We start from the raw sequence: 72,089 nt of genomic DNA, 5'->3' as shown, positions 1-72,089 counted from the left end.
CAAAATCCACACGCTTAATGTGGTTTCATTGTGAAGCCATAAATTTGGCCCATGTTCACTCAAAGCCGGGAGTTGACGTGAATTCTTTGTGACTCTCAGCAATGCTTTCAATATATCTGGGCTGTGTTACAACCTTTTCCCTTCAACCAGGCAAGTTTTATATTGTTTCTTATTTTGTATTTAAAGTCTCTTGCAGCTCTAGCAGTAACACTATCCTAAGGGACAGTGTTTTGGACTGCTAGTGTGGAATACTGCAGTACTGTTTTTATGAAGGGATCTTACAGTTTGTTACTAGAGTACAGAGGTTAGATAATGACTGCCTACATTACTTTCACTTATATTTTAGGACCAAATTCTCCACCCATATACAGAACATGAGTAACTCCCATGCTCCTACCTTTCTCTGTATGCTCTGAGTCAGGGACTGTGTGTTTGTGCAGTAGCACAAATTGGTCCCAGTCTTGGTTGGGCCCACAATGCAAATAAATAATCAGGGAGAATCAGACACAAGGTTTTAATCCTAAAACCAAGCAGGCCTTAGCTGCTAGGACTTTTTGCTAGACATTAGAGACCCAAGCTCAGGACTACTTCTTAATAGCAGCAAGGCATGAATTAGCATCACTTTGTGCTTGTCGGAGAGCCCCATAACAACAACAACAATCATAGTAATTGTCCATAGTGAGAAAGTAGGACTGAAACTCTCTGTTCTTTAGAGTTTTCTTTTATTGCTAGTAACCTTTGTTTGTTCTTAGCTAGTTAGGAAGGGGGAGAGAACAAGCAAGATCCCATCCTCTGGTGCTTTGGGACTCAGGACTGTTTTAATAATAATAATAATAATATTTTTTTCAGTTTTTATTATTATTATTATTAACTGCACTACATCATCCTGTTTTTAAGGTCAGTGGGAAAAAAAGACCTTCAAGTCTCAATGGTCTGAACTAGAAAAACCTCTACTGAATGCTAACACTTAAAAAAAATGTCTGAGTCATGCAGACAGTAATAAACTCAGGGAATGTGTGGTTTCTTAGGGCCTTTATGTTGCAGCCTAGAGTCGGGGAAGAGGGGGCGGAATGAGCACCATTTTGTGTTTCATTACTATCTTGTGAAAATTAACATTTTTAGATGTGTTTTGTAATTGACAATCCCCTCCTTACTTGGAGTGTGGGGCAAAAATATGCTGGTTCAGACTGGTTCTAAACACACCAACTTCAGCTTTTGATTTTCTGAAGAGTAGGACTAGAAATCACACCGCACCTAGCCAGGTAATTTCCCCCTTTTCTTCAACGTCTGGAAAATGGGTGCCTCTGTTGAAGGAATTTTCCTGAATCGGTGATGAACCCAAAAGCAGAGAGGGGATCAGAACTGGGGTTTTGCTCCAGGCCCATCTCTCCCGTCCAGCATGACAAGACCCACTTTATAATCCTTCCCTTCATAAGCCTGACTCTAAATTCAAACACACACATTTAATAAAAAAAAACGAAAAAGGGACATGGGTGACGTGCAGGAACAGTTTGCTGCTTTTCAAAAATCAATAAAACAGCCATAAAGAGGCCTTCTTGAACAAGTTGTGTTTGTTTATTTTTCTTGGAAACTTTCAGCATCCTTAACTTCTTTTAGACACATAAAAGGTGAATGATTAAGTGGAAACTATTATCTTTGCAGAGAACATCTTTGCTGGCAGAAGGCCAAACTCAGAGGGAAAGTGAAATGAGATAAACAAGCTAGAGCTATTGTGTTTTAACTTGTTCTTGCACTGATTAGCTGGGAACATTGGTTGTACTGGAAAGAGAACTCCGGGGGGACGGAGAGACATTTTAGAAGATGTTTTTCAAGACACACAACTAAATAACCACTGTAGGTCAACTTTAGCCCAGTATAAACACATGCTGTTCTATTAACTTCAGTGCAGTTGTGACCACTTACACCGGGGGGTGAATTTGGCACTACCTTTTGTCTGAGACAGGTCAGCCACTTTTTTTTTCCTCTGCCACCCTTCAAACAAACCAAAGGTAACTTTTACCAGCAAAGAACTAAAACTGAATTAAACCTAAAAGTGATCTAGTTTGTTAGGGAAAGTGTTGTCTATTATTATCTGTATTCCAGTAGTGCGTAGGAGCCTAGTCTTGGACCAGGACCCCAGGGTGCTAGGCACTGTACAAATGGCACAGAACAAAAAGACACTCCCTGCCCCAAAGAGCTTACAGTCTGAGTCTTTTGGTTAGAACATGGGACTAACAGTCAAGAATTCTTGGCTTTTTCCCTGGCTCTGGCACTGGCTTGCTGCATGATGTTGCAAGTCAGTTAACATCTCTGTGCTTCAGTTTCCCCCGATCTGGTAAATGAACAAATAATTCCCTGCCTCACAGGAGTGCTATGAGGCTTAAATATTTAATTCTGGATTGTGACTTAAAACCCCAACCCCTAGCAGGGGGCAGAATGAAGGTAGGGTGTCAGCTCTAGGGCTGTGTCTACATTAGGAAAATTAGGACCCAGAAGTCCTCACTTGCAGACAAGGCATGTGCATTTTTACCCTTGGGTCATGAAATCCTGCCCTGAGTAGGGGTAGATGACAGTGTTACACTCAACTGAGTCTAATGCAGAATAGCCCCGTCACTGCTCCCACCAGCGGAGTGGCACTGGTCCAGAACTGTGGGTCTGCATTTTCTTAGACTGGGATCAGGCACTAAGGCGAGCTACAATTCTGCCATTTTTGTGAGGCTCTTTGGAGGGAAGGTGCTCTAGGAGTATAAACTGCTAATATACAGTGCGGGTCATTTTTTTTGTTTTTTTTTTCACCCAAAAGGAGGAGTTGGATTCATCCATCTCCCTGCACAAACTAAAAAGCCACCCTGTGGTCACAGAGCACGGGGTGCCAGCCTTGCCAAAGGATCAGATGGAGCTGACTGGACAATTAGAACTAAAAGGCCCAGATCCTGAGCTGTGGCTCAAGAAGTGTTCACTGGAACTTAGGGAACGGGTTCAAAGATGGCTTTATATCCTTTTGCACTCTTTTGATCCTGGGCTGCCATGGCACTAGGCTAGCACTGGGCACAATTTAGCACAGCCTCAGAGCTGCTCTAAGGTGTGCTGACCACCGGCAGATCCATTCTGCCAGCCAGAGGCCGTTAGGCTATAGACACCGCAAACACATCCTCATTTCCTGAGAGACATGCCCCGTGTCAGCAGCCGAGCGAAAGCTTCCATCACTTTCCTAAGCCGATGGAAAGTTGATCTGCCAGGTCTGGTGGGTCACAGCCTTTTAGCACAGGCCTTTGGGATTGCTCTGCATGCTCTCTCTCCCTGTTTCCTAGCTGAGGCTGACAACCTTTGGTGCAAGCAGTACATGCCTGCATCACGTGGGCACGAAGTCAGCAACTTACTAGAGAGTCTCCACCTGAAGTCATTTTATATCACCAGAGCTGTTCTAGAGCAGCAGCTGCTAATATAAAACTACTTGGGAGAAAAAGCAGTACATTTTATTAGATTGGTAGAAAAAATATAGCTCTGTTCAAGGCTTCCATTAGCTTTTATGAATATCTCCAGAGAGATGTATTTGTATAACAACTTTGAAGCAGAAAGGTAAAAACTAGTTTTGTTTTGTATTTTTACACTATCTCACCAGAAGCAACATCAGTGTGTCCAAGGCCTACTCACCTTATTCACATGAATAGTATCACTGAGAGAGGTACTACTCCAAGAGAATGGATGGGCTTGTGGTTAAGGCACTGGGCTAGCATTGAGGAGAGCTGGGTTCAATTTCTGGCTCTGCCACAGACTTCCTATGTGTGCTTGTCATTCTAGACCTCTTTTTATTAGATGGATGTTGTCTTGTCCACATGCCCATGCTTCCTGAGAAACACAGAGATTGTCTCCAACAGGAGTCAGTACCAGATGTTGCAGAGGAAGGTGCAAAAACCCCACAATAAGCAGATGTGGTGCAATCTGCCCCCCACGTTAGGTCTCCTTCTGTCTCTAGTAGTTAGAAATTAACTTAAGCCCTGAAGCATGAGGTTTTATATCCCTTCCCCAAAACGTGTTATGATTCATTATAACAACTCTAGATAGTCTCAATATCCCTATAAATGGCCAACTGCTTTTTGAAATTTGCTAAATTCTTGGCCTCAATGACCTCCTGTGGCAATGAGATCCCCAGTCTAATTAAATCTGTATGAAAAAGCATTGCCTTTGATCCATGTTGAATTTGCCTCTTTTCAATTTAAGTGTCAGTCCCCTTGTTCTTGTGTTACGAGACAGGGAGCACAGCAGCTCCTGACCATTCATTAGACTATATTTTCCTTCAAAGTAATGTTATAGAAGAAAACATCTCCCCTAATAAAAATGTGTGGGTCTATGGTGCTGCTTTGTTCAGCCACATGTGTTCTGCAAAGAAATAACACAGAGGGCCCAGTACTGCTCCCACCCTTTTGAAAGGGGTCTTGGGCCCGTGATGGACATACCCAAACAACTGGCCCTACCCATCTAGCTTTCTCCCTTTCCTCAGGCACCATCAAGTGCTACTTTTCAGACTACTTCCCAATGAAGTGTTGACCAGCTACTAATGGATTTGACTACATCTTACAAAACAAGCCATCACCCCCGTACCTTGTCTGAGAATGGAACATTCCTTTGCTTTCAGATGTTCACGAGCTGAGGCTGCGCTCTCACCAAACTAAATAGGAAACAAAACAAAAACATTACACTGATGAACAAACGCATCACAGCTGGGAGTATGTGTGCAATGAGATTGAAAATGTCATCTCGGGAGCGGGGCAATTGCCTGAACTGTGGCGCTTTTGTAAGAGTTGATTTGATAAGCAGCTCCGCTGTAATTCGTGTCCCCAATCCAGCACTTGAGACCTAAATTATGCCACAGTGACACCAGAATTGTGTAGTTGGGAATCCCCAAACCACGTACCCACAGTGCCTCCACGCTGATCCAGTCCTATCAGTACAGCAGCCTTTGTTGTTTATATTGATTTTATCTTTGGTACGTTGCATCCATATTTTCAGAACGATACAGATTTCTGTAAAAAAAAAAATGTAAAACTGCCTTGTAGCAACTGCTGATGCAAAGTTCAAGGTTTTGGGAGCTGGGCAGGGACATGGGATTTCTGGTATGCATGAAAATGTCGGAGTAGATTTTGGGTTTGAGGCATGCAGATGTTTGAGGCTTGATGTCTTGGGGTTGGGCTCCATCACCTCTTTCCCAACCTCTTTTCGGCTGGGATAGAGGAGACTTTAAATTTAGGATGGGGAGCGTTTGAATCCCTACCTGCTGAATCCAGCAAATTTTGAAAGTAACTAGATGCCCTACTGCACCTTGCCCCAATATCTGCCATTACATTCAACAATGAAAATAATTAACGAGCAAGGGTGTATGGGCACTTAGCCCTCTACTTGTAGACAAGCAGAACTGTTCAACTCTGCATCATAGACCTTATACCACTATTAAGGGTTTGTCTGCACTGCAATGTAAGCCCAGGGGTTAATGGGACTCAAGTCAGCTGCCCTATGTTAGGGAACCCTGGACTTGAGCATCTACATTGTATTTTAACCCTATTAAAACTTTTCTAAACCATGCTCGACTCTGAGGGCTCTAGTGTCCACACTGCATTGTGCAGATCTGAGTCAAAGTAACCCTATCCCAGAGTCCCTACCGCTCCCACCCTGAAATGTGGCCACTCTAGCCCTAGGAACATGGTGCACTGCAGGAAAGCTTTACTGCCTGCCCTGCACGTTACCAGGAAGGAGCTTTCTTTGCAAAAGGTTTGATCAGTTGGTTCTCCATTGCAAACTCCATTGGAGGCGGGGAGGGATAGCTCAGTGGTTTGAGCATTGGCCTGCTAAACCCAGGGTTGTGAGTTCAATCCTTGAGGGGGCCACTTGGGGATCTGGGGCAAAATCAGTACTTGGTCTTGCTAGTGAAGGCAGGGGGCTGGACTTGATGACCTTTCAAGGTTCCTTCCAGTTCTAGGAGATGGGATATCTCCATTAATAATTATAATTAAAAAAAAACCCAGGAGGCTCTCTCATAGTATGTGTGCAGATCAGAGAACAGATTAATGCTGACCTGAGCTGCTGCCACCATTTGCAAAGGGTGTGGTGGCTTCCACTTTTAATAGAGATTGTTGAGATAGAGAGAACTAAGGACGTTGTTCCATGGAATTGTGGGGTACTTCTGCCTGACTCCTCAGACACAAGTGAAGTAGGGCTGCATCTACACTGGAAAGCAATAGGGCTCAGATCCTGGGTCCTCACTTAACTCAAACTCGGACCCTCAAGCCCTGTAGGGTCCTGGGAAGGTGGATCTGAGGCCTGGGTTAGTCCAATTGCAGTGTAGATGCAAGGAGAGAGGCTGTTCTCAGTGTTCTCAGCCCTGCACACCAGAAAACCTGTGAGAATGTGCATGCTCAGGAGATTTCTAGCCTGATTTTGCAACCGCAAAAACATCATGTCGTTCTGGTAAAATTTACAAATGTTAGGTACATATCAGTTGCAAATGGGACCCCCAAGCAGTTGTCCTAAACCCCCATAACCTTATTCCCAGATGTAGTCTCATTGACTTTGAAGGAATTACTCAGTTGAATGAGGGTTTGCAGGATCAGGCCCCCCAGTGAGGTTCGCTCATCACTATTTATATTCCAAGAATTATGAAGCATGGGGGTACTATGGACTTGCATCAATTTGTTCTCAAATTAAACAGTGTCTTATTAAAATAATAATATGCGTACAGAGCGAGTGACATGGTAATACATTTCTTAGCTCTCAGGACTAGCCTTACAGCAAAAGGTCTCTTGTACGTGACTGCCCTCTACATTTGAGTAAAGGAAGTACTGGATAACGCAGGCTTGGTAAGATAGGGCCCAGTTTTGCTCCCGGCAAAGTCAATGGGCATGTTGCCTTTGATTAAAACAATAAAATTAAATTTTAAAAAAGCACCAGGCCCTTAGAACATACTCTCTCTAGTTTCTCAAGAACTTCATGCCATGATGTCCCAAGTAGGAAAAATGTGCCATTGCAAATGTTTATAACATCTGATTTAATGTTATACAGTTTCCCTCAGCCATAAACCAGAACAAATACTTAAAGATTTATTACATCCTTCCCTCCAGGGACTTAAACTGTAGTTAAATAATACAGTAGTTAAACAGCACAGAGATGAAGCACAGTCATTCTGCATCCAGGATTCCTAAAAGGCATATTGTTTTCCATAGGGATTTAGGTCTAAAAACCTCCATAATGATTGTCTAAATACACCCTTTCCCATTTGCACTGAATAATGGTATGCATTTGAAATTTTTTCCTTTCAGAGAAATGTTATGCTGTGTCTTCCTGCACACAGTAATTAAAAGTTATTCGAGATTTTTTGGTAGTAGTAAAGAACTGCTCCCATATGCCAGACTGAACTCTGGATAAGACATGTATTTCTGGACATGCTTTATAGCAGTGTAGTTGTTCATAGTATAAAAGTTGCCCTCTGTGCCACTATTAAAAGAAGGAAGCATTTTTGGTCCATTTCCACCTTTTATGTTTCTTTTCTTTGATTGTCTTGTCCTGCAAGTAGAGAAGGGAAATTTCCCTTGGTTGCTTGCTCACAATCCTATACATAAAGGGTGGGCTTTTCAAAAGCACTCAGAGTCGGCCTAACCCTACTTCCACTAAAATGCTATTTCTAGATTTTTAACGAGGCCAGTGGATGGAAAGTTATGGTGGTTAGTTGATCAAATGGTTTTCTATTAATCCTTAAGGCAAACTAGGAATACTACATCCTGATATAATACAGCACTAGGCTTGAGTGTGTTGCTATCACATGTGGCCACAGATGTTTGAAGTGCTGTGCTATTCTGAAAAGGGAGTCTGTAGAAGTAGAACCATAGGGTTCCGTATTTATTGTCTCAATGACTTCCAGAGCATATCTACTCATTTGACAAGAGCTTTTTCTAACTGCTAACCCTACACACAACCTGGAGCTAGAAAGCCGTGATCTTTCTGGTTCATAAATCACTACTAGCAACATGGGACCACATTCTGAACTCTGCTATCTCTGTGCAACCAACTCCACGGAAGAGGTGACAAAGGTATAATTGGAGCAGAATGTGAACGTGCTTTTAGAATGTAGTTAACTCTGTTGAAGTCAAAACAGAACCTACCCCTTTCATTCAGCTTGCAGGCTCTGCAGTGCTAAGAGGAGCAGAAAGGAATAAAAACTTGTTTGTATTATCCCTGCAATAAGCAGATATGTCTCTGAATACAAATAGGGGACAGTTCTGTTGAATATACAGGTAATATGCACATTTTACAGTCACTTTGCTGTCTAATTGTACTTCAACAGAAATGCTGTTGGTTACAAGTCTTGGTGCTGTTTACCATTGCTACCCTCCCCCCATTTCCAAAAAAGAGATTGAGGATTGATACCATACACTGGCTAACACATATAGAGCAAGAGACACGATGAAATGACAATGGACTAACACATATCACCATTCCCAGGATCTGGAACTGAAATGGGGCCAGCCAAAAGAATCTTTTTTGAAATTGCCTTTACACCCCTAGCAAAAGGAAACAGGAAAATAAAATCTTTTCAAAACAGCAGATGGAACTGTTTGTTGTAAAATGTATTTTGCCAGCTCTGTCATGTTTCCAAGAGTTCTTGAAAACCATATTGTCTATTTTTTTAAAGTAGTGACTATTATGAGAGATGTCGGTTTAATTCTCCTTATATCCCCTCTGTTTCCTCAACAACATGCACTTTTCTTCAAGCAATATATGAAAAATGCCTGGATTGTTTGCATCAAGTAGGTCATTACTGGTCTACAAAAACCATTGGAAAATTCATGTTAACAGCTATTTGACAATAGTGTATTTCAAGCTACACAAAAAGCTTGGAGTGTATAGGCTAGTGCCTCAATTGATTTGAAATATAGCCTAGCATTTGTCTTGGCTGCATTAACAAGATCTGTTTTACCATTACATTTATATTTATGACGACTAAGGGCAGATTATAGTTGTTAAAATTTGTCCTCCTGACATGAAAACACTACTTTGTCATTAATACATTTTGTAGTATAAACTATGATGTCAGGTCAATGTAAAGGGTAAAAACTTTCCTAAAGTATGCACACATCATTTTTTTTAAGCAATTGAGCCTAATGGAATAACAAAGGTCATCATAACAAACCATTACAGCTTTGGTCTTGGCAACTATGTCCACGGAAGAATCTCCAAGAAACAATCATCATTTCTCCAATGTTATGGCATTAGGACGACAGGAATGGTTCACAAATGAGTCATGTGGGCCCAGAAACGCAGTAGCTATGTGAAAGCTGAGCGATCAATTACTCATTTGTTTACCGAGAGCTTTCCTAACTGACATTAACCAGAACTTCTTGAAAAGAAGAGCTTTACAGCTGTCCTTGGGTGTCCCATGAGCCTGCGCTCAGAGACTGAAAAGATTGCTTGGTTTTTCTGGAAGTAATCTGGTATTTTTATTGAAATAAACAACAACATATGGACAAATTTACCGAGCTCAACCTGAGACCTAGCAGGTGTAAAAATATCAGAGAACCATCACTGCGTGGGGGTGGAGATGGGGATGGGAAGAGGGAGAGAGAGACTAAAAGCCAGCACACAAAAATAGTTCATTTCAATAGAACAATAAACCACAAACAACACACAGGCACTGAGTCTACAAGAATGTATGCAGGTGTGAAACTTTATGAACTCGTTGAACTCAAAGGATTACTTGTGTACAGTTACTCGCATGCTTACGGTCAGGCCTACACTACAAACTTACAACCGTACAACTATGGCACTCAGAGCTGTGAAAAATCCACCCCCCTAAGCCACACAGTTATACCGCCCTAACTCCTGGTATAGACAGTGCTGTGTCGATGGGAGGGCTTCTCCCGTCAACATAGCCACCACCTTTTATGGAGCTAGATTAACTACTCCAATGGGAGAAGCTCTCCTGTCGACTTTCACTGAAGCGCTACAGTGGTGCATCGGTACAGCATTTTAAGTGTAAACTTGTCCTAAGTGCAGGGACATGACCTAAACTGATGGTGGCCTTTTAAAAAAATAAAATGATGTTTGTCTGCAATTTTTAAGCTATATTTTCCCAAGTAACTCCTCAGCATCCTATTGAACAAGTAGCTTGCAGAGAAAAAAATAACACCTTTTTTTTCCATTTGCATTTAACAGAAATTTGTCTATTGTCATTGCGTTCCCTCTTGAGTCACTTTCCCCTATTTGTGTGGGTCTTTCAAACTACAACAGGAGTGGGAAAAACATGTTTAAAAAAAAATTAGGAACATTTCATTGTAAACCCACAAAGTTTGCAAGGCCTCAGGGGCAGATGCAGTACTGTACCTGAAACTCTTTTTAAACCCATTTCTTTGCAGTTGACTAAGATTTCAAGATGGGGGAGGAGGGTCCCTTTAAGAGTCTAAGCTAAACCTACAAATGCAGGGAAATTCACAGTTAAGGTTGACAAAAATTCTGGAATGCATTCCAGCTTTATTAAATGTGTTAGTGTGCGCAAAATGCTTATATGATCTGCCCCTTCATGGGCACTAACACTGTAATAAGTTTAATTGTTATATCTACGTGTCCATTATTGTTTCTAGAGTTCTAGAGATGAGTGTCACACTTTATATGTCATGTTTCAAACAGGTCTTTGCCCCAAGGACTTTATAATCTAAATTGGACAAGCACAAAACCATTAAATAAGGCATGTTGGTGGTAGAAAAGAGGATACTGGTTGGTGGTGTGTCTAGACAGTATAATTTCTAATATGCTGTTAATAAAAGAATGTTAAACATTAACAATAAGAGAGTCTCATACTGTAAGAGGCCCAGATTTGTAAAGGTATTTAGGTGTTGTGGCTGTCAGTGATGCAACATAAACTGATTTAGGAGTCTTAGCCTCATTTTCAAAAGTGATTTAGGCACTTGGGAGCCAAAACCCCATTGACATGGTTCCCTCAAGTTTGGGTAAACTGTGGACCAGTGTTGTATGGTATATCTCCTCTTGGGTCCCATGTAAGACCACTGCTAATGGTTTCAGGGCCATTGCAAGTTTTCTACCAGCTTCTGTCCAGGTATATGCTGATAAGCAGCCAAAGTAGCCTCTGGCCACCATAGTCTAGTGGGCTGTGCACAGAACTGAGAGAAACACAATCCTGTACTCTTACCCTGCTTCTGACTCTTACTCTCTGTGACCTTGGTCAAGACACTTAAAACTTTCTGCCATAGTTTTCCCACTAGCTATATAACGGGTAAAATTCTGGCCCTATTAAAGTCAATGAGAGTTTTGCCACTGACTTCAGCAGTTTCAGGATTTCAGCCAATATGTGAGGTACCTGCCTGCATCATGAAGGTGTGCTGATGATTAATGTTTTTACATTTCATTCTGTGGATCATTGTAGAAACTGCAGAACAAGGGGGGGGCAGGAGAAGAGAAGGGAATGAATAAAGTAAGCAGCAAAGGTGAACAAGATGAGGAAAAGAGGAAGCAAATAAGAGAGAGGGCACGGTCGAGAAGACAGATTAGTATGGGAAAGAGGCAGGGGTTGAACAAATAATAGGGAAAGACTGCATGGAAAAGAGAAGATCATGGCTCTTTATATCCCAAAGCAGTAAATGTAGCTGCTATTAGTCCTTATACAAAATTACAACTGTTGCAGCATAATTTCTCAGGGATGAATTCTACTATTTTCCAAGCTATAATTAGATGGAAAAGAAAGCAAAACCATTCCAATCCTCTCATTGTCAAGAAATTATACACTAAATAAAGTTTTTAGTTATACTGGACTTCAAGAAAAACTACAGTAAGACAAAGTTGTCACACTCCTCCTGCGTCATGACTTCACCAACCATGTGATTTTTAAATATATTTTTGTATTAATTGTAGGTGTATTTTTCTTTATATATCTGTCATGGAGATTGGGTGACTGCTGTAAGGCAAAATTCAGGATTAAGCATTAACACATTAGCTGGTAGCATGATCTGAGTATGTTTTGGCAACTCGTTGGGTCAAACTGAAAATAATATGTTTTTCAAAGGCATGTGCAATGCAAAACTAAATCCAAAAGAGACCATGAGAGGGATTTTAGAAACAATGATCAGAAAATAATTATTTGCAGACAAATAAAAGGGTAAATTTCTCCATTTAAGAGGTATCTTCCTGTGACAGTGTACCTTATAAGGCTTCATGGGAATATGCTTATGAATGTATATATAATATAACTTGAATATGTTTTATGCTACATATGCTATGTAACATATCTATGGAAAGGGTATGATCTTCTGACTACATTCCTCCTATTTGTATGCATGTTTCATTTTTGTACTTGAAGTTAGGAACATTGGCTATATATTTGTTTGATTTCTATTGAGAAAGGAATGTGCAAATTAAATGCACAATCAAGAACCACTTAAGCCAACAATGAACTCGAAGACGCCAATCCACATCAGAGCTTTCACAGGAATGTGGCTTGGCTGGTAAGAAACTCAGTCATGCATGGACATGTGTCGTGCCCATGTGACTCCAAATCTCCATCTTGGAGCTGGACTTTGCATAGGAGAGAAGAGGGGGTCTCCCACCACAAGGGAAAGTCTATTTAAGCCTGTGGGAGACCCCTCCATTTTGTCTTCAGCTGGCTAAAGAGAGAACCTCTCCACCCCCAAGGATACCTGAAAGAAACTGGAACAAAGGACAGTAACTACAGGGGGTGTGAGTGATTGCTGGACCGAGACTAAAAGGATACTAGTCTGTAAAAGGAAGCTTACTGGAGCTGGTGAGGTTTTAGCTGTATTCAGTTTTCTTAGACATAGACTTGCATGTTCTATTTTATTTTGCTTAGTAATTCACTTTGTTCTGTCTGCTACTACTTGGAACCACTTAAATCCTACTTTCTGTATTTAATAAAAATCACTTTTTACTTATTAATTAACCTAGAGTATGTATTAATACTAGGGGGGGAGGTAAACAGCTATGCATATCTCTCTATCAGTGTTATAGAGGGCGAACAATTTATGAGTTTACCCTGTATGAGCCTTATACAGGGTAAAACGGATTTATTTGGGGTTTAGACCCCATTGGGAGTTGGGCATCTGAGTGCTAAAGACGGGAACACTTCTGTAAGTTGCTTTCAGTTAAGTCTGCAGCTTTGGGGCATGTGGTTCAGACCCTGGGTCTGTGTTGGAGCAGACAGGAGTGTCTGGCTCAGCAAGACAGGGTGCTGATGTCCCAAGCTGGCAGGGAAAGCAGGGGCAGAAGTTGTCTTGCCACATTGGTTGGCAGTTCCCAAGGGGGTTTCTGTGATCTAACCCGTCACACTTCCATCATTTGATTATCTCATACACGGGATCTCCAAACTGAAGTATTCCAATTGTATCAGTGCCAAAAAGACTCCCAAACAGTGGGGCTGATTCGTAGATGTTGTGCTTCAGAGAAGGATCACACATCCAATACTTACAGAGAGGGGAAAGGATCAGCATTAGTCACTTATGGCAAAACAAACGCTGCTGCTTTAAAAGCACAATTTGAAAATAGCATTTTCTTCATGTTAAGAAAGAGGATAAAATGCAGTGGCATCATAAAAGTGTTTGTAGCACCTGTCTGTATTTCTGCTTGGAGCTACTTCACTTTACCTTTCGGGTGGTAGCAGATTACAATCAGCAGGATTTAAAGTTCAGTGAAACTTGTTTTTAAAGACCACTCAAAGGAATGACTAACATTGGTTGCTTAATGGAGGTGGGCATGCAAAGACCAGGGAAATACATATGGGGATAATCTCCAATGAGATTGTTTAATACATTTGATCTCTTGCACATATTTCACTGTGTACTTTTCTTCAGGTTACAAGTGAACTGAAGTGCTTTGTAAAAATAAATATATAAATATAAATACTTACATTCTTAAATAATTAAAGGTCTGGTCCTGTTCCCATTGAAATCAATGCCAAAACTTCCATTGACTTAAATGATTTAAGTCAGACTTCCACTGATTTATGGGGACATAATGAAACAAATTGGCAGATAAATTACAAACAGCAAATAATACCACCTAGCTTTTATATAGCACTTGTCATCATAGATCTCAGAGCGCTTTACAAAGGAAGTCAGTACCATTATCCACATTTTATGGGGGATGATGAGGGTTCCCCCACCCCCCCCTGACAAAATCCAAGTTCAGAGTCCTCTGTTTTTCCTATAAGAGTTACAGACATCACAAACATGTAAATAGTGCAAGGCGCAAAGCTCTCTGAAATGTTCAGGCATGTGTGACATCAACTCGTGTAATAGAATCTTGAACTCAGGATCTGTCAAGTGGATAAGAGAAACTATTTTCAAATGTGATTTTAAAGTGTATTGTACTTCATTAATGATTTAGGATCTTAACATTTGTATTTATTTTAAAAGCAGCAGCATTGTCAAACAGCTGACAAAAAGAATAAAATGCAGCTTCACTGCGTGGACATCTGGAAAACCACAGTGGTAGGGAAATTGTTTTCTGACAACCATTTACCTAGCCCAGATTTAGGATCCAGTGCTGCCAAGTGCTAAAGTCTCTCCAGCCAGGAGTGGAGGGCACTCAGCACCAGCTGAATCAGACCTTTGGGAGATCATAGAGGTCGGACCTTCTCTCGCCCAAATTTTTTACTCCATCTCCTGGAAGTTTATGCTTCATTATATTTATGATAGTTTAAAATAGCAGTAAAATACTAAGCACTGACTTTGCTGTGCTGTGCGGCAAAGCGTTACAGAGCATTAGCCACCGTGAGTTTAGATAGATGTAATTGTGAAATAGTTCAGTGTAGAGAAAGGTAACCAGTTAGATCCTTAGCCTTATTATTAGGCCCACTTTTCTACTTTAGAGATGTGCTAGTGCTCTCCAGTTTACTAAAATAGATAAAAAAGCAGGGAAAATTGAAGTCAATAGAGTTTTGTGAGAGTAAAAAATTCAGAATTGGGCAGGATTCTGTTTATTAGTGTTAAACAACTTTACATACATCTCTCGTGCTCATATTTGTGTGTATGTATAATTAAGACAAAGTGTGTGTGTGTGTGTGTGTGTGTATATACACACAATTTTGTCTTAAGTAATAAGGTCAGGAAAGTTAACATGGAAGACTAAAAAGTTCACAGAAAACTCAGCTCTGAAAAGAAAGTCACTAAGGCCTTGTCTACACTTACCTCCGGGTCCGGCGGCAGGCAATCGATGTTCTGGGATCGATTTATCGTGTCTGGTCTAGACGCGATAAATCAATCCCGGATAGATCCCGGAAGTGCTCGCCGTCGATGCTGGTACTCCAGCTCGGCGAGAGGAGTACGCGGCATCGACGGGGGAGCCTGCCTGCTGCGTCTGGACCCACAGTAAGTTCGGACTAAGGTACTTCGAATTCAGCTACGTTATTAACGTAGCTGAATTTGCGTACCTTAGTCCGAAGTGGGGGGGTTAGTGTGGACCAGGCCTAAGCTTAAAATTGAAAGCAGTTGCAGGACCTTTACCCAATGAGAAAGTGTAGAAAAGGATAGAGTAAGTCAGTAGATGATCTGACAGCAAAAAAGTGAGCTGAGATCACAGGCCAAATCCTGTTTGCAGTATTCAAGAAAGATGGCTCTTTATTCCCAGGTGTTGCTGTCGCCAGACATTGTACATAGGGCTTGGTGGGGATTATCCACCATCAGCTCTAACATCCCTAAGATGATAAGTACAAGGCCAGTAATTCAGGCAGAATATATTTAAATAAGGAGCTGCTGAAAAAATGGAATGTGTAAGTGAACCACAAAAAGCAGCAACTGAAATAAAGAATGAATCCATTTAAAAACATTTTTAGGGAACACTATAAGACTGAATTGTACCATACTGTGCAGTGAGTTTTGACAGGCATAAATGAAAACTAAGAAGAAACCACAGAGGTTTGTACTGCTCTGTGAATATATAAAGTACTACTAAATACTCAGGATTATTTTCATTGTGACCACAGATGGAATTTGTCCCAGGTCTTCAAAAGGTAAAAGGCTAGTTCAATCGCCATCCCTTTGATTACATGGTTTGAACATATTCTCCTTGCAGAGTTTTAAATACAGACCATTCCAGCAGATGAAGGGCTTTTTGTTTGTTTTTAACTATTTAAAATAAAAAATCTAATTTACAAGGTTGAATTATGTTGGGGACAAATTGCAAATGCCTTTAAAATAACTGCCCTTTGCAACAAGCATATACATACACTTTATTTAGGCCTCAATTCATGAAAGCAACCCTAGCTGGAAAAGCACTCCAACACAGGCTTTCACGAATGGGGGCCTTAATATTTATATTATAATAGTCCCCATTGGCCCTAATCAGGACCAGGACCCCATTGTGCTAGGCACGGTACAAACACATGTAAAGACAGAGGATGTGTCTACACAGCAAAGAAAAACCCCATGGCTGGCCCATGCCAGCTGACTGGGATTTACGGGGTTCAGGCTCCAGGGCTGTTTCATTGCTGTGTAAACGTCCAGGCTCAAGCTGGAGCCTGGGCTCGAGGACCCTGTGAGGTGGGAGGGTCCCAGAACTCGGGCTCCAGCCCAAGCCTAGAAGTCTACACAGCAGTGAAACAGCCCCACAGCCTGAGCCCCGTGAGCTCGAGTCGGCTGGCATGGGCCAGTCCCGGGTTTTGCTTTGCTGTGTTGAAAGACCCTTAGTCACTGCACCAAAGAGTTCACAGTCTAAGGAGGCAAGTGACCCACAAAGCATCAGAGGGAGATGGATACAATCACATGTGTTCTCTATATTGCATACACACATATACACCTATGTGTAAGTTATTATAAATAGATGAAGTGTCAGCTATACCCATAGACCCATACACCCAGCCATCATTAATACAAGTCGGATTAAAAATGAACCAGTCGAAAACGAAATATATGAGATCAGATGTTCTGCCAAGAACCCAAATAACTCTTGGAGGAGAGCAGATCCAAGAGGCCAACAAATACGTTTATTTGGGCCAGGAAGTCAACATGCGCCACGATCAGAAAGGTGAATTGTCATGCGGAAAAAAAGCTGGATGGTGCTCATTCAACGACATCAGGGACATCCTCAAAGGAAAGATCAGCAAAACAACTCGTGCAAACCTTTTTAACTCGACCGTGCTTCCAGCGATGCTATATGGCAGCGAAACATGGTCGCTGACGAAGACTGAAGAACATCAACTGTCTGTCACACAGAGGGTGATGGAACGAAAATTTGGGGGCATTTCATTCTGCGATCACATCCCCAATGAAATAATTAGGCAGCAGTCTGGAGTGTGAGATGTTGTTGTTGAAAGCAGGCTCAGCAACATGCAGTAGGCGGGACATGTGGCCCGACTCAGTGACAACAGATGGGCCGCAGCTATATCTGAGTGGTATCCGTGAGAACTGAAACGGTCACGCGGTCGGCCTCCAAAGAGTTGGGATGATTTCCTAACAAGGAGATATGGACAAGCATGGTGAAGGATGGCCAGAGCGAGAGAAGATTGGAAGACGTGCTGTGATTGGCTCAGTCTTAACTGATGAATGACCGACAGTCTACGCAGTCTATGCAATTTAATAAAACTGTACTGGATACATAACTGATTAGAATAACTTTAATATTTTAGCTACCTCTCCAGTAGCTCCTTCTTGGCCATGATCCCAGTGTCTGGGTCAACAGTTGTTAAAATACACCTGCAATGGCAAACAATATTAAGCATAAAATATGCAAACAGCTGATTATTCTCCTTGTATAATAATGCAGACTTACCCTCCACAAGCCATCACCTCTTTCATTTCCACATCACCAGTTAGGCTCCCATCCCAGGTATCCTCAGTAAATTAAGCACTGTTTATTTAGCTTGACAATCAAAAGCACTTCTCAAAATGTCCTGGCTGCCATGGGGAAGTCTCTTAGGCTCCCCAGAACTGCTTGTATGCAAGGGACCAGATCCACAGGAAAAGCCCCAGTGATCCCATGCAGAAGGAGTGTGATGCTCTATAAGGGTACATCTACACTACAGGGGGGAGTCGATTTAAGATACGCAAATTCAGCTATGTGAATAGCGTAGCTGAATTCGACGTATCGCAGCCGACTTACCCCGCTTACTTTTACCCCCGGCAAAATCGACTTCTGCGGCTTTCTGTCAACGGCGCTTACTCCCACCTCCGCTGGTGGAGTAAGAGCGTCGATTTGAGGATCGATTGTCGCGTCCCGACGGGACGCAATAAATCGATCTCCGAGAGGTCGATTTCTACCCGCCGATTCAGGCGGGTAGTGTAGACCTAGCCTAAGAATGACTAGTTACACAAACAGGTTTCAGAGTAGCAGCCGTGTTAGTCTGTATCCGCAAAAAGAACAGGAGTACTTGTGGCACCTTAGAGACTAACAAATTTATTTGGGCATAAGCTTTCATGCCACAAGTACTCCTCGTTCTATTTACACTAATAGAGTCACCGTCAGGGCCGGCGCAACCCATTAGGTGACCTAGCCGGCGCTAACATTAGGGGGGTGGTGACCGCGGTGGCCGGATCTTCGGCCGCCCCGGTCGTTGGCGGTATTTCAGGGGCGGGACCTTCCGCCGCCTCTGTCAGGGGCGGCATTTCGGGGTCGGGACCTTCCGCCACCTAGGGCGGCAAAAAAGCTGGCGGTGCTCCTGGTCACCATTGTTACAAAGTTGCAATAAATCTTATACAAAGTATGTCACATAAGGTATCAATAGAAAAGTTATGAATTGCTAAGTATGGTAGACCTGTTTATGTATGTATCATCTTTGTATCTGAAGTTATGAATACTGGCTATGTATTTGTATCAAACAAGTATTGTGTTTGGGACACCCCTCAGATAGATTTACATCAGGGCTAGACAGCTATGTGTCAATGGCCCATTAAGGACACTCCAGTCGTTCAATGGGCAATTGAAGAAATTCATCATGCCCAGTAAGCCTTTCCTGTGGATGCCTCAGACAGCGTGGGGACCAATGGCCCCCTGTGTGTCAGCAAAGCATGTGGGAACATGTAGTAAGGACATGTGATGAGGACATGTGACCTAAGACTCCATCTTTTACCGGTAACTTTCCATGCTCATGTGACCCTGGACTCCATCTTGGGCCAGTATAGTTTCATGTACCTGCACTGGGCTATAAATTGCAAGCTGTGATATCTCTGCTTTGTTTTCATTCCTGCTTCACATCTCTGGACTGGATTTGTAACAAGGAAAAATTAAACAGGAAGCTGAATGACAGCTCTGGGTGAATCCAGAGAGACTAGCAGATTTACATTACAGCTATGATCCTGACCTGCAATCTCTGAAAATCACTTGTAATGTACATTCTCAAAAAGAACAGGAGTACTTGTGGCACCTTAGAGACTAACACTCTATATGCATCCGAAGAAGTGGGTTGTAGCCCATGAAAGCTTATGCTCTAATAAATTTGTTAGTCTCTAAGGTGCCACAAGTACTCCTGTTCTTTTTGAGGATACAGACTAACACGGCTGCTACTCTGAAACTTGTAATGTACATGATTCCTTAACCATTTATAATTCTCTTAGTTTTCTTCTTATATTATTAAACCTTTAGTTTTTAGTTATGGAAGGATTGACTCTAAGCATGATTTTGGGGTAAGATATGAGTTATATATATTGACGCAGTTTACTGGCTGGTCCCTTGGGATCAGAAGAACTTTATGTATGATGAATCTGGGTTTTCAGTAACCTCTCATCATAAATTCTGGTTGTCCGGGTGGTGAGCCAGCACCTGGAATGCCTAAGGGGATAGTGTTTTTGACTTCTTATTAAGCAATGTGGTGATACAGAAGTTCACTTTTGTTACTGGCTTGGTGATAGCTAATGACAGAATAACCAACAGGTGGGGTGTATCTGCCCTGTTTTATACAGTCTGTCCTGAATTTTGTATGCTCAGCTGTGACCCACCTTAGGCACAGTGACAGGGAGAAAGAGACAAGATGCTCCCCGTTCCCTTTTGCTTAGACATTTTTCTTCTTCTGCAAAATATCCACATGAACACTGGGCTGCATAGAAAGAAGCCAGAAAGGAGCAGAATTAACTGACATGCTCCCTAGCATGCACACCCCTCAAGCTACAAACTAGCTGCAGGAAAACAGGTGGAGAATTAATGCTTTCTGAGCCACTATTAAATCCAGTTAGAGATCAGAACTGGGGGAGCCAGCCAACGGTAGTATCATGAGTGGGAGAGGAGCTTTGCAGAGGTATGGGGCAGGGAGTCCCTTTGTACAAACAACTGGACACTGCAGGGTTAGGAGCCTAGATCCAAATTTCCAGCAATGATAATATTTAGCTAGTACTTTCATCTGTAGCTCTCAAATGCTTTATAAAGGTGGGTGGGCAGTATCCCTATTTTACACATGGAAAAACGAAGGTCCTGAGGCCAGGCCTAAAGTAGGAAAAAAGCTGTGTTAACTAACATGTTAAAATCCTTGTGTAGACAAGACAAGCTGCAGTTTTAAAGTGAGTTAGCTGGTTGAGGTAAATCTCCGCATGAAGCCTTGGATTTACTTGACCAGCTAAGATGTTTAAAACTCACCTCTCTCCCCCTTGGCTCCTTTCATCTACTCCACTGAAGACAAGGTCAGGAAGTAACTTAAATTACTTGCTTGAAGGACACTGACCAAGACAATGGAAGAGAGGGAATTGAAACAAAGTCTCCAGACTCATAGTCCTGTGCCCGACTCCCTGAACCAACAGGACTGTGAAGTTCGGACATCAGTTTATTCTCCTATTCCTGCTTTTGTACTGGAGAGGCTTGTACACGCCTTAACCTCTGTGTCTTTATCAAATCACTTAACATGTTGTGTTTCACTTTGCTCATCCGTAAAATAGAGTCAATACTTAACTGTCATCACAGGGTTCTTATAAGGCTAAATTAATGTGTTTGAATTGCACAAAGACCTTCAGATGGAAGTCACAATATTATTTCGTCAGAGGAATTACCAGTCATATTTCAGAATAGTTTTCCTGCTCTTCCAAAGAGCTATAAGCAGATACTTGAGTATGTTTTTCATAAGCCTGTTCCCCCTGAATGTATTACAGAGAGAAAATCCATTAATTTTTCCCAACTGTCTACTCCTAATCACAGTACATCATGCATGAAATTCTGCTTAGTTTAGTGTGATGCCAGGAGTGCTTCACACACACTTCACCACAGGATGGCAATGTAATCCCTCAAAATGTGTTACAGCATCAGAGAGTAAAAGTTACTGCACTCAAACACTTCACACCTCATGTGCTTTAGCCTAGTTAACTGTTCATAAGTGGTATTCCCAAAACATCAGTGAAAGAAGTTAAGGTCTCATCTGTATTGCTGCAGTCACACAACAGAGTCAGGAAATTCAAGGTTATAGTAGTAGCAGTAGCTAACTCTCTCTCACACACAAAGTATGTACTGTTCTAGTCCTGTATATGCCATTAAGTTTATACCTTGCTGCATAAATATGCAATGTGACAGTACCCATTGCAGTGAAAATTTTGAATAAGTCTGATTATTGGTTCTCGATCATAATGTTAACTGTTTTTGCATAACATTTCATGGAATTCTGACTTTTTAAAAGAGAACAAAGCAAGTAGTTACATCTTGCAACAATAAGATAAAAAAGCTAAGCCTTTTCCACTAGAGGGCAAAAATACATCTGAATAATTTTTTCAACACTTGAAGAAAACTCATTTCCCACCTGCTCCAATAACTCAGAGAGATGCACAGAATTAAACTAAAAATATTCACCTTCAGGCTGAGAATAAATATGAGAAACTGCAGTGCAGAGGAGAACGTTTTCAAGAAGTTATGTACCTGAAAACAGAAACTTACCATAAAAGTGCCATGTCACCCATAAACAAAACATTGCTACTCAACATTACAACACGCACTTCACATTTCACTTGGCGTGTATTAGCTGCTTAGTATATGTAAATATGTTAAAGACCACAAATAAATGATTTTACATGGCTTGAATTATTAGTAGCTCATTGAAAATATTTATCCAGTGACAGTTTAGTCTTGTCCAACTTTTATCACCTTAGAAAGACTTTCCTGGAGAGACCTGCTTATTTTAAAAAAAGTGTTTAATTAATCTCAGCTCCTATTGTCACACTTACGTAAACCTCTTGGGTCTGCACAATTAGGCTGTTCCCAATAGATTTCCAGCCGTCTGATAGTTTTTCCACATTTCCAGTTCCTGTTCCCAACAGAATTCACAGATGCTATTTTATAACAGGTAGGCAGGTGATGAGTTGCAATTATTACTACAGATTGGAGGATAACTAATTTGATGCCAATTTTTTAAAACGGCTCCAGAGGCGATCCTGGCAATTACAGGCCAGTAAGCCTAACTTCAGTACCAGACAAATTGGTTGAAATCAGACATATGAATGAATGTGATTTGTTGGGAAAGAGTCAACACAGCTTTTGTAAAAGGAAATCATGCTTTACCAATCTATTAAAATTCTTTGAGGGGGTCAATAAACATGTGGACAAGGGTGAGCCAATGGATATAATGTACTTGGACTTTCAGAAAGCCTTTGACAAGGTCCCTCACCAAAGGCTCTAAACAAAGTAAGCAGCCATGGGATAAGAGTGAAGGTTCTTTCATGGATCAGTAACTGGCTAAAAGACAGGAAACAAAGAGTAGGAATAAACAGTCAGTTCTAAGAATGGAGAGGGGTAAAGAGTGGTGTCCTCCAGAGATCTGTATTGGGACCAGTGCTGTTCAACATATTTATAACTCATCTGGAAAAAGGGATAAACAGTGAGGTGGCAAAATTTGCAAATGACACACAATTACTCAAGATAGTTAAGGTCAAAGCAGACTGCGAAGAGTTACAAAAAGATCTCACAGGACTGGGCAACAAAGTGGCAGATGAAATTCAATGTTGATCCATGCAAAGTAAGGCACGTTGGAAAACGTAATCCCAACTATACATACAAAATGATGGGGTCTAAATTAGCTGTTACCACTCAAGAAAGAGATCTTGGAGTCATTGTGGATAGGTCTCTGAAAACATCTGCTCAGTTGCAGCAGTAGTCAAAAAATCTAACAGAATGCTGGGAATCTTTAGGAAAGGGATGGATAATAAGACAGAAAATATCATATTGCATCTATATAAATTCATGGTGCACCCACACCTTGAATACTGCATGCAGATGTCATCGCCCCATCTCAAAAAAGATCTATTAGAATTGGAAAGAGTACAGAGAAGGGCAACAAGGGTACTGAACAGCTTCCATATGAGGAGAGATAAAAAAGACTGGGCCTGTTCAGATTGGAAAAGAGATGACTAAGGGGGGATATGATAGAGCTCTATAAAATCATGAATGGCGTGGAGAAAGTGAATAAGGAAGTGTTATTTACTTCTTCACATAACACAAGAACCAGGGACCACTCAAATGAAATTAATAGGCATCAGATTTAAAACAAACAAGAGGAAGTGCTTCTTCACACAAGGCACAGTCAACCTGTGGAACTGTTTGCCAGGGGATGTTGTGAAGGCAAAAACTATAACTTGGTTCAAAAAAGAATTAGATAAGTTCACAGAGGATAAGTCCATCAATGGCTATTAGCCAAGGTGGTCACGGATGCAACCCCATACTTTGAGTGTCCCTAGCCTGTGACTACCAGAAGCTGGGAGTGGACAACCGGAGATAGATCACTTGATGATTACCTGTTCTGTTCATTCCCTCTGGGCATCTGGCATTGGCCACTGTCAGAAGACAGGATACTGGGCTAGATGGACCATTGGTCTGGCCCAGTATGGCCTTTCTTATGTGTTCTTACTGGCTTATTACACCTATATGAACTGTGCACACAGCTAGCCTATGCTAAAACATCCTATTATTATTATCACCCTGTACTCCCCTTCCCTGTTTGTTTCACCCACCTAATACACCTTCTCTTTTAGACTGCAAAGAACTGTCTTTTACTATGTCTGTACAGTACCTAGCACAAAGATGCCCCAACCTGGTTCGGACCACTAAGTGCAACCATAGGTGCCAACTTCCTCTCTACCCAGGAGGTGCCCACCTCCGCCCCAGGCCCTGCAGTCACTCCACCCCTTTCCCCAAGCCCCGACCTCACCTCTTCCTGCCCCCACTCTGCCTCTTCCTTGCCTCTTTCTGCCCCCTCCCCCGAGCACACCCTGTCCCCGCTCCTTCCCCTCCCTCCCAGTGCCTCTTTTTTTTTTTTTTTTTAAATTAAATGGAGTTATCCCATCTCCTAGAACTGGAAGGGACCTTGAAAGGTCATCGAGTCCAGCCCCCTGCCTTCACTAGCAGGACCAAATACTGATTTTGTCCCAGATCCCTAAGTGGCCCCCTCAAGGATTGAACTCACAACCCTGAGTTTAGCAGGCCAATGCTCAAACCAATGCTCAAACCTAGGAGCTATCCCTCCCCCCCAACAGCTGATTGCGGCGGGTGGGAGGGGGGAGCTTGGCTGCTAGTGGGTGCTAAGCACCTGCTAATTTTTTTTCCGTGGGTGCTCCAGAGTCGGCACCTATGGATGCAGCTGAAACAAAATCAATGAAATACAAAACTGAAATAATGAGGGGATAATGAAATAATGAGCCTAGGAAAAGGTTTGATTCAGGTTTTAGAGGGGATCTGTGTCAATTATTTACCTCTTGGCACTGATGGTTAACAAAAACGTACTGCCACTGCTGAACTCCTGACACCAAAGGGATTACAGATCAATGCAGTCACCTTCAACCAATACATTAAGGTTGGAATAATACTCAAATATATGCTGTTTCTATTTTGCACACCTTCCCCTCACTGTATCATCTTCCAGAGGCAAATATTTGGGGTGTAGTTATGGAACAACTGGGTGTGGGACGGATCAAAAGCATCCGCGTTAGTACAGATGCATGTTACATACAGCACAATTTATAAAACTGGAAACTCCTGACTCATCCTGACACAGGCCATCTAGGAGATTATTTAATAATGATGATTAGAAAAAGATTTGCTGCAGTTGTAAGGCCAAGATAGGCTACTTCATCCTTTCCGAAATGCCAGAGCGGAGTCTTTTGCAGAGAGTATTTTCTAGTCGTAGAGGGTAAAAACTAGATTAGAACACATACCCCATAGCTAGTCATTCAAATTGGCATACGGCTGTTTTTAGCTAACCTACATGTACTAATCTCTTTATTGGAGGACACCATCAGCATGAAAGTACATAATTAGAATGTCTTCTTTTGAATATGGCATTAAATATTTCTTGAGTTTTATGGTGGTATGTATTGTGCTCTACTACAGGGTTTTGGCGTGGGGGTTGGAGTGGGAGGGGAGATGAGAAATGGGAATTTAAGAATAGAGTGCAAACTCAACCTTCTAGCAACACTGATGCAACACAATCAAACCCAGGCACTATAGCAGTGGCATTAGAGCAGGGTTTCACAACTCGTGGGTCGCAACCCAAAACTGGGTCTTCAGAATATGTCAAAGGGTCATGTGGGAGACCTGGAAGGTGGGGGTTGGAAAGTCTCGGGGGGGGGGGGGTTGCAGAGCCCACCCCACATTCAGCAATGGCTCCTGGGGCTCCAGTCCCTCTGGGCTGGCTCGGCTCGGCTCGGCAACCTGTCCCCACTCCAAGCGTTGCAACCTGGTGCACAGGATCATAGCACTACACAGGTCTGGCCCAGTCAACTCTCTGTCATGATGATCAGGGGGATTCCAGGTCAAATTTGAGTGAGTGGTGGTGCTGCGATACCATGCACCAGGCCCTGGCTGGTGACCGGCCCCACATTGGGAGCCTGGCCCAAACTTGAGTGGCGCTGTAAACCTGGAGGTCACAATGCCCGGAGAGAGGAGGGGGCTGAACCCAGCCAGTCTCGTGGCACAGGAGCCGCAGGAACCTCTGCTGTGGTACATGCGGCGCACTTATTTAGTACTTATTACATTAATGTGTGTATTATACATCGTAGGGAAGAAATATTTAGCAAACCAGATGTTTTTTGCACTAAAGCTATGTACTAGGTTGCAACAAGCCATCAAGGTTTACAAATGGATCCCCTGCACCCACTGTATTAGAGAACCATCAAATAGAACTTGTACTTATCCATCACATGACTGTCTCCTTCTGCCCCGCAAACATACAGAAATTTGAGATTATTTACCATGAATCTATAGTAGCTATACTTTACCTCTCCTTTCCCCCCAAGACCAAAGCCATTCTATATTGCAACTAGTTTGCTACCCAAAATGTGTGTTTTATCCTAAACTATTAATTGAATGAATGACAATGAAGTTTATTTATCCACAAACCCTAACGCCTCTCACACATTCACAACATGCTTTCCAAGGTGAGCTTTAGACATTTTATCCCAATACTTTAGGAAAGAAATTATTGAAGAACAAACCCAAGTCTAATGGTATCAAATATTAAAGTATTTTCTCTATCTCTGTATAAGCTCTGCAACCCAAAATAGTAATATTTGGCCTAAAATTGCACATTTATTTTCTTCTCCATCCTTGTATTTAGATCTTCCACTGAAATGTCTGAGATTATCAAGGCTGGACCACAGTCAGGGTAGGCAATCTGTCCAAAGGAATGGAGAAAACCTCCAAAAGATACATCAAAAATCATACTTCCCAATCACCTGTAGAATATTAATGCTTGAAAATATATTAAAACATGATGTTCCATGATAGTCACTTCCATTCTTGGGTGTTAAAAGACAACAATCCAATTGCTATTCAAATATAGGATTCATAATAATTACACTAAATATTTTTTAAAATAGTATTTAACCCCTTTGCTCCTGATCTTTTCTACACCACCACCAAGTAATTCCTTAACTCAGCCCTCACTTAGCATGTAAAAAGAATGAGGGGTGAAAAACAGAACAAAATAAACAACAAAAGATAAGATTTTAAAAATACCCTGATTATCACAAGGAAACTGATTGTCTAATCTTATCAATTGATCGAAAAGGAGGTTCAATCTCGCTTGATTTCTTTGGTGCCCTATGAGACTCAAAGGTACCAGTCAATATGGTTCACTGTTCAAGAAGGTGAGCCACCAAGCTACCTCATCACCACACTCCCTGCCTTGCATATCGAGTCCAAACACCTTGCAGCAGATTACAAAAAAACCTCCATGTGGATGAAGTTTGAAAGTGAACTGTTCCAATTTATTTTACCTCCGAGACACCACTGTTCAGAATGAAATACTGCAAATGTATTTTAAAGAAGCAAGAAGAAAATCCCCTTAACTAGGTAAACACTCTGAATGTCCGGAAAGCAACTGTTTAATGTCAACGTTTCTAACATTGCTTCTGGATCCACTAATACAGTGGACCAGATCCTTCCATCCAGCTGAGCTGTGTTTGGCAGAAGACTGGTAGGGGCCACAAAGATTCTTTTATGCCTCCTTTTCACATACAACTGCCTAGTCTAGTTCCCTACCAAATTATCGCTGCCTCAAAGCCATATACCACCTAAGGATTCTCCTATGCAGGAAGAATCCTCAAAGAGCTGATTAAGCCAGCTAGATGGCTCCTTTGCATTGTTATTTCTCATGGTCAGATCCTGCCATCAGAGTTTAAGCTGAAGCCCCAGTGAAAACAATAAAGAGTGTTTACTGAAGCTCAATGATACAGTATGGCTTTTTATTTTTAAACGTTGTTACATTAGAAGTCAATGGTACATGAGAAATTTATGCTAAAGTTACCTTCATCAATATATGCCCAGTTAATACATTATCCAGTTAGACAAAACCATTAATCCTTTTGGAAACGGTATCTTTCCATTGTAAATTCCCACATCATCAGAGGCCGGTTTCGTTTGTCAGCCAGTCCTCCCTGCAAAGGGTGCATGCTGGAGGCAGGGGAAAGTTTCACTCTGTAATTCAACAGCTAAAGCAAACAGTGTAAATGGTTCTGAACTCAGCACACCTGTTGAAGGGCATTGCAAGCAGGGGTGCTAGAACAATTCTATAGTATAGTGGGGGTGCAGGGAGCCATTGAACCAAACTATAAACCCTGTATACGATGGAAACCACTTCAAGCCAGGGGGTGCAGCAGCACCTCTAGTTCCAGCACCTATGCCTGCAAGCACTAAGGATTAAGCCTGCCTGCCCTCTTTTCAGAACTCTTATTTTTCCATATGTGTTTCAGTCTCTGAGTTCTATACATCAGACACATCATGATTTGGCTTTAATTTAACCCAATGTGTGTGTGTGTATGTGTGTGTGTGTGTGTGTGTGTTTCTTTCTTGCTTCAGGTTCTCCTTCCAAGAGCACATATTTTGAGGATACCAGATTTAGAAGAAAATGCCTCAATCTGCGACTATAGCCTGATCTTGTGTAGTTTGATAGATGACCAAGACCTGATTGCGAGACGCACCAGCCATCCCCAATCCTCACTGAAGTCAGTGTATTCTGCACATCTTGGAATAGACACGCTGTGAGGGTTTTGAGGAGGCATTGCAGACTTCTCTCTGGCTGTGTCTACACTATAAGGGCTATACCAGCACAGCTATGCTGCCACAGTTCCGTAGAGTAGACACAGCCTCTATTGACTGAAGAGTTATTTCTGTCAGTGTAGGCACATCACCTGCCAGAGCAATGATAGCTAGGTCAATGGGAACATTCTCCTGTCAACATAGCTGCAGCTACACCAGGGCTACATCCGTCAGCGGGGGATGGGAGGTGCCTGTGTCCTTCATTTTTGCTCTTTTTGTCTGTTCGAGGGCAGCTCTGTGCCTGTGTACCTTCTCACAAGAGAAGAAGCAAATATTGCCTGTTCCCTCCACACCGATTTCCTGCTTAAGATTTAAGATGAATTAGAGGCCTAGCCCTAAGTCTTGATGCAGGCAAACTCCCATTAGTAAATAAATTGTACCTGTGTAGCACCTCCCATCAGAGGATCTCAAAACACCTTACAAATGTTAATTAATTTAGTCTCAACATTGCAGGGAGGTAGGGCAGCATTACTATCCCCATTTTTTAGTGATGAGGAAACTGAAAAACAGAGATGAAGTGACTTGCCAAAGGCCACACAGGGAATCTGTGGCAAAGCCAAGAATAGAAGCCATGTTTCTGGCCTCCCAATCCTGTGCCTTAATCAAACCCAGCATTCTTTCTATTGAATTTAAGGGGCGGTATGCCTGAATAAAGACTTCAGAACTGGGGCTCACAACAACCTGAGTGAAAACAACGGCATGCATGACTATTTTCAAAGAGAATACTGGCTTTTATTTATAAAATAAATACTTCTCCCAAAGCTATACAGATTTATTTAATCAAGTGAATCACAGCACAAGTATGTGACTGAGCTCCTTTTTATACCATAGGATAATTTAAACAGACACCAGAAGGTGCATGATTGTTGCATCTTTATACACGTTCATTCAGAGCCACCTCCTCTTAAAACAATGCCCACTGAAATCAATAGTCTAATCCTATTCTCCTTGAAGACAATGCAAAACCACCAATGAATTTGTGTCATATATAAATGTGTGTGTGTATCTATACACACATACCCACTTATTTTCTTCCTCTTTTATTAATCAGAGTTTGGTACTAAGTTTATATTTTGAGATTACACTCATACTATACAATTTATTTAAGATTAGAGTTAACGTTATGATGAAATATATGTATGTCAATATCACTGATAAAAGTGATATTGTTTAGTATGTAGATAAAATAAGGGCTGTCCCAATCTATTGTTTGCTTACTTTTAAGTGTTTGGTTTTTGTTAATGAGATGTTAGTTAAGAACACTGTTATTTAGCAAGCTTAACTGTATAAAAATTATTTATTTTTAAATTCTCAAGATATAGAGCGTTTTGAGGGTTGGTTGGTTTCTCTCCATCATTCGTATTTCTTTTGCATAGGAAAGTGAATATATATATTTAAATAGTGGCATAAAACAGATTGTCTAATGCTTTACACTGACACAGAGCTCTCGTCTGTTGATCTGTGATCACTTTACTGAGGTAGGTAGGCTTTATTCATTTAGCCAATGATAAAACCAGACTAAGTACAGAGATTAGAAGCAATTTCTGTAAGAGGCAGAGCCGCCCGGGGGGGGGGGGGGCAAATGGGGCAATTTGCCCCAGGCCCCGGGCACCACAGGGGCCCCTATGAGAATATAATATTCTATAGTGTTGCAACTTTTTTTAATAGAAGGGGCCCCCGAAATTGCTTTGCGCCAGGCCCCCTGAATCCTCTGGGTGGCCCTGGTAAGAGGGTCTGTGGTTTGGTGTATAATGCATGGATCTACCACCTCAGAGAGAAGAAGTCTGTTCTCAGCTCTGACACAAACTCCTATATATGCAAATCACTTACATTTTCTGCACGTCACTTTGTCAGGAAAATAGACCTGTGTACATGTCCCACACAAGAAGGGAACCCTTTGGTAGGAAATGTAAAAAGAGTAATTTTTACTAGATTCCAGCATTTCCTTTCACTTTGAAAAGTAGACCAGACTGCTAAGGAACGAGCATATTCTGTCACCATGTGCACCCCCACCCCCATCTATTGGCCCCATTGATAAGGAATCCCATCTAATTTTCAAATAATAGTAATTTCTTAAACAGTCTCTGGTTAAAAAATACCCATGAAATTATGGCTGACCAGAATAAGAATGTTGAGAGTAATGGAAAGACGATGCCTTTATTAGATAAACAACTGAACTAAATTAGGAAAGAAGGGATTACTTAAAAAATAATCTACCCATAGATCAAATTTGTAATGTGATTTTGTTGGGGAGATACAGGCACAAAACATCAGACACTTTGCCAAAAGTATCAAAAAAGGTGACACTTTAGACTGAATGATAAAAAGTACACATTCAGTTTAATCAAAATGTGAAGGATTTGTTTTAGTTGGGACTGTAGTTTCAACCTTAGCTATGAAAGGTTGCCACCTCTTCTTAATAAACCACATATCAACTGCTATAAATCCATTACCGGAACCATGGTCCTATTGGTCCAAATAAATAAATTAAATAAAACCCAGACCTCTGTCACTTAAGCTGGAGAAGGATGTTAGCGGAATAGAGGGACCCTTCTTTAGATGCAACTAGCCAATAAAGAACAGATGAGTCACTCTCCAGTGAAAAGTGGCAAAAAGTCCCAGTGATACCAGTGTGAGTAGGACTGGGCCCATACTAGCCCCCATACTAGCTAATAACTTTGCTTAATTATAGTCTGTTTTCTTCAAATATATATGGTACACAAATCCTTAAGGCTATTTAGCGATATAGAAAAAAGACAGTTACCTTTTCCATAACTGGTGTTCTTCGAGATGTGTTGCTCATGTCTATTCTGCAATAGGTGTGCGTGCTCGCCACGTGCACTGGTGCCGGAAGTTTTTCCCTTAGTAGTACCCGTAGGGGAGCGCCCCCTGGAGTGGCACCGCAACCCCTGGAGTGGCGTCGCCATGGCATGGTATAAGGGGTACTGTGCGCTCCCCCCACCCTCAGTTCCTTCTTGCCAGACAACTCCGACAGAGGGTAAGGAGGGCAGGATGTGGAATGGATATGAGCAACACATTTTGAAGAACACCAGTTATGGAAAAGGTAACTGTCTTTTCTTCTTCAAGTGATTGCTCATGTGCATTCCACAGTAGGTGATTCCCAAGCTATTTCTGTTGGAGGTGGATAGGAGTTCACAGACACTCGGGACGGAGCACTGCCCTGCTGAACCCAGCATCCTCCCTGGTTTGGGAGACGATCACATAATGCGAGGTGAACGTGTGAACCGACGACCATGTGGCAGCCCTGCAGATGTCCTGAATGGGGACATGGGCCAAAAAGGCAGCCGACGAGGCCTGCGCCCTAGTCGAGTGTGCCCTCACAATCGGCGGCGGGGGAACGCCCACCAGGTCATAACAAGTACGGATACACGAGGTGATCCAGTTGGAGAGCCGCTGAGTGGAGATCGGCCGGCCACTCATGCATTCGGCCGAGGTGATGAACAGTTGCGAAGATTTCCTAAACAGCTTTGTACGGTCTAGGTAAAAGGCCAGAGCCTGTCTCACATCCAGCATGTGGTGGCAGCGCTCCTCACTGGGCACATGAGGTTTTGGACAGAGCACTGGAAGGAAAATGTTTTGGCCCATATGATAGGCAGAGACCACCTTAGGGAGGAACGAAGGGTATGGTCAGAGCTGGACCTTATCCTTATGGAACACCGTGTACGGGGGTTCAGAGGTCAGGGTCCAGAGCTCCGAGACCCGCCTAGTGAACATGATCGCCACCAGGAAGGCTACCTTCCACGAGAGGTGTTACCAGGAGCATGTAGAGTTCCGGACACCCGGTAAGTGGTGGCTTCGAAGTAAATACTGTGGGCTACGCAGAACTCCCACAGCCTGAGGGCTTCCTGGCAGAGGGCTGAGGAATAGGCCCCGCCTTGCCTGTTGATGTAGAACATCGAGGCCATGGTGTCAGTGAGAACCCTGACCACTCTGCCCGCCAGGCGCGAGTGGAAGGCCACGCATGCCAGATGGACTGCCCTGAGCAAGGTGCAAGGTGAGGTCCTGCGCGGACCATAGACCTTGGGTCTGGAGGTTTCCCACATGGTCTCCCTACCCCAGGTCTGAAGCATTGGACATGAACTCCACAGTCAGGAGTCGGCCCCTGAATGGGACCCCTTGGAGCATGTTCCCCGGTGAGGACCACCAGCGCAGGGAGGCTATCACCAGTTTGGGCACAGTGAGGACTTTGTCCATCCTGTCTCTGGACTGGGAGAAAACCGAGGCCAACCAGAGTTGGAGGGGCTGCATCCTGAGTCTGGCATGACGAACCATGTACATGCACGCCGACATATGACCCAGGAGTTCGAGGCACGCTCTGGCGGTCATAACAGGGAACCTTGTGACTGCGCTGATGAGCTCCCTTAGGGTTTTTAATCTGTCTGGTGGGAGGGAGGCTGTGGCCAACGTTGCGTCCAGAATCGCCCCAATGAACTCTATGCGCTACACCAGTACCAAAGTGGACTTGATGTTGTTTACCAGCAGCCCCAGTGTGGTGCATGTGGACAGGACTGCGCACGGGGCGGTCACTGTGAGGGGAACAGTGTCAGGAACCTTCCCTCGACCGTGAGCGGTACCATCCAGGTGGCGACTGCAGAGGTCCGAGCGGTGGCTTGCCCCGGGACTGGGGAGCCAACAATCGATGCCTGGGGCTGCGGGAGCGGTGCCGCGGTGGGGACCTCAAGCGAGACGAAGAATGGGAACGGCATCGATGCCCGTACCGCGAAGGGCTACGGTAGCCACTCGGAGACAAGGATCTCTGGTGCCGTCTGTCCCTGTCTCAACGGGACATGCTCTCCTCACAAGGTCTACGGTCCCTCGAGGCTGAGCGGTGCCTGCAACCCCTGTCAGTCAGTACCCAGCCAGACAACCTGGTGGGGGTTGACGGGGACCAGCACGGACTGCACACGGGGTGGTCACTGTGCGAAGAACAACGTCAGGAACCTTCCCTCGACCGTGAGCAGTACCACCAGGAGCGGCACCAGGGTTTTTGCCGCCCAGGCGGCAGCTCCTCCTCTGAGCATTCGGTGGCGGGGGTCCTTCCGCTCTGCGTCTTCGGGGCACTTCGGTGGCGGGTCCCAGAGCGAGTGAAGGACCCGCTGCCGAATTTCCACTGAAGACTTGGAGCGGAAGGACCCCCGCCACCGAATTTCCGCCAAGGACGGCAAAATGCCACCCCCCAAATCCTGCTACCCTAGGCGACCGCCTAGGGTCACCTAGTGGAAGCGCCGGCCCTGGGTACCACCCAGGCAGCGACTGCGGAGGTCTGAGCTGTGGCTTGCCCCTGGACTGGGGAGCAGACGACAGCGGTGCTACCAGTACTGGCAGAGACATAACGTCTTGAGCTGCCTGCAGGGCCTCCAGCATGGAGGGCACCCTAATGTGGCCACTGGCATTCAGGGAGGCCGGCTTGGAGTGGGCCGGGCTACTCTGCTCAACTTGAGTCGGAGGCCACAAGGCCGACGGGGACCAAGAGCTGCCCAACGTGGGTCTAGTCTCTCCCCCAGTCTTGCTCTGGTGCCTTGGCAGAGAAGACCTCTTTGCCTTTTTGGCGTGTCCTGTGGACGGGGAGCGGTGCCGACTGGTGGAGGGCGCTGTTGGGTTGCCGTGCACCGATGCCTCAACTCCAGTCAATAGAGATTGTATAACAAAGAGAAAGGTCTGGGATAAGCTGAATGAGAAGTCTTCTTATTTTTTAAGTTAGAGGAAATTATATTAAAACACTAGTTAATATGTTATTGTGAATAAAGCTGTGTTAATGTACCTTAACAACTCTGAGGAGGTGTTAGCTATGGTCAAGGTGAATGGGACTATTAAAGCTAGCTATGCATTAAGAGCTCTTATATGTGTGATTATGACCCTTAAGAGGGCACTCAAGTTAATCACTGTTTTGTTCACCACAACCATTTAAAATTACTTATACAGTTTCCTATTGTGGCTGTTTTTAAAGATAACAGCTTTTTATGGCTGACCTGTTTCTTATAACTTAGGTTTTTGTGTTGGTTTAGCCTAAAACATTACACACACTGTGTTCCGGAAATGCAAAAATTCCCCATAATTCCCGAGTTTTCAATGGTAATTGCAGTTTTTGTTTGTTTATAATAAAATTTCCATCTGTCTTGTATTAGTTTAAAAACCAGTTCCCAAGAGTATTTCTTGTAGCAATGGAATTACAGCCAGAGTTTGTAAATACAATTCCTTAGACATGTTGCTACATTTAGACTGTCTGGGGACACAGAGACAATAATCTCTTCTGCAATCCACGGATGTAACACATTTAGCAGCATGTTCTTTATTGCCATCAGTGTTTTGAGTTGCTAAAAGATTATTAAATGTAACTGATATTTTAAACAGAGGAAAGGAGTTCTTATCTTTTCTATCTGGCACCAGCAGTTTCCCACACTGTACGGTACTTAATGTCTTTCCAGCCGCATGTTCAAATAGTGACAACACAAATCAGACGGCATTTGCTCCTATAGGAAATCCTGAAATAGGCATATCCAAATGAGCAGTTTTTAAATTTGTTTATATAATATTTAACTATAACCAGTATTTCCAAATATTGCTACAGAAAACCAAGTTACGTCTTGGAAAAAAAAAACAATCTGAATTTTCAGCAGCCAACAGTAAATTCTGGGTGAAGCTGGGTGAGGGGAGTAGCATAGGAGCCCTCAGTTCCTTCTCCACAGCAAAGACCCATAAAGGAAATGCTGAAGCAGAGGGTGGATAGTGGCGCACCCATAGGGACAGTCTCAAAGAACTCCGGTTAGTGCACAGGGTGAGTACCCCCCTTCTTCTTCTAGTAGTGTCTGTATGGGTGCTCCACTTCAGGTGACTACCAAGCAGTACCTGCTATCATGTGGGCAAGCGAGGTGAGAGGCTCTAGAGGATTGCTGGTGGTACGCCACTTGGGGTCCCAATATAGTAATTGAGGGAACCATGTGGGATGAGAGGAGGCATACAAGGGCATTCATACCACTGGGACAGGATGTCCCATTCATACCACTGGGACAGGATGTCTCTCTCAGCTGTCTTCCGTCTCCCCTAAGGTTCCAGAAGCAGTGAATAGGAGAGCCATGGATGGAGATTTGGGAGGACCAAAGAGAAAGCCCCATTATCTTCTGTCGATAGAGCACCACTAGAAAACTGTGGTGACTCTGTTGGTAGTGGAGATAAGTGAGGGTCCAGAGACTGGGTGGGTCTCGGTACTGATAGGGGGTTGATGCCCAGCAAATGAGAATCCGGAACCGCCACCGGAGTCAGGTCTCTGACTTATCTAAATTTCTGGGGCACAGGTAGAGCCATCAGCACCAAGGTGGTAGTCCGAGTAGACAGGTTTGTCAGTGGTTTTGGTCACTCCAAGGAGCACCTGGAGCTGACTGCCCACTTGGTTTTCTGCAGCACCACACTGTTAGGTACTGAGTATTGGGTTGTCTCCAATCTAGTGGAGGCAGACTTTTTCCCTTGCCACCTCAATCAAGTCCCATCAGTACCAACATCTGACTGGACCCAAGTCCCTTAGGGCCTAGGGACTTAACAGCACTGCTGGTATCTGAGGAACCTGCAGCTCCATGGTACCAGATTGAGAACTTGAAATCTCCAATATGGTTGTCTCACAAGGAGACTGAGGTATTTTTTGTGGGGGTTCGCTATGGGGAGAGCCAGGGCCCCTTCCCTTAGAGTCTTTCTGAGAGGCCTAGAGAGTCTTCCTCTTAGATGATCTAGGAGAGTGTTGTTCTGAGATGGCAGGAGCACTCAGCTTGCTTAGAGATTGGTGTACATGCAGTGGGGGTCCCCCATGGCCCAGGTCAGATGCGGGACAAGGAACACTCTGTCATGGGGAATCTCAGTTTAATTGCCCAGTTTCCAGACCTGATTTCCTTCTCTGACAGGGTTACTGACCTTAGGGGAGGGGAGAGAAGGAGGAGGGGGAAGCAGTAGACATCATATATCTTGATTTTAGTAAGGCTTTTGACACAGTCCCCCATGACATTCTCATAAGCAAACTAGGGAAATGTGGTCTAAATGAAATTACTAGAAAAAGGTTACACAACTGTTTGAAAGACCATATTTAAAGAGTAGTTATTAATAGTTTGCTGTCAAAATGGGAGGGACATAGCTAGTGGGGTCCTGGGTTCAGGACTATTCAATATTTTCATTAATGACTTGAAGAATGGAATGGAGCATATGCTTATAAAATTTGCAGATGACACTAAACTAGGAGGTGTTGCAAGCACTTTAAAGGCCAGGATAAGAATTAAAAACAACCTTGATAAATTGGAGAACTGGTGTGAAAATCAATAAAGGCAAGTGCCAAGTACCATGCTTAGAAAGGAAAAAATCAAACGCACAACTACAAAATGGGGAATAACTGGCTAGGCAGTAGTACTGCTGCAAAGGATGTAGGGACTGTAGTGGATCACTCATTGAATATGAGTCAACAATGCAATGCAGTTACTAAACAGGCAAGTATCACACTGGGATTTAACAACAGGAGTGTCACATGTAAGATAAGTAAGGTAATTGTCCCATTCTATTTGGCACTGATGAGGCCTCAGCGAATTACTGTGTCCAATTCTGGATGCTCCACCTTAAGAAAGATATGGACAAATTGAAGACAGTCCAGAGGAGAGCACCAAAAATGAAAAAGGGGGTCAGAAAACCTGACCTATAAGACTTTTTTTTGAAAAATGGGCACGTTAGTCCTGAGAAAAGAAGACTGAGAGGGGACCTGAGAACAGTCTTCAAGTATATTATGGGCTGTTATACAAAGGTCAGTGATCAATTGTTCTCCTCGTCCACTGAAGGTAGGACAAGAAATAATGGGCTTAATCTTCAGCAAGGAAGATTTATGTTAGATACTATGGAAAACTTTCTAAATAAAAGGAGAGTTAAGCACTGGACTAGGTTACCTTGGGAGGTTATGGAATTATCAATGGAGGTTTTTAAAAACAGGCTAGACAAATACCTGTCAGGGATGGTCTAGGTAAACTTGGTCCTGCCTCAGCACAGAGTACTGGAGTAGATGATCTCTCAAGGTCCCTTCTAGCCCTATATTTCTATGATTCCATGACTGTATTACAATTCAGCTCAACTAGAAGTAACACAAAGCTAACTACAAATTAGCCATATTGTGTATGTAAAGAGACATTGTTCTTTCAAAGAGGCAGGTTAATCAAAGGCAATGTGCAAACAAAACAAAAAAATGGTTTACCCCATTTAGTTTTCTACATAAATTCAATACAAAAGATCTTCCAAAAATAAATACCAACCCACAAACACAAACGTTTTCAAAATTCAGGTCTTGAATACAGTGGGCGGCTCTATGGATAGCTGAAGAATTTGTAGAAAAAGTCTTCATAGATACAAGAAATGGAGACCAATTAACAGAGATTTGCTTCAGACTGTTAAGAACAGTTTTGTTAAAAGATTTAACATGATGTACATATATAGGAGAAAAGGCGATGATAAATCTGTATTTAGTCTGCTAATTTCTCTCTACATCTATATCACAATGGTTCCTGAAGTTAAGCCTGGAGACAACCATAGCTGGTGCATACTCTGGGGTTCCCCCCGCCCTTTACAGCTTCCACTACAGCTCAGATACAAGATATGACTGTATACAATTGTCACTGCTAATTGTGGCACTGATCCTGCCGTAAGCTCTTCATACCCCAATTTCTACTCTTTTTAGTGGTTAGTTTATATATTTTATAAAGTTGTTTATGATACTCAAGCATACGTACCTAAGCTATGATCTGCACTTGCTAGTCACATAGCACTGGCCCAACCCATTTCCAATCTATAATATACTTTCCTAAGGTTACTTGTCCCTGTAGGCAGTTTGTATAATTGCCATAGGGATGTTATGCCCCTAGGGTAAGAACAGGTGGGTCCCTGAGCTATGAAAATGTTTGCAATCCTCTGCTCCCGTTTTCTGTTCACTGTCTGTGCTCTGCCGGACACAGAGCAGGCCAGGGCAGTGTCCAATAAATAGTAACAATAGAGTCCTCACCCAAGACTCATCACTATATTAACCTAGTGTCAAGGTGCAACCTGCAGCAACAGGGCATTTCATGGAAGGGGGCTGCCCCACAGCAAGAAGACAATTTATTTTGGTCCAGCAGGCTCAGGGCAGTGGAAACCCCACCAGAGCATCTCCCCAGGGCTCACTGGCTGGGACCCCCAGGAGTAACTCCCGCATCTCCCCACCCTGCAGCTCAGCTTGGTCACCTCCACCCACTGCCCAGTCTCCCCACCACCACCACCACTACCCCAAGCAGGACTTCACCAGGTAGATGAAGAAGCCAGACACCATCCCCATCTGCTGCAGCTGGGAGCCACCCACCTCCTGGCCCAGCACCAGACCACAGCCAAGAGCAGGGGGCCCAGGGCCAGCATAGTGGCAGCACCAAGCCAGGGGGCCCAGGATTGAGGCAGCAGCACCCCCTGAATCCACTCTTGGCAACTGGACCTGAGGGAGGGGGGGTGGGTCTGGGGTCCCATAGTTTCCCTTGCCCCCTCACCTCATGCCTGCACCCCTCCCCTTCCCCAACTCCCCAGAGCCAGGCCAATTCTGCCTCTCAGCCCCACCCAGCGGTATTCTGTTCCTGTGCTTCCCCAACATCGAAGATAACCCCAAATCTTACCCCTTAGGTTAAATCTGCATATGCAGCCTCTATCAAGAAAAACCCTGTGCGCCACACAATAAACTATCCTCTCATCCCACTCCGCTCTCAACGTTCACCCCCGCCCCTACTCATCACCTCTGTGGGGGAGGGAGGAGAAAATCAGTGATTAACTCTTGACAGGCTGTGGGCATTTTCTAGTATCTGCATTTTTTCTGTAGGAATTGCTTCGCTGTGAAGAAGGGAGAAAGCCGAGCACCTCATATTATTTATTTGTTGGCACAATAAAGGTTATCACATTAGCTACCACATCCATTGTCACCTGAGAATGCTTGTGTTAAAATTCTCAGCAGATATTACATCCCCTCTGGCAAGAATAAGCTACTATGACAAAGTTCAGGGGTAAACGCTGATAGCACAGTTACACAATCTGTTTGAGAGTTCTCTTTGGCAAACTACTGCCAGATAGGAAGGAATAGAATTAATGATTTAAACAGGGGCCAGTCCTGCAAAGTTAAGTACATGCTTTATGCATGTGAGGGATCTTAACGGCTGCTCTAACTTGCCTTGGCTAGTAACAGCCCTCAGGGAACTGTTATAACAGCCAAAGATGTCAAGGGTGCAACAGTGTTCCAGCCAAATCCTTTCCCTAAGCCACACATTTAATGCCTCACGCACACCAAGGATCACCGGGGGCCAAGGATTACAGGGGGAGCGGGGAGCGCAGGGCTGGCTCAACCTAACCAAAGATTCACCCAACCCAGCATTCAGGCCCCTTGTGCTACTAGACTATTGTAAATGGACCACAGCAGGGCCAGGATCTAGTCTACTTTGAGTCTTGGTTCTTAGCTCCATAGCACAAGATAAACAAGAAGGTATCTCAGCTCTGATGTGTCCTGTACTGGAAGGATTGTTCTGCATCAACATGCCAGCTTCAGGTTCAAGGATGGTTCTTTGTCAATATCCACACAGAGCCAGGCTGCTACCAAATCCTGATGATTCTCTCCCCACATCAGAAATCTGAAGACTTTTCTGCACTGACGCCTTTCTCCACAGCAATGCAAGGACACCTGGATGCCGAGTTTGGCATCTGCTTCTTGCACAAAGCCTTTAACTGTGCAATAGGGCACCAGTGGGAAGGGCCTTTTGCCAGACCAAAAGGTATATTAAGCAGCAGAGAAATAACCGAACACCAACATAGGTAAGATGTAACATCAAATGGCAAAAGCCAAGAGAACAAATCCCTCAAATTGCACATCGTATTAAACAGTAGTTAGGACTCTGTAGAAGTTTATATTTTGATTTATATTTATTTCTAGAGATAAAATCTGTTTTACAGTTTTAAGTACATCATTTTAGAAAACCATTGTTGAATTGTCTGATTAGCAATGTTTATATAACCTCGTTCCCCTAGCTGCTTCAATCAAATAATTACATTTCTATCAGTTAAAAGTTAAACATTTGTATTAAAAATATTCATCTGACCTTATCTACCCCAGATCCCCCAAAGCCCACCTTTAATTACTGTCATTTTAATGGATTTAAATCTTGTTCAACTTCTTTATGCTCAGGAGCACGAGCTTTATAGGGTTCACCAAATTCTGCCCATGGGGACACTTGTTCTTCCACTGCCTCTGCCTGCCACCATTTCCCGCATTGTGCACGCACAATGTTATGGTTCTTCAGGGGCTAATGCTGGGATACATGTTGCCACAATAATACTTATCATTTATATAGCACGTTACAAAAATCAGTCAATCCTCGGCAACGCCAATGTGAGACAGGTAAGCAGGCAGGCATTACTTGCAACAAGCATGATAACTGCTTGCCCAGTACCATTAACTGAGTCAATAACAGGGCAGCAGCAGCCTAATTCTTCACTTTATTAGGCTGTTATTCAAGAATGTTCAAATAGAACTGCACTTCAATGTTCACTACAGAAAGTAGAGAAAACAGTCTAGCCTACTTCATGCCTTGTCACAACCCACTCTTTTGCTGGTTCAGAATTTCTTGCTCTATCTGCCAATCCATAACAAAGTAACAAGAGATCAAAATGTGCCAAGGGTGGTTTTCTTAAGACATTACAATTGAAATAGGAATTTAAAACATATGCAAACCTTGAAGGGAACATTCAGCTATCATCATCCAACTTGTTTCACCCTCTTGCCTCATTCCACAATAGCAATAATATAAGTGTGCGTGTGTAAGACTGAAAATCACTTTATCATCTGATCTAAGTGTTTGACAGCTTGCCGTTTACACTCTAACGGAAAACTAAAGATTTAGTTTTAGATTTAGGGGCTCAAGGCACATTAGTGGACTGACTGATTTAAGACGACTTTGGCACCTCACAGGATCTGTGGACAATCAAGGTGTACTTTACACCTCAAGATAACATCAAGGAGTTATTTCAGGCTCTGTGCTCACAGAAAAAAACATTTGCAAATAAAAATGAACAATTATTTTCCACTCAAAATGCATCTTCCATCAATGGACTATCTTGTACACAGGGTCTCCAACTTGAAGCATTCCAGTTTTATCAATTCCATAATACCATCCAAACAAAGGGTGGGATTTGTAGAGAGGTCGCTCAGAAGGATCGCACAAACGGTAACTGCACAGAGAAAATGGTCATTATTATTCACTTAGGGCAAAACACAGCTTCAAGAAGTAGAGCAAAAAAAAAAAAATAAAGGGGTGGGGGCTTTGTTTTAAGTTGGAGGAAACGCAACAGAATAATGAACTTGTATAAGTACCCAGATTCTGTTTATGTATTTAAGACACAAATAAAATCCACAGACATTATGCCCTACGTAACAGAGGTTAATGGGGTTTTTTTGTAAATAAATTTAATATCATCCCTTCATTGTAAATTAGCAGTAGATTATGTTCTAGGATACTCTTCACTCATCTCTCTTCACACCACTACCACTATTTTAAAAAACTGAACAAAAACTTTAAAAAAATATGCAGCATTTAAATACACAAGTTTTATGGCACACCAAAAATTTAGGATGGAATATGTCAATAGATTTTCTTTTGCCAAACACAATGAACTGAACTTAGTGAGGCTATTGCTGTGTGTAAAATATCTCACATATGCATAACAGTTTTCAGGGCTTAAGTACCAGTACAGTTTAAACAGCAGAAAACTAGTTAACACTGCTAGAAGGAGCTTATCTGGGTGTACTGACAGATCTGACAATTCAATTCTCAGTTCAGCGTGCAGAGAAGAAAGCTGATAAGATGCTGGCTGTATTAAGGCTCCAAACCTGCAGACCCTTACTCACTTGCCTAATTTTACTACCATGAGTAATCCCATTGATTTCAAGGGAAAGCTAAGCATGAGCATAAATTATTGCAAGATTGGGGCCCTGGAGTATATAAGTCAAAGGGCACATGGCTTTACAGGGTGAAGGTTAGAGAACACTTGAAGTATGCTCTCTCATTTTGGTCACCTTAATGGATGCAAGCTAGTTAAACAGGTGACAATGTAGGACAGCTAAGATAATTAATGGAATGGAGCAGCTCATATGAGGAGAGACGGATTGATCCTTGTCTCACACACAAGTAGCTGAAAGCCCCAAGCTGCTGAATGGGTCTGACGGTTGGGCCAAGTAACTTACCATCCGCGAGCAGTCTCCTTCAAAGAACCAATGAAACTGTTGCATGCAGATTAGACGTAGAGTAAAGGTGATGACTGGTTATCTGTGGTATCCCAATTGTCTAGGGACTCTTGGCATGGCATAGATGGATGTTTAACTATAGCTGTACACAGCATGGGTGTATTTCGTAAAGTCAAAATGGCTGAGAACTTAAAAACTGTCCTGTAACAGACAGCACTTCCAGTGATGATTGAACCTGATGATATTCTAAACAAAGAGAGCTCTCAGCCATGTTTTTAACTGTTTCCATCACTTCACACTGACTCCACAGACATTCTAGGGTTCAGCGTGACATTCCTGTAATCTATCATATAGACTACACACACTGCAACCTTAATAAAGTCAAGCACTCGAAAGTCAGAAAACGCCAGAATAAAGGTTGCCCGTGCTATCTTAATTTGAATATGCATCATGAGAGTTTTTAATTACATGATCACTATTATTTTTCCTCCCCCCATCCCACTACTTCTCGTCCAGCCAGTCCCAGTATCTCTCAACTCCTCATCCCATCTACTAGCTCCCAGTCTTCCCTCCCTGGCTCCTAGCTGCAGTCTCCTTGCCAGCCATTTCCCCCCTCCCCTATCTCCTTGCCCAACCAGTCTCAATTCCCTCCCCTTTCAAATACCAGTCCCCCTCCTTTCCTGCCCCATCAGTCTCCAGTCCCAATTTCTACCCCAATTTCTCATTCTCAGAAATGGCTAAACCTCTGGCTAAAATCCAACCCCACTTTCCCCAAAAACAACAAAAACAAAGCCTGCCTAAAGCAGACACCCAGAATGGAAAACTTCAGCCCAAGTAGTTAAAGTTTGGCAAGTTGTAAGTAACTGAAAAAGGGGTCTTCAAATGGGAAGTGTCAGGCAACCTTAATAATAGGTGATGTTACTTGCATCCCCAATAATACACTCACTCTCTCTCTCACACACACACACAAACTATAGTTTATATATTTGTAGGACAGATATAAATGATTCCCAGCTACAATTAGCCAGTTAAATTATGCAATTTTAAAGATTGTATACTTTGGGTCCAGTCCTTGCCTAGACTATACAGGCACACTGTATTGAAGAGAGGACCAAGGAATCCTATATATAGGAAACAGGAGAAGGAGAGTCTTAATGAGTACTCTTTTCAATATAGTGCATAGGCAAGGACTGAACCCAAAGTTTGCAATTTAAGAGGCTGCAGGAGTCCATGTAGCACACATTTCAAATGCCCTTTTTTTTTTTTTAAATAACTGCTGAATACAAGATGAGACACTACTATTTTTGCTACCTTTTCAGTGTTTCCAGTGGCTCCTTTCTGTCAATGATCCCAGTTTCCATATCAATGGTTGTTAAAATACACCTGTAATGATAGACAATGTTAGACAAGAGCAGCTACTTAATATTTATTTTTCCTTCAAGTATATTCCTAAACCCTTACCTGGGGCAAGCCATTGTCCCTTTCATCTCCACATTACCAATTTTTATCTTATTCCAGGAATCCTAAGGGAAATGTAAACATTTATATATTATTATACTTTCAGAATATTTGCATTAACTATTTCCCAGAAGTTGGCTTTGAGCATGGCCATTACTATAAGACGAAGCATCATTTTAGAGCATTATGCTTTCTTGCATCCTCATAATAAGAGCTATAATAGATATGTTGTTATTTTTAATAAAACATGTTAGCACTGCATTCGTCAACACCAGAATATTAATCTACTCAAAGCAGTGTGATCAGTTTTGCAAAAGTTACAGGGTAAGTTGTATGAATTACCAAATTGCTTCAGATACACTCCACTAAAAGGTGACTGGTCATTTAAAATGTACCTGTCTTATAGGTTCACAATACATGATTTTTATTAAAAACACGTAATTTATCAAACATAAAATGCAGGTTAATACAAAAAGGGAGAACCAAAAAAGCCTTCTGCAGAATGTATTTTCTAGTCATAAGTGTGTTTGTTCTGATTTCACAATTGATAATTAACACTGTATTTAATCTAAAAAAATTTAAGTTAACTACAGTTCCACAAAATGTTATCAATAAAAACAAGCAAAGTCAGTCTTCAGTTTTCAGCCCAGAAGCTTCCTAATGCAATCCTACTTGGAAGACAGAGGCCCAATCCTCCAATGGGAATTTTAGGTCCTCAGAAACAATCAACCCATAAAGAGCAACTCTCCAGAGTGAACTCAAACATGTAAAACCTGCACTGCTCCACCATGTAAACCCACAGTTTTATCTACACTAATTAAAATGTTTAAAGTTAGAGAACCAATAAATATGCAGCAGTTATGGTACTCTCGGACCATCAGGATGTGCTTTTATTTATAAGCAAAATGTGATAAAATCTCTCACCAACTCCAAATATTTTTTCTCGATCATTAGATGTCTTATACTGTGCATAACATTTCCCGTTTGAGGCCTAAAGGCAAGCATGCAGTCCCAGCCTCACATTTTCAATACATTCATTTTATCCTTCACTAGGTTGCATAAATATAAATTAATATCCACAAACCTATTATATCCCTTTAAACTTTGCACGCATTTATAGTAGAATTTCTAAGGCTCTATTTGTACCTGGGAGTCAGCTACTGGTGGCCAGATGTGCCAGGGCAAACCCCAAGATAGCTGCTTTCCTTATCTATATTTGGGGTTTACACCACTGCAGCTACACCCGTCACCAGCTATTGATGGCTGAATCAGAGCTAATCCCAAGTACAGCCAAGGCTTTAGATGTTCTTTGGACTCTATATCCCAAGGAAATAGGGTTCTGAAGAACACATCCAAGACTCAGAACAAATAGTAATTAAAGTACCGTAGATCAGCGTTTTTCAAACTTCGGGTCACGACCCAGTACTGGGTTGCGGCATGTCAGGCACTGGGTCGCTCTGGTCAGCACTGCCAACCAGGATATTAAAAGTCCCGTCGGCAGTGCTGCCCAGCTAAGGCAGGCTAGGGCTTACCTGTTTCGACACCGTGCTGTGCCCTGGAAGCGGGCAGCAGTGGGTCCGGCTTCTAGGCAGTGGGGCCACAGGGCTCCGCACGTTGCCCCTGCCCCAAGCACCAGCTCCGCACTCCCATTGGCTGGGAATTGCCAATGGGAACTTGGGGGGAATGAGCAGATGGTGCCTGTGGGTGAGAGTCACGCGAAGCCGCTTGCGTGCCTCTGCCTAGGAGCGGGACATGCTGCTGGCCACTTCCAGGGCGCAGCGCAGTCCACGGTACCAGGACAGGCGGGAAGCCTGCCTCTGCACCCTGGCTGTGCCGCTGACCGGGAGCTGCCGGAGGTAAGTCTGTGTCCCAACCTCACACCCCAATCCCCTGCCCCAGCCCTGAGACCCCCCCAAAACCTGAAACCCCTTCCTGCACCCCAAGCCCCTCATCCACAGCCCCACCCCAGAGCCTGCACCCCCAGCCCAGAGGCCTGACCTCCTCCCCACACCCTGAATCCCTCATTCCCAGCCCTACCCTGCAGCCCTCACTCCCACACCCCAAACCTCTGCCCCAGCCCTGAGCCCCTCCCACATCCCAAACCCCTCATCCCAGCTCCGTTGGTGGTGGGCGTCAACAATTTTCTTCAACTGGGTCCCCAGAAAAAAAGTTTTAAAACCACTGCTGTAGATCACTTACCTCCTCAAAAGCACTGCAACCCGTAACAACAATATTTGGTCTGAAGTTCTGTATTGTAACTTTCTTCTCCAGCCTCGTATTTAGATCTTCCAATGAAGCTTCTGAGATGATCATGGCTGGGCTGCAGTCGGGATAGGCAATCTAAAAAAATGAAGGCAAACAAATCCTAATGCTCCCACTAGAGCATGCTTCTCAACAGACAAGGTCTGCAGAACTTTCGGGCCAAGAAACAGGTAACTGAACCGATGGCCATATATCAGCCATGTAGTCTTATGCTGTTGTAGTCACATTCTTATGACTCGGGCAGTATTTTGAGAAGTGCAATAATTTGTCCCTTCCCAGCATAGTAGCCATCGTAAATCAATAGTAAAGTTGACCAAATACAAACTTCTATTTATAAGTTGTTTATACAGGGTTAATAAATGATAAATAATAGATAGAAGCATATTACAGACACGAGTGTTACATGTTGCAGATATCAGTAGAAGATATTACAGAAGGTTATAAGCAACCCATTGAGTTGTCGGACTCTTATAAAACGGTTAATTGATTAGAGATTGTTAAACATCTATTAATCATTTACTACTATTTTATAAATGAAATTTTCATATAAAAGGTGACCCATATTTAATTACAAACAAACAATGTCCAGAACTATTATTTTTCCAATTTTTTTTCTGCAAGTCAAGTGTTTCTTTCAGCCCACAGAGAGGCTAGTGCCTAATTCACAACCCTCCTTTGCACACCCCTTGGTCATCATGAAGTTTATTTGCATATTTATAGTTCTTTGCCTAGGGATGCCTTTCTCTGGAGTGTCAGAAAAAAAGACCATTCCCTTTCCTGTCCCCAGTCTTACAAATAGCAAACTGACTATGTTTTTCAATATTTCCTTTTTTCAATCTATATCAAATGAGATTTTCTGATAGACTGAATCCACTCTATCACAAACCCTGGGGAAGAGATTTACTCAACAAACAATATTAAAATTAAGTTGCAATTGATCATTCATGGCATTGACTTTTCTCCATGGAGGCTGCCACTTTGGCAAAAAGCGCCACTGAATAATACTTTAAGAAAACTCCCTCTGCATACATCAGTAAATGGGACAAGTGTAAGACTTTGAAGGCAGTTTTCAGGAGAGTTTCAGTGCACACTGAAAGTCTCCCTTCCCTCCCAAACTATCCTTTTTCCCTTGCACACATTGTACAAAATCTGTAAAATGAAAGGTAGTCTATGCCCTCCCCTCTCTCAAACAAGTGAAAATGTGCAATGAAATGTTTACATTGCTCGGTTCTTCACATTAACACTAACACCACCGCTCTATGCGCCCTGCGTACGTGAATCTGCCAAAATAACACCTTGCTTAGCCACATACATACAGTATCTTCAGTTTCAGTGAGTGCTTCACTGAAATTGTCTTAATGGTCTTAATTAGTCTTCATTTACTTGTCGAGAAGATACACACAGAGAGTAGAGATTTTAATATAACTTCTTGTACTTGTTTTCGGTTTATGCAACACCAGGTAAAATGCTGATGCTCAATAAACAATAACGCTCACAGTTGCAGGGCAGGATACTCAATCTGCATCTCCCTGCACTACCAGAGCCAACTATGCCCCATGGGGAACTCTTACCTGGAGAAGGAGAGATACTGTTTTCAACACCCTGCTCCCTTGAGGATTTTGCTTAGGGGAGGTAAAGTGGAGGATGGGAACGAGAAGGAGAAAGGGCAGCTGTTCATTGGATCCCTGACCCCAGGGAGCTGAGGCTGCCACAGGAGTGCACTGATTTAGCACATCACCCGACTTCCCTGCCCTTGTACCCTGTTTCTAATGCAGTGGTTGCAGGCCCACTCCAGGGGAGAGGGGATTGTGGGCACCTTGTGCTGCCATAACCCTCTTTTGTGGGGGCTTTCCTCAGTGGAAGCACAAACCTCTGATTTAGGGCTCAGCCTAGTATCTGTAAACAAAATAGCAGTAATGACAGTTCATATTAGAACAGTGCTGCACATAACTGGGGATAGAGACGCAGAGGGAGTTTCAGTACACATTGAGTTTACCAATAAACTGCCTTCAAAAACTCCAGCATCTCTCATTCATTAAAGTGCATCAGGAGTTCCCCTTAGTCACATGCTGGGTCACTTCTTGTCAAAATGTCAGCCTCAGCTTCTGTAGCTCTTCGTGTTCAATAAATGTAATTGATTTAAAACACAATTTAAGCAAGCAAACAATCCCACCGAAACTGATGGGACTGCTTATATGCTTGAAGTAGGTACTTCAGTATGTTCTATGGGGAGGCATGTACAACTATTACAATAGGAAGGTTGGGTGGGAAGGAAGACACACACAGAAAAGGATTATCGAGGAAAACTTTCATCTAACCTCATCTGTGGATCGGAAAGTGGTGAATATGTCTCTGGATTTCCTAGGCACCATCTGTGACTCAAAGTGCACCAGTCGATATGACTGTGTATTCAAGAAGGTGGCGAACCACTGAGCTGCCTCATCTCCACAGTCCCTGCCTTGAATATCCAATCCAAACAGCCTAAAAGAAGCGTGAGTTAGTTTAAAAGCAGAGAACTCAAGTGGACTTATTTTCATCTCTACAATTCAAAATCAAACATCTTGCTTTTATAAAACAAAGAAAAAAATGTAGTCAATGAGCTCTCTGAGTGGCGATAAAGAGATTAAATATGGAACTTTTGGATTCCAGCTAATTCAAAGTTAAATTCTGAACCCACTAATACATTCTCTGCAAATGTTTAAAAAATCCAAACAAATCCAGTACATGCAACACCAGTTCCTTGCAGACAGTCAACCAGAACAGTGGTAATGATAAATACAGTAATCGAATTTCCCACCTGTTAGGACTGAACAAGTTAGGCTGAGTTAACTGTCACAACAATGTACTGTAATACACAACATCCGTTTGCTATGCTAGATTTAAAAGAAAAAAAAGTGAGATTTATTCTACACACGTGTGTCAATAATACCAAGTATAATTCTACTCCATTTTTCATTTTGAAAAGACAGAAAACCTTTACCAAAAGATATACCAATTTAGATTTGATCAATTTAAGCAAGTGAATGACAGTTTCCAAGAGCACTGTCACGGTCAATCAACATTTGTTAATCCCATCCCCTGTGATTAAGAAAGTGTTGCCTCAAATTTTAGAGGCATGAGAATTTAAACAAAAAATGAGAGATTATGCCACCTAAAGAATATATTGGGTGACATCTTTATCACCGCTAAAGACAGTCTTTCTGTTCCTTAAGCATTTTTTATTAAGGGCCATAGTTAAGGCTGCAAGATGGTTTCTGTTTAAAACGGATATTGCATCCTTTTTTTAAAATCCACATACTCAGTCAAATCAGCTTGAGAATGGGCTTGTCAGTTCAGAAGCCAGAGTAGAGTGCGTGAAACAAATTTAGAGTCCTTTGATCCAGCTGTTCCTGATAAAATAACCCCACATTTTGCGGGAGGGTTGTGTAAGTCCAACACTTTCCCCTGACACAGGGAGGTAAAAATAGGGTGATATATGAAACTCGTGTCTCTGAAGTACCCCCTACTATAAATGTGTGCAAAGCCCCAAGTTATGGAATGAGATAGAATCACAGAACCATAGGGTCAGAACAGACCACAAGGGTCATCTAGTCTCACCCCCCGCCAAGATGCAGGATTTGTTGTCTCTAAACCCTCTAAAACAAATGTCTGTCAAGCCTCTTTCTGAAAACTTCCAGTGAAGAAGCATCCACAACCTCCCTAGGCAGTCTGTTCCATCGTCCTACTGTTCTTACAGTTGGGAAGTTTTCCCTGAGATTTAATCTAAATCTGCTATGTGCTGTAGTTTGAACCCATTGCCTCTTGTCCTGCCCTCTGTGGCAAAAGAGAACAACTTTTCTCCATCTTTTTCATGGCAGCCTTTCAACTATCTGAAGTCCGCTGTGATATCCCTCCTTAATCTTCTCTTTTCCAAACTAAACATACCCATTTCCTTCAGCCTTTGCTCAGATTATTTGCATTCCATCCCTTTGATCATTTTTGTCACTTACCTAGGGAACCTTTCCAGTTTCTCTCCATCCTTTCCATACATTTATGACCAAAATTGGACACAGTACTCCAGCTGAGGCCTAACCAGTGCTGAGTAGAGCGGTACTACGTGACTTGCTTGCTATGCCTCTGTTAATGCAACCTAAGATGGCATTTGCTTTTTTTGCAACAGCATTGCTTTGCTGACTCGTGTTCAAGTTGTGATCCTCAACATGAGATATTCTCTATATTAACTGGAGTTGAGGATTTAACATGCAGACTAATTCCATGTGGGTGGCAAAAGCTACCAACAGCAGGATATAAATATTGCTTATGAGAGGGATCTTTTTCCAACTAAAGAGCAATAATTTTCCCCCCAAAAATTCAGGGCCAGTCACTATTAGTTGCATTATTACCTCTAAAATGGTTCTGTTAATTTATATGCAGTGCAGCTTCCTTTACCTCTATAGCGAGTACCCCGAAGGCCATAAGAAAGTGGAAGTTATTCTCAAGTATTTATGTTTTTTCTACTGACTGCATTTGTCACTGGCCATATCTGCACTCCGGAGAAGGTGTTTTTTTTTTTTTTAATTGTTGGCTTATTTTCATTAAAAAGTTATTTCAATTTTCTACAGTATGACTTTCCAGCCTTAAAAGCAGGACAAGATTTTCAAAATTAACTAATGATTTGGGGCAGAATTAGGAGTAGCACAGGCAACCTTAATTCTGGCGGGTTTGACTTAGCAAACTTAACATTCTTTTAATGTATTTTTACACAATTTCTTAATTTTCTAAAAAAAAAAAAAATAATAATTAAAAGTTGGAAAAAAAAATTTCCATTACATGACATTTGACAGAATCCTGACATGGAGTCCTCTACTACTGGAATAACTAGCAGCAGTAGTCTCTGTGCAGACCTGCCATGAGAAAGGGTTGAAGACACACTTTGCCAATGAGTTTCACAGGTACTAACTGACAGCAGAGGGCTATTGAGACTCAGGAATAATAGATTCAATTCCATGTTCTGTAGGGAAGTGTTCTGTAGTAGTTATATACCACTCTCCTCTGCAGACTCTCCCCGTCCCCTTCACCTCCTACCTGCCCCCCTCCGCTATTCCCACCCTGGCTCTTTCCCCAGCCCAGGGCCTGCCCTTATTTCCTTGCTTCTGCTCCTCTCCCCACCCATGTTGTGACCCATGACTCCTGCCATTTTCCCAGACCCTCTGATCCTATCCTCTCCCATCCCCAGCTCCTGCACTCATGCCCGATTCTTGTTCCTATTCTTGCACACTCGCCTGCTCCTGCCCCTACTCCTCTTCTTCCCTCCCCAGTTTTGTTCTTAACTCCCCTCCCTTAGCTTCCAAGCCTCTCCCCTCACCTTGAATATCTTGACACCCCCTCCATTCCTCAACCCTCTATATACAAGTCAGTCAACTTTTTCCCTCTCCTCCACACTGCCAGGAGGGGAAAACACAGAGAGGACAGAAGAGAACGTTTCTCTGCTCTCAGTTCTGATGCTCAGTGCCACAGTGGTCCCTGGCACCTGGGAGAAGCAATTGCAGAAGCCCTGCTCAATCCTCGCACCCCAGGGATAGAGTATGCTCAGTCGCTCGGTGGAGATGGCACATGTGCAGTCCAGTCGGCACATATGATCTATGAGGAGAATGAAGCACACACATGCAGCTGGAATCTTCGGAGAAGTTAGCTGCCAAACTATGGACATACATAATCTGAGATTTTTCAGAAACTTAAGTTTTGCCAAAATTAGGCATTTTTTCATGGTAATAGCAAAAGGCACATTTCTGATACAAAGGCAGCGTGCCTGCCAAATTTAAGTCCCTGTTACAAACCATGGAGGCCTACAACTTCTCAGCAATACAGCTGTAAGAACTTTTAACAGGCAAAACAATGCAACTTCCCCTAATCTTGTTCTTGGAAATGGCTGAACCATTCAGAAAGATTCAAGTTTAGGTAGACACCTGGATGGAACAATTCAGGTAAGTTATTTGCAACTGAAAACAGTGTTTTATAGGTACCTATAACACCACACTATCCAAGTTAACAATTTTTAAACAGTCCTGTTGCACAGATCAACATTAGAGCGAATTTGGATTCCCCAAATCTAATATTTGCAAAGCTATGTACGGGAGCTCTTAACTGGGAAAAAGAGGGAAAAACAAATTAGTCTAATTTCTAATTGGAAGTCATGAGACCTGAGTTCTGTTTCCATCTCTACCAGTGGCTCACAATTTTATCTTTGATAAATCACCTTCTCCGTGGTTCAGTTTTCAGTACTTGTAACATAAGGATGATACCTTTAAAAAGCACTGAGATCTACAAGTGAAAAATGCAACAGAATTGCTTATGTTTATAATTTTGACTTACGCAGCTCAGATATTTTAAATCATCTCTATCTAATGTCACTATCAAGTTTCAGGAAATAACATGTACGGAGCTCCAAGAGCTGAGTTTGTCAGCTCTTGGAGCTCCATACTGAGCCTCTAAGTGGCCCTACCAACAGGACTATAACTATCATGGCTACCAGAACCCTCTGACACCATTTCTCAGCCTGCCCAGGAGTAAGGGGTGGGAACAGAAGGAATCAGAAACTCCTACTGAGGCAAATAGGGAGGCTTGTGCATGGGGTGAGCTAGACAAATGACCAGCCAAAGCTGCACAGCCCCCAACATTGCACAGCCTGTTTTAGTTTCAGTTTTCACATTTAACTGTGGGAGCCACTCCCGGAGTCCCTGCAAGAATCCCACTCCCCACAGGGAGCCGTAGCTCTATGGCAGTTAGGACTGCCAGGCGTCCAGTTTTTGACTGGTCAGCACCGCCAACTGGGCCACTAAAAGTCCGGTCAGTGGCACAGCTGGGGCCCATGACCAATGGGAGCTGCGGGCGCGAGGGCAGGGCTCGGAGCCTCCCTGGTCACCCATGTGCCATGGGGCTGCAGGGACCTGGTGGCCGCTTCCTGGGACCTGTGGTAAGTTCACATGGGGAGCATAGCATGAGCCCTGGTGAGAGTCTTGGATGGAGAGACTGCACAGAGGGACAGGAATCTATGGGGAGCTCTTCTCTCCATCAGGGCAAGGAAACAAACCTATGGGGCCCCTCTCCCCCAGCCCAAGAAGCTCTAGGGCCACCCTTTGTCCCAGTGCAGTCCTGAGGGAGGTTACTTAGTAACTTACCTCTCCGGTTGCTACCCTAGAGAATCCAGCTCCAAGCCCCACCACAAGAAAGACCTGCTTGGCACTGTCACAGGCTTTCCCAAGGTAGGCTGCCTGCCAAGGGAGGAGGGGAGTTGCAGATCCATCTGTTTCACAACCCTAGCTCTTTGCCCTTCACCCTCCACTGCCAGCAGCTCCACCTCCCTTCCGCTATTTCAGGCTGCAGGGCTGGGGCCTCCCAACACAGAAATTTCCCAGCTGGGTGGACACAAGAAGCCCACAGGAGATTCCAAAGAAGCCCAATGGTGGTGGCTAGTGATTTTGGGGCTACTTTTTCACATAATCAGCAAGCCTGGTAGAAGGCAGGAGAGGACCCTGCCCACACAGCCCCGGGGGGCAGATAGAGTAAGAAGGCTTCTTTGTTTAAACTGGCCAAAAACATAGCACTGCAACACTCCATCTCAGGACTCAGCCTTAATGTACAATTTGCCTGAGAAGGTGCCAGGGATGGAGTCAGGGGTTAGGATGAGTTGTGAGTGTTGACAAGTTAAGGACTGGTTTATTTATTACTTATAATATAACCTTAGTCCCTTCCTTCCCCAGATCCTATTTTCCTGTACCCAATAAAGTCCCCCTTTGCTATGCTGTTATTTTGGATGGGTCAATCCTTTGCAGGGGTTTGTGTTTGTTTGCTTTATTGTCCCTTGTGTAGTGGGCTTTATACTTCTTGCCAGCTAGCATTATCATTTAATTCTCTCAAAGAACAGCACAGCAATGAGTCACCTTGGATGGAGGTACCAGACACCAGAAAAGAACCTAATCCTGGAAGGAAAGGGCATACGCCACTCCAAATATCAGTGATAGCAAGTACCAAATAGAAGGTGCTTGAACCACAGCACAGAGGAGGGGCTACAAACATTTTTTTTTTAAAGACATTATCTCTGAAAAGTGAAATATTGTGGATCAGATCTTATATACATACTAGACAGATTTTTAAAAGATAATGCTATTTTCCCTCCAAGCTTTCCATCATAAACAGCATCATCAATTTATATTAATCTTATGTAAATTAAAAAGAAAAAAAACTGAACTACATTCGTTAACAGTAGTTTCCATAGCAACAATTTACAGATAGAGCTGGCAAATATAGTTCCTTATAAAGCTGCTTTATTCTCAACTCCAGCAGCTAGAAGAATTGGTACTCTAATGTCTTCTGCTATCCAGGGCCAGCACAACCCATTAGGCAACCTAGGTGGTCACCTAGGGCGCTACAATTTGGGGACCTTCCGCCGCCTCTGTGGGGGGCAGCATTTCGGGGCGGGACCTTCTGCCGCCTAGGGAGGCAGAAAAGCTGGCAGCACTCCTGCTGCTATCCAAGGGAGAAGCCCACAGCACCACACTCAGGTAGGTTACCAACATTTAGAGCTGCCCCAATATTCTTAAATATAACTGACATTTTAACATGGAAAAAGTGTTCTTACCTTTTCTGCTAGGCACTGGCCATTTTCCAAGGTAGATTTCACTACAGGTAAAATACCTAATGTCACAAATTCCAATTTACCAATTCTATGCGATGATGCACATCACACAGAATTTGCTTATTGGAAATCAAGAAATAGCTACATACATGACCAAGATTTTCAAATGCAAGCACCCAGCCCAGCTAAATGCAGAACAGACAGTAAATATGCATGGGTAATTTGGTAGCTATAGTGTATAATCTCTGATAACCTTGATGTCATCTCCTAAAATTTGACTTCAATAGTAAGTGGACTTATTAAAAAATTAAGGCCAGAAGGGACCATTACGATAACATTGCCTGACCTCTTGCATAACACAGACCATAGAATTTCATCCAGTAATTCCTGCATCAAGCCCATTAAGCTATGTTACACTTTCTTTGTAAAATTGAAAGAAAAGCATATTAAATTGAAGTTAGTACTTCAAAAAGAAAAATCTTCCTCTAATACCTGCAATTGTGCACTGCATTCTTCCTGGAAAGTTTGACTGGAACACGCAGTTCCTTCATTTCTGGAGCATTCAACGTTAAATAGCCATTTTCACAGTTTACAGATACCAGGACCAGCTGAGGCTCCTGTCGGGCAGTAACCATATGTCCATCCTCTTTAATCAGAAGCCAAAATCTGTAGTTTAAAAGGGAACAAAATACATTAAACATTTTACACAGCACCATCAATGATCAAGGCACTGGAGTGCAAAGCGAGAGATTTCCTGATGCACAGAGCTTAGAAATTATCTTCATATCATAACTACTCAGGTTTTTCCTTAATAAGTCTGATTTCCCTCCCCTTTATGCCCTTACACAACATACAGATGTCTCTCATTAAAGAGACTATTACTAAAACTAATAAGCTTTATTTTTTTAACTTAAAGCTTTCTTGCTGCAGTGCAACTAACAAACTTGTGAATCCAAGCAGTGCAGGTATATACAGGATATTTATGGAAATTCTCACTTCTAGAGGCTAAACATAAGTAAGGCTATGATTTGGTCATGGTGCAGAAGTCACAGAATCCGTGACTTCTGCAGACCTGTGTGACTTCAGCCCGCAGCAGCTAGGAGCTGCAGGTACCCCCACCTCCCATGGTGGCTGAGAACCCCTGCTGCCCAAAGTGGCGGGGGTCCCCAGCAGCCCCCAGCTGCAACAGGGGCGGGGGTCCCCAGCAGCCCCCCAGCCACCCCGGGGGAGGGTGGGGGAAAACCCCTGACAGCTCACCAGCCATTGTGGGTGGTGGGGGATCCCCAGCAGCTCCTCAGCTGCCGTGGGTGGCGGGGGATCCCCCAGAGCTCCCCAGTCCATGGGTGCTGGGGACCCCCAGAGCTCCCTAGCCACCATGGGCAGCAGCATGAGGGGGTATCCCCAGCAAATCCTCAGCTGCCGCTGCCAGTGGGGAAATCCCCCGGAGCTGCCCAGCTGCGGGTCCCTCCCAGCCACAGCACGGCAGGGTACTCGACTCTCCTCCCTGTCCATTTTGTCGTGGACATTTTAGTAAAAGTCAGGGGCAAGTCACAGCTTCCCTGAATTTTTGTTAATTGCCCATGACCTGTCCTCAACTTTTACTAAAAATGTCCATGACAAAATCGCAGCCTTAAACATGAGTTAGCAGACAGGTGCATCTTGAGTTTTACTCTAGATGACCTTGGGTGAATCAGAGAGACCAGGTAGGTGAGGGAATATCTTTTATTGGACCAACATCTGCTGGTGAGAGAGAGAGAAGCATTAGAGCTACACAGACAGAGCTCTTTTTCTAGTCAGGGAAAGGGCCTCCCCCTGGCACAATAGGGGGTTAACTGCCCACTTCACCTTGCAGGGGCCCTTGAAACGGGTTAAACTTTAAACTTGACGGTCAGAAAGGACCATTATGATCATCTAGTCTGACCTCCTGCACAATGCAGGCCACAGAAACTCACCCACCCTCTCCTGTAACAAACCCCTGACATATGTCTGAGCTACTGAAGTCCTCAACTTGTGGTTTAAAGACTTTAAGGTGCACAGAATCCTCCAGCAAGTGACCAGTGCCCCATGCTGCAGAGGAAGGTGAAAAAACCCCAGGGCCTTTGCCAATCTGCCCTGGAGGAAAATTCCTTCCCGACCCCAAATATGGTGATCAGCTAAACCCTGAGCACGTGGGCAAGACTCACCAGCCAGACACCCAGGCAATAATTCGCTGTAGTAACTCAGACCCCACCATCTAGTGGCTAGAGTTAACGACTCAGGCCGAACAACCTGTTGCCCTTCCCCTGCAGGGGGCGGCGGAGGCTAAGCGGGCAGACAAGGGGTTATGGGCAGGGCGACACTGCCCGAGCGGGATGGTTATAACGGGCCTGGAGACCAGCCCAAAGGGGACGAGAACCAGCCTGTAGCCGGACCCCCAGGGCGAAGCGAAGCCCTGCCCCGCCCGCGGGTTTGCAGCAAGGCGCCCGCTCGCTGCCCCCGCCCCAGCCAGCCCCCCCCTCGGCGGTACCTGTCCCGCATCTCCCCGCTGCGCAGCCCCAGCGCCGTCACCTCGGCCCGCTGCAGGGCCACCCCCCGGCAGGACTTCACCGGGTAGAGGAAGAGGCCGGACACCGTCCCCACCCGCTGCAGCCGGGCGCTGCCCGCCCGCCGCCCGGCCCAGCGCCACACCGCGGCCCCCAGCAGGGCGGCCAGGGCCAGCGCGCCGGCGGCGCCGAGCCAGGCGGCCCGGGACTGGGGCAGCGGCGGGAGGAGGCCGAAGCCCCCCAGGGCCCTGCTGGATCCGCTCATGGCGACTGAGGCGAGGGGGGCGGAGGCCGCGGCTGATGAGGACAGGGGCGGTCCGGGCTCCCACAGTCCCGCCCCTCCCTGCCGGGGCCGTGCGGGAGCCCCCCAGGCCGCGTCGCTCGTGTCCCCGCCCAGCCCCGCTTTCCAGGCCCTGGAACCAGCCGCCGCCTCTGACCCACACGCGCTGTCCGGGGCCTCAGCCTGCGCCCCTCGCCCGGGCATTTCAGTTCCTAGGTCTGCGTCCACGTCTCGTTGTATGAAAGCTGGAAATCGCCGTCTAAAGCCCATCGCCTCCCCTACACCCCGACGGTTATGGGGGGATGCAGAGTATCCTAATTCCCATTGCAATGTTGTTGAGTCTGAACTTTTGATGAGCTTAAACTTAACCCAGACTTGATGTCTCTGTCTGAACTTTTAATCAAAGCTCTGACCTGCGAACTACTCATGACACCCCCCTCCCCTTAAGTAGTCATCTCCCCTTTTCTCTTTCTGAATTTACATTTTAACCTGTTTTATCCTGTAGAATCTTGATTGATTATACATGACCATTATGATCTGTTAATCACTTTGTTTACTTCTGTGTATAAATATTGATGCTCACCCCTAATAAACTTGCCACACTTACTCTGAAGCTTTTCAAGCTAAGGATAGTGTGAGCCCGTTGATCAACGAATTGGTGTCTGGTCTCTGACAGATTGTGAGCCCCATACCAACTCCGCACGAACTCGGGTGCTGGAGAGGTGAGTGAGGACTTGCTTTTTACCTAACAATGTGGAGACGGGCCTGCAGCGAATCCCTCATTGGGGGAAGGAACCGGGGTCTGGGTCTCCTTAACAATGGTGTAAAGCCGCGAACCACTCCAGGGAAGTCAGTGGATTTCTAGGGCAGTGGAAGCCTGGGCGATGAGACTGAAGGCATGTCTACACTATAGACTTAAATCTATTTAAGTAATTACTGTGGTGGCTGATGTCCACACAACCCTCCTTCTGTTGGAGGTGCGTGTCCTCACTAGGAGTGCTTCCACACACTAAAGAGGGGCAGTGTGGGGGACAGAGATCAGCTCCCCGCTGGGAGCCCACTTGCCCCCCTCCCAGGCTCTTGGTTCCCTGCTCCAGGCTAGGAACAGGAGGGCAGCCTCCCCAGCTTCATGGCTACCTGAGTGAGGAGCCTCGAGGCAGCAGGGCCAGCTTTAGGTCAATTCCACCAATTCCCCCAAATCGGGCCCCGCGCCTAAGAGGGCCCTGCGCCCAGTGGCAGGGCCGCCGGGGGGGGGAGGGGGGGGGAGAAAGAAGTGGCTGAGAATCCCTTCCCTGACTAGAGGCTCCTTTTTAATTTTTACTCACCCGGTGGCGCTTTGGGTCTTCGGCGGCACTTCAGCAGTGGGTCCTTCACTCGCTCCGGGTCTTCGGCAGCAGGTCCTTCAGTGCCGCTGAAGACCCGGAGTGAGTGAAGGACCCACCGCCGAAGACTAGGAGCACCGCCCGGTGAGTACAAGCCCCACGAGTTTTTTTTACATGATTTTTTTTTTTAGTCATCCCTGCCGGGGCCCCGTCGAAACTGTTCGAATCGGGCCCCGCACTTCCTAAAGCCGGCCCTGCCAGGCAGCAGCCAGGTTGGGAGCAGGGAGCCAGGGTTTCTTGTCAATTTCATAGCTCCAGCATGGAGCTGTGAAATAGACAAGACAGCCAACTGTGGATGTAAGTAAAACAGTGTGCACACAGACACTGCTGCCCCCTAACTACATTGACATAAACCCTACTTCTCTCATGGAGGTGGAGTTATTGTGTCAGTGTAGCAGGGCACTTACATGGGTGGGACAAGGCTCTAGTGTGTACACTGACATAATTAGGTCGACATAAGGTGCCTTAGGAGGACCTAATTGTGTAGTGCAAACCAGGCCTCACAACCTGCTGGTAGAGCCAGGCAGAGGTTCTCCCAGTTGGGATATCTAACATTAAACTCTCTGTTGATACTTTGTTCCCTTAGCCAGGAAAAAAAAGCTACAATTCTTGAAAGCGCAGTTAGGTTCTGGCATAGTTATGTATTTGCAACATGACTGATCATAGTCAGCCCACACCTGTTACTGTAAAATATCTCTACTATTGTGTAACACTCTTCACTAAGAGACCAATACCGCTTGATAGTTGATTTCTCTATAAAGTTTCCCTGAGTCATTAATTTCTCACTCCAAAATTGGACATGACAAATTTCCAACCAGCATCATACTGAGCTTACATATAGAAGCAAAGGCAAAACCTAACCTAAATTTCATTTCCCCAATACTAATTTCTCCCTACTGTTACTCACACCTTCTTGTCAACAGTCTGTAATGGGCCACTCTCTTACCACTTCAAAAGTTATTTTTCCTCCCTTGGTATCCTGCTGTTAATTGATTTATCTCATTAGATTGACCTCACACTTGGTAAAGCAACCCCCATCCTTTCATGTATTTATACCTGCTCCTGTATTTTTCACTTCATGCATCTGATGAAGTGGGTTCTAGCCCACAAAAGCTTATGCCCAAATAAATTTGTTAGTCTCTAAGGTGCCACAAGGACTCCTCGTTGTTTTTGTCCTTCTTTGGGCACTCCATAGCCCATGTAACTCATGACTTGGCCCTATGCCCGTCTCCAAAAGCAGGACCAGAGGGAGAGACAACAGATCACTGTCAGACTGCAACTCCAAACTTTTCAGCATTGATACACAAATCAGTTATGGGGAAGGATTTGTGCCTCTATTTCCAGGGCAGATTAAGGTTAACTGTCTCATGGTTCCATTGAAATGTTGGGATCCCCAGAGCCACTTCTTCCCAACTCTCCTCCTTTATCACTTTCCCAACCACATTCTCTCTCCTTGCTGTATACTACATCTAGGCAGCAGCAAAGACAAATTCTATAAACATGCTATTTTGCCTGCTGCTAAAGTCTGGCATTTTACCTGCTGATACCATGTCCTCAGTGGTCAGGAAACTCTTGACCACCACTGGGTTCAGTTCCTCAAGGCAAGGTGTTCAGTATGTTGACTCAGTTATGTGATAGAGTTTCTTACACCCTTGACAGGGTATTAAAAAATGGATGCCTAATATTAGGCTCCTAAATCCTTTTTAGGTGCTTAAATCAGTTGTCTGGTTTCCTAAAGTGCTGCACACCCAGCAGCTTTTATTGAAGTCCTAGTCTGAAACACAATCCCCACCAGGAATTCTTCCTGCCATATATGCATTCACATTTTTTTCTCACCTCACAGAGGAGTTCAACACCTGTACCACCCGAAAATAAGAGAGAAAGAGGAAAGGTGCCAGAATTGAAGATTGTATAGCCACTGACGATGTTCTCAATAATCAGAAATGATATTTTATAGAAATAAAATGAGAATTATCTTTGCTTCCACCATTGCTTTACAAAGTTGATACTCTTTAGATGTAGTTTTCAAGGGTGATCAAATATACCATGGTGGATGGACAGGATGTTAGAACTGGTATGGATTAGGGAGACACTGCTAAGACCTAAGAGTGCTCCCATGCAGGCTGTGTACCTATTGGGTTCCGGGAAGTGGGTGGGTGGAAGCTCGCCCACTGCTAAAGGATCCCCCCCCCCAGCCTAAGGGGAAGATCTACAAGACCTGGAAGCCAACTGATTTCAGGGGACAACTAATGAAACAACAGGGACAGGAGTGTGGTCACAGGGTCAAAAGAAGGGAACCTGATGGGGACACTGAGCAGAGAACCCCGGACAGCACCCACTGCTCCTCGAAGGTGTCAAGGGAGTCAGTGGATGCCGCCCAGAGGAACTCTGCCCGGATACGTGAATGGACAGAGGATTGGAAACAGGCCCCACAGTCACAGGAGACTCCATCGGCCAACCTCCTCTCCCTGGTTTTATAGATGGCCATTTTAGCCAGGGCCAAGAGGAAGTTGACCAGGAGGTCCCGTGACTTTTGGGGCCACTGATAGGGAGTGCATAGAGAAGGAGGTGAGGGGAAAAGTGCAGCCAGAAATGCAACAGGATATCTGTGAGGACCCGGTATAGGGGCTGCAGCCTGGTGCACTCCAAGTAAACATGTGCCAGAGTCTCCCTCATGCCGCAGAAGGGGCAGGTGTCCGGGACAGGTGTAAACAGCACCAAATACACGCCCATGCTCACAGCCCCATGAAGTAACCACCAGCTGATATCCCTGGTGGGCTTCGGGACCAGGGTGGAGTATAGGCTGGCCCACCGGGGCTTCTCACCCTATGCAGGCTGTGTACCTATTGGGGTCCAAGAAGTGGGCGGGCATAAGCTCGCCCACTGCTAAAGGATTCCCCCTCCTCTCCCTGGTTTTATAGATGGCCTGTTTAGCCAGGCCAAGAGGAAGTTGACCAGGAGGTCCTGTGACTTTGTGGGGCCACGGATAGGGAGTGCATAAATGAGAAGGTGAGGGGAAAAGTGTAACCAAAAACGCAACAAAATGTTGGTGAGGAGCCGGTGTAGGGGCTGCAACCTGGCACACTCTAAGTAAGCGTGAGCCAGGGTCTCCCTCACGCTGCAGAAAGGAGAGGTGTCTGGGACAGGGGTAAACCGTGCCAAGTACACGCCCGTGCTCACGGCCCCATGGAGGAGCCGCCAGCTGATATCCCCGGCGGGTCTCGGGACCAGGGTGGAATAGAGGCTGGCCCACCAGGGTTCCTCACCCTATGCAGGCTGTGTAGCGGGGTAGTTACCCGCTCCAGCCCTGACAGGGTAGAAGCCAGCCCTGGGAGAGGGCTAGGGACTAGGAGAAATAGCCCAAGCTGATTGGGGAAGGAGCTACACCTGGGCTACGCCCCAATCAGGGCAGCTGGGCCTTATCAGAAGGCCAGGGCAGCCAGAAGCCGAGTAGTCTCTCCTCTAGCTGTGGAGGGAGACTGGCCTGGCTGCAGGGGCATAAGAGGGTACCTGGGAGTGAGGCAGGGCCGGGGAAGAGCCAGAGGAGTTCCAGTCTGGTGACTACCCAGGCTGCAGGGCCTGGTCCCAGGCCCATAGAGGTACTGGCTGGTAAAAGAAGGCAGCAGGTCAAATTGCCTTGCCTGTGATGAGTGGCTTTTATACTGCAATCTGCCCCAGTGAGTGGGCTAGGTGAGGACTGGCAGTAGCCCAGACTGAGGCAAGGTGGGAGTAGTGGGTGGGGGTTCCCTGGGGAAGGGAGACCCACAGAGATTGTTGGGGTATTGCCGGGGGAAGCACCTCAGAGAAAATGGGCACTGGAGTCTGGGGGGGACATGGGGCCCAGTTATGGCAGATCATTGGCTTGCAGAGGGTGCTCCGGGCTGGAAATTGAGCTAATTCCCTGAGAGACCAGCAAGAGGCACTGCAGGGGTGAGTCCACATGCTTACAGCTGGCACTGATGGTAGCATGCTGAGGGAGCCAAGAAAGCTGGATTGATATAGACAGGGCAGTTGCTGTGAAGGAGGTCACGTAATCACCATAAGATGTTTATTTTACTGTTTCAGAGGCTAGGAGAAGTCTGTTCATATTAGCTAGAGATAGTATCTGTATATTAAGAGATGGGCCTGAACTATTAAATATGTGGATGTTTTGCTCAACCCATTATATACATAGAGGCCAGCTACACAGTTGAGATCCAGATCCAAAGTCCAGAAATTATCAGATTTGGGGGGTTTGGTTTATGCCAATGGTTCCCAAACTGGGGTTTGCAAAATGTATCAGGGGGTTCTCAGAAAAAAAATTCTGTAATGGTGGACAGAGCCATCCCTAGGGACCCCAGGTGCCGGGGCCAGCAGCCCGATCCCCGTGATCATAACTTCCTGGCAGAACAAGTTTAAGCTTTGTTGTAGTCATGTGTTATTTGCCTGGACAGCTCAAGACTCAAATGCTTGTGGGAGAAAATATTTGAGTTGGCTTCTTAAATACCTTCATGCTGGTTCGTACTCCTTGATGAAACATGTAGGAGGCTTAATCGAAGTGATATGAGCTACAAAAGTGAAATCTTGGAGGTGTTGCTGTTTTCATTACGTAATAAAATGAATAATGTAATAATAAATAGTGTGTAATAAGCATGTCATAAAAAAACAAATTATTTCCAAGATCACTGCTTCTATAATTTATGCTCAGGTAAGGGATAAAATCCCTGGAAATATTCATTTTTAGGAGTGGGTTCACAAGATTTGATATTTTCATGAAAGGGGTTCATGAGTTGTTAAATTCTGAGAACCACTGGTTTAGGCCCATTTCTACATTAAATACCTCCTTCAGCCGGGCCAAGTTAATACTGATGAGTTTTTGCCCAAGATCCAGCATCAGTTTCCCTGCACACCACACAACTGACGGGTGAGGCACAGAATAGAGAATACTTCGGCTGCAAAGTGTAAGCAAACGTTGGCTGCAGTCTGTTTCCTTCAACACTCCAGAGCAAGAGATAGTATCACTAGACTAGGACTTTGGAAGAATGCAAGAAAGGCCTAGCAGGTGGTTGGATGGCTTTGCTTCCTAGAGGAATTCTCCACTTTCCACTTCAGAAGAAACATGGACTCTCCAGGGGCAGAATCTGATCCAATATTCACTGAAAGAATTGTTTCAGAGTAGCAGCCGTGTTAGTCTGTATCCGCAAAAAGAACAGGAGTACTTGTGGCACCTTAGAGACTAATAAATTTATTTGAGCATAAGCTTTTGTGGGCTAAAACCTGTAATTTTTAACACCTTCAACTACAGTACTGGGACTTCTGCATTTTCATCTTGTTTTTTCATGTCTATACATCGATCTGCATTTTCCTTTTCACTCTTCCACCACCAAGCCCTGTGATACACAATATAGAGCAGTTTCCATGTTCTTTGGGGACCGTAATAAAAAACTGAAGTTCATATGAATGACCCTGTGATGGGTTGGATCACAGAAACCCTCTTGGGAGCTGCCACCCGATGTGCCACGACTACTTCTATCCCTGTTTTCCCTGCCAGCTCATGACTCCAGCACCCTGTCTTGCTGAGCCAGACATTCCCGTCTGCTCCAACAAAGACCCAGGGTCTGAATTACTTGCCCCAAAGCTGCAGGTTTACGTGAAAACAGCTCACAAAAGTGTGCTTGTCTTTTGCACTCAGATGCCCAACTCCCAATGGGGTCTAAACCCAAAAAAATCCATTTTACTCTGTATAAAGCTTATGCAGGGTAAACTCATAAATTGTTCACCCTCTATAACACTGATAGAGAAATATGCACAGTTGTTTGCTCCCCCAGGTATTAATACATACTCTGAGTTAATTAATAAGTAAAAAGTGATTTTATTAAATACAGAAAGTAGGATTTAAGTGGTTCCAAGTAGTAACAAACAGAACAAAGTCACCAAGCAAAATAAAATAAAATGTGCAAATTATGTGTAATCAAACACTGAATACAGATAAGATCTTCACCAGTTCCAGAATGCTCCCTTTTACAGACTAATCTTCTTTTAGCCTGGGTCCAGTAATCACTCACACCCCTTTGTTCCAGTTTCTTCCAAGTATCCTGGGGGGGTGGGGTGAGGAGGCTCTCTCTTTAGCCAGCTAAAGACAAAATGGAGGGGTCTCCCATGGGTTTAAATAGACTTTCGCTTGGGGGTAGAGACCCCCCTCCCTCACTCCTATGCAAAGTCCAGCTCCAAGATGGAGTTCTGGAGTCACATGTCCATGCATGACTCACAGTCTTTACAGGCAGAAGCCATTGTCCACATGGTATCTTGTATGTCTCCAGGAAGACTACTTATGTGGATTGGAGCATTCCAAGATGCATTGTTCCCCAAGTGCTTCCTGATCGGGTACTTAACCTTGCGAATTCCTTCCTAAAGAAGCTGACCAAATGCCTCACAAAGCTTACTTAGAAATCAAGCAAGTATACGGCCAATATTCTTAACCTCAAGTACAAAATGATATATGTGTACAAATAAGGTGAATAGATATAGTAGACCATAACCTTTACAGAAATATGTTACATGGCACAGGCAGTACAAAACATATTCTAGTTATGTCATATTCCCATAAAGCCTTATGGGAGGTACTGTCACAGACCCCTCCTGGGAGTAGGAAGTAGAAGGCCAACATCTTGTACATTTCTTGAGAATAAAGGATACTTTTACTTTAAGAGAGAGATGACATCATAATGGCCTACAGGTTGTGATGCTAGATGCTTTTGACATCACAAAGAAACTCTTAGCAACTGTTTAAGCATACACATGACCATTTCATGATGGGAATAGATCTCCCTTGATTGGCAAAGCAAGAGCAGTGTCTGCTGAACCCTCTTGATTCCTCAGCTTGAACACTTCAGAGTCCTCAGCTCAAACAAACTCTCAGTTCAAAATCTCCAGGATTAGCTTGAAAGCCCCCAGTCCTGAAGCTCAGAAGGCAAGCAAAGAGGTAACAAGTTGGCTGAGAGCATTTCAGAAGCATTCTGATAACCGAAGCAGGATGGGTGACTGGAAAAGCTACATCAACACCATTCTAAAAGATAAGAACATTGAAGATGTAGCTATCGTGGGGCACAGTGACAATAAATCAGTGTGGGCTTCCAAGCCAGGGGGCCTACTGGCAGCTATCTCACCTCAGGAAGTGGGGGTGATCATAGGCCATGACAGGAAGGGGTTCCTGCAGACTGGTATCACCATAGCTGGCAAGAAGTGCAGTGTGATCCGCGACTACTTGCTTGTGGAAAAAGATGCTGTGATGGACACCAGAACCAAGGAGGGTGACAACAAGTCCATCTGTATTGGCAAGACTCCCAGAGCCCTGATCTTCCTCATGGGCAAAAACGGAGTCCATGGAGGATCCCTCAACAAGAAGGTGCATGAGATGATTGCTAGCATGAAAACCCAGAGTAGCTAGAGCAAAGGACACAGATACTGCCTTCCTGGAGGGCCCATGGAAAATGACATTACCCTTGCTTTAAAAGAAAGGAAACAAATTCCTGATTTCACTTAACTGTCTCTTTGTCAGTTTCCTTCAGGTGGGATGGAGTGGGCTGGAGGAACTTGCTATTATACTAGCAACCTGCCTTGGGGGGGAGGGGTGTGTTGAACACGATTGTTACCCTTACTGACCCCAGTCCCACCGGTCTGTCTCCAAGCCATCTTATGTGGTACCCTGACCGTTTCCCACTCTCCCAGTTCTCTGTTAGCAATAGCTTTGAGAAAAGGGGGATTTGGTCTCTTTTACTGGCAAGTCCGTGATTGTTGCTCTTTGAGGTCGTTACATCCTGCCCTTCTGCTATTGGTACCTGGAAAGCTCCTTGCTTCTACAAACAGTCATAAAGACTAAGGAATAGCAGGGTTATTTCGGACAGTCAATTTCTATTTTGTTTTGGATAATGTTCCATTAGGCAATTACTAACATGAACTATTCATTTTCTTTCATATTATGGCATTTTATTAGCCAAAGCTCTGTATCATTTTCCATTAGAGGGTTTATTAAAGGCAGAATGTAGCTAGTCCAATTAGTATTGGAACCCTGAAGGGTCGGGTGTCACAAGCTGCACCTCCGCTATGTGTGCTGTGTACATGATAAAGCCACAGTTTGAACAAAGGTATCACTGGAACTAGCCCAGCTAACTTGGGAGGCTAACTATTGACCATCCAGAGTTGGGCTATTATGGTAGCCTCATGCTACCAAACCTATTGACTGACCTGAATTCTGGGTGTGGAACCGCCCCCATTAATCTTTCACCTGTTCACTTCCATCACTGCACATTTTACAGTAACTTTGGAAGGGAAGCAAGTTTTTTTTTTTTTAACTGATTTTTTTAAGCCACCCATACTTTTTGGTGAAGATGGGGCCGGTTCCTTCCCCATTCAACCCTTTCTTTCCCATGATAAGTACCCTCATACCTCTTTGCATCAGCTGGTCTCGGTTCCGTGACTCCTTCACACTCCACTAGCATTGCCTCCACAAGAGAAGGCCATGTTGTCATGAATGCTGCAGCACTTCCTCTTCCCTTGCAGGAGATGCCGCATACGGGGGGTGGGGGGGGGGTCTAACCAGGACAGTGCAAATAGAAAAGAGAAGAACGCTTTCTCCTTCTTCACAACGCAGCAGCCAGCAAGAAGAAGAACTTGGTGGTGTTGGACTGGGAGAATAAAGAAGAGCAAAGGAGAGGCACCTTCTCCCCAGATTTATCCCCTTTGGACGTTATGTCCCACATTTTTTTTTCTCCTGAAAGGCTGGTAGATATATGCTCTAGCCAGACTAGGTACTGCACTGCCAGGGTATTGAACGGGAACCAACTTCTGCTCTCACTATAACAGGTGACTGTTTGCTCTGCCCAAACACCTCAACACACAAAGACACCCCATTGTGCCAGGTGATGTGCTGTGCCAGGAGATCTCAATACATTACACCAGGGCAGGGCAAGGAAGTTTCATGCCCTAGACGAAACTTCCACCTTGCACCCCCCCCCCCCCCCCCCCCCGCCGCCCCCTGCACTCCCCTCCCCCCCGAGGCGCCCCCCCCCCCGCCGCCCCCCCCCCCCCCGCCCAGAGGTGCCCCCCCCAGCGGCAGCTCCCTCCCCCCAGGGAGCCGTACGGCAGCTCCCCACCCTAGCTCACCTCTGCTCTGCCTCCTCCCTGAACATGCCGCCCCCACTCTAATTCTCCTCCCCTCCCAGGCTTGCAGCACCAAACAGCTGATTGGCGCTCCTGGGAGGCGGGAGAAGTGGAGCGGTGACCACACGCTCGGGGAAGGGGCGTAGGAACACTGTAAAAAAAAATGGGGGGCACCGCTTTTTGGTGCCCCCAAATCTTGGCACCCTAGGCAACCGCCTAGTTTGCCTAAATGGTAGCACCGGCCCTGCACCAAGGATCGTCAACCTTTGGCACGTGACCCATCAGGGAAATCTGCTGGCGGGCCAAGATGGTTTGTTTACCTGCAATGTCCGCAGGTTCGGCTGATCGCAGCTTCCACTGGCTGCTGTTTGCCATTCCAGGCCAATGGGGGAAGCGACATGGGCCTGGAGCTGCGATCGGCTGAACCTGCGGACGCTGCAGGTAAACAAACTATCCCGGCCCGCCCATGGATTTCCCTGACGGGCCGCGTGCCAAAGGTTGACGATCCCTGCATTACACAATACCAAAGCACAACATTATGGCACTCCGTCCTCTATGCCAGGAAAGCTCAACTCTCCACACTACCACATCTGTCAAGGGATCCCATTACGCACTGGCACCCCACCTTCGCATCACACTCATTGTCTGATCACTCAGCTTTCCAGTCCCATTGGGCCACAAATAAATCGCTTTTGAAGAATGCTCGAGGTCCCCATAGAAATAAGGTCTGAGCCAGCATCATGGCAAAAATTCGACAGGCCATCTCCTAAATACATCTGAAGTACAAAAAAAATCTTCTGTGCTCCTTGATAAATATGAATTTTCTAATTGTATATGGTGCTAATATTAAGCCCATATGAAGATTAGTAGCTGTAACATACTGCTGAGAACACCCAGAACTGTGAGCACTCTGCCGCAGCAAGAGTGAGCTTTTCTGGAGATTAGACTGTGCATCAGCTCCCCTGCCACACCAGCCTGTCTTCCTCACCAGCAAACTCCTCAAGGCTCTCCCAGCCCAGACTTTGCCTAGCAGGTAACAGTCAGTGAACTCCAGCCCCCAAGCTCCTTTCTCTGCTATGCACAGCCCCTACCACTGTACAAAGTTTGCTGCTCTTTTAAAGAGTCGATACATCACAGCTTTTTAATTGGAGTTAACACACCCTTCCCATCAAACACAGCACTGCACTGCACTGGTCTGCCTTTGTTTCACGGGTCAAATTGATTCCCTGGGGTTCAGTCACCTGTCTCCTATTGATTAAGGTGTTCACTGGTGTGTTCCAATGTGTTGCTTCCTGCTCCGATTTGACAATGGAAATGTTCTCCTTCTGCAGCCTCGAATACAAACAAATAGCCCATTGAATTTGGCCACACCTGGTTTGAAGTGTTGGCCTTTTTCCTTTGTGTTGAGGAAACGTGTTTATCAACTTCCCCTGGCATGCCTGGTGTAAACACCTTTTAGGCACAAATTTCAAAGCATAATATCCCTGAGTATCCATAATTCCACACACAGTATTGTCACATACATTCAACAATGATGTTGTTGTTAGTTTTCAAGTGATACTTCACCAGGCATATTGTGTACAAATCTGACACCCATATTTGCAGTAGTGTGCAGGGTGTGAACACAGGGGTCCCTGGGCCACAGTAGCGTGCAGTCACATGAAAAACAGTATAAAGGAAACCAAACTTCTAACACATTAGCTTGGGAGCACCTTAGCAAAAGGAAGGAGCCCTCCATTAAAACTACAACACAGGTGCAGTCAGCAAGCGCTTCCCCCAAAAGGATAATGCTTATACCCAGCAATTAAAACAAATTAACATAAGCCCCAGACAGTATATATGATATATACACACAGGAAGACACAGTCTCTGCTCTACATTGCTGTGAGCCTAAAATGACATTATAAGCCACTGCTTATTAAGCTTCTGCAGATCATGCATTTTTATCCTGGCCAAAAAGCTCCACAGAGAACACAGTTCTTTGTGGTTAAAATTGCCACTTGCTTCCACGAGCTCAGCTCAACAATGACCCAACATTCTGTTGTGTATTAAGTCTTCTTCACTGAGCAAATCACAAAATACAGTCTGTGCTCTCCGACACGTCCAATCTGAAAGACACAGCAGACAGGACTGGAGATTAGGAGAGAATAATTTCGAGAGTTTGTTTACAGACTTCTTGTGGCCATCACCAAAGGCGGGACTTGAACGTGGAGCAGTTTTGCTTTTAGAATTAGAATTAGAAATACAATTAGAACATGGAGGAGAACAGCCCTGGTTTAAACTGCACATTTTAACAGCGTTATGCATCCAGGCAGCAGTAGCTCCTTGGTTATATACCACAGTGATAACGGCCAGTGATCTGAGCCTAGAGAGGGCACATGTCATAGCCCAGTGACTGTATACGCAGAATAAATTTAGAGAACAATCATTTCAAAGCCTAAACAGAACTGAAATCCACAGTTCCCAAAATCCTCAAGCCCTGAGGTAAAAGCCCTTTTGTTTAGCTCAGCCTAGTAGAGTGTTTGTTACATTTAACCCTGACTTCCTCTGTAGCCTGGTCTGGTGAAACTACAGGAAAAATAACAAGAGCCAGGAAAACAGCAGCCTCTGCATGATCTCCTTCCTCCTGCTGTGATGTGAGAAATCCAGTATAGAGCTGAATTCGTATTTTGCATGTCCTGAGAGAGGCGATTTGCTCATACACACAATACCACCTGAAAATACCGCTAGTAACTAACTTATCAGGCAGTTTTATGTTATTTTCAGACACACCTATGTAATCCAGGAGCCAAATACATTAATTCTCTCTGAGACTAAAAGATTTGGAACAACCTGTGCAAGAACAGTGGTCTGATTTAGTTCCATTACAAACAGAGCTGCAGGTTTTAACTGGATTCTAATTTATTTACAGGCAGAGCAGGTTGTGCCACCTGTAGTTAAGGTAACCTGACTCTTTCCATGATAAGACCATGTTTTCAGTTGCTTATAATATTGTCAAACTTTAAGAGTACAGTCTGAAATTTTCCATATCAGGTATTTGTCTCAGACAGTACATTTTTAGAAACTTTCTGCTAAAATCATTCAGTTCTTTCTGAGACTGGGCTGCACCAAGTAAAGAAGCCAGAGAGTCAAGGTATGGGTCCTTAGCTGCCAGGCTCCTCTGATTCTGAATACACTCATTGTGAGAGTTCACGGTTGTGAACCCTGGAAACTCTTGATGAAAAATACTGTTGGGTTCATAAGTGTTCTGGAGTAATCTGTTTTACGCATATTCCTTTGATGGCCATAATTATCTAACATTACAAAATACTGCCCAGTGCACAGAGGTGTGGCCCAGTGGTTAGTGGACAAGCCTGGGAATAAGGGTTTCCTGAGTTTTGAGGCTGTCTTTCTGTAACAATACACAGTTCCTTCAGTTCTGCAAAAAACAGGAGAGGAGGGGAGACAGTGCCACAAACTCACTGACCTTCTATACCTCTCAGTTAGGGAGTCACATGGCTTTCAGGATGAATTGGCCCAGAGGAGATCAAAATTAACACACACACACACACACACACACACACAAGCCCTATTTTCTAAATTTCCTCTAGACGTAGAACAAACAATAGATTCAAAATATCCATTTAAAAGGAGGCGAGGTGGATAAAAGCATCACAGCTTCCATTTA

At 44.3% G+C, this 72,089-nt stretch overlaps 2 protein-coding genes and 1 pseudogene across 2 annotated transcripts; 1 reads left to right on the top strand and 2 right to left on the bottom strand.

Moving 5' to 3' along the window:
* Positions 1–17,632: 17,632 nt before the first annotated feature.
* Positions 17,633–32,028, bottom strand: LOC117874414 (annotated as a pseudogene).
* An 8,402-nt stretch (positions 32,029–40,430) lies between these two features.
* MTARC2 (mitochondrial amidoxime reducing component 2) lies at positions 40,431–57,902 on the bottom strand. Its single transcript, XM_034764621.1, has 7 exons — positions 57,607–57,902; positions 55,593–55,766; positions 48,805–48,967; positions 46,424–46,564; positions 44,228–44,289; positions 44,078–44,149; positions 40,431–41,754 (listed from the first exon to the last, which is right to left on the bottom strand). Exons 1-7 carry the CDS (start codon positions 57,885–57,887, stop codon positions 41,628–41,630), a joined length of 1,020 nt encoding a protein of 339 aa, XP_034620512.1. The 5' UTR covers positions 57,888–57,902; the 3' UTR covers positions 40,431–41,627.
* Positions 57,903–66,296: 8,394 nt separating this feature from the next.
* PFN3 (profilin 3) lies at positions 66,297–66,710 on the top strand. Its single transcript, XM_034763885.1, has one exon. It carries the CDS (start codon positions 66,297–66,299, stop codon positions 66,708–66,710), a length of 414 nt encoding a protein of 137 aa, XP_034619776.1.
* The last annotated feature ends 5,379 nt before the right edge of the window (positions 66,711–72,089 follow it).

Source organism: Trachemys scripta, chromosome 3 (assembly GCF_013100865.1).
Source record: "Trachemys scripta elegans isolate TJP31775 chromosome 3, CAS_Tse_1.0, whole genome shotgun sequence".
Lineage (NCBI taxonomy): Eukaryota > Metazoa > Chordata > Testudines > Emydidae > Trachemys > Trachemys scripta.
Note: the sequence above shows the minus strand (reverse complement) of the source record. Positions and strands in the feature narration are given on the sequence as shown.

Excerpts from the sequence above, each read along its gene's own strand:
- PFN3 (XM_034763885.1), top strand. The coding sequence starts at position 66,297 with ATGGGTGACTGGAAAAGCTACATCAACACCATTCTAAAAGATAAGAAC.
- MTARC2 (XM_034764621.1), bottom strand. The coding sequence starts at position 57,887 with ATGAGCGGATCCAGCAGGGCCCTGGGGGGCTTCGGCCTCCTCCCGCCG. Across the intron at positions 48,968-55,592 it reads AATGCAGTGCACAATTGCAG|GCTGTTTGGATTGGATATTC; the intron begins GTATTAGAGGAA and ends CGCTTCTTTTAG. Across the intron at positions 44,150-44,227 it reads GGGACAATGGCTTGCCCCAG|GTGTATTTTAACAACCATTG; the intron begins GTAAGGGTTTAG and ends CTATCATTACAG.